General features: G+C 43.1%; 2 protein-coding genes across 9 annotated transcripts; one reads left to right on the top strand and one right to left on the bottom strand.

Moving 5' to 3' along the window:
• Nucleotides 1-19,648: 19,648 nt before the first annotated feature.
• On the bottom strand, nucleotides 19,649-48,584 carry LOC308280007 (uncharacterized protein). Of its 8 annotated transcripts, none has more exons than XM_080720248.1 (13): nucleotides 48,467-48,584; nucleotides 36,995-37,215; nucleotides 36,596-36,765; nucleotides 36,036-36,257; nucleotides 35,713-35,838; nucleotides 35,360-35,527; nucleotides 35,127-35,256; nucleotides 29,022-29,245; nucleotides 28,586-28,726; nucleotides 28,396-28,443; nucleotides 27,232-27,404; nucleotides 23,621-23,727; nucleotides 19,649-23,191 (listed from the first exon to the last, which is right to left on the bottom strand). In XM_080720248.1, the coding sequence occupies exons 2-11, from the start codon at nucleotides 37,206-37,208 to the stop codon at nucleotides 27,378-27,380; spliced, it is 1,470 nt and encodes a 489-aa protein (XP_080576374.1). In that variant the 5' UTR covers nucleotides 37,209-37,215; nucleotides 48,467-48,584; the 3' UTR covers nucleotides 19,649-23,191; nucleotides 23,621-23,727; nucleotides 27,232-27,377. The 8 variants fall into 8 exon arrangements, with proteins under 8 accessions (XP_080576374.1, XP_080576377.1, XP_080576376.1 ...); XM_080720252.1 differs by lacking the exons at nucleotides 19,649-23,191; nucleotides 23,621-23,727; nucleotides 27,232-27,404; nucleotides 28,396-28,443; nucleotides 28,586-28,726 and adding exons at nucleotides 32,587-32,867; nucleotides 33,004-33,102; nucleotides 33,407-33,672; nucleotides 33,886-34,196; nucleotides 34,337-34,435 and having other exon boundaries at nucleotides 29,176-29,455; XM_080720254.1 differs by lacking the exons at nucleotides 19,649-23,191; nucleotides 23,621-23,727; nucleotides 27,232-27,404; nucleotides 28,396-28,443; nucleotides 28,586-28,726 and adding exons at nucleotides 32,587-32,867; nucleotides 33,004-33,102; nucleotides 33,407-33,583; nucleotides 33,886-34,196; nucleotides 34,337-34,435 and having other exon boundaries at nucleotides 29,176-29,455.
• On the top strand, nucleotides 43,999-65,239 carry LOC308280006 (scavenger receptor cysteine-rich type 1 protein M130-like). Its single transcript, XM_080720246.1, has 14 exons — nucleotides 43,999-44,154; nucleotides 50,248-50,333; nucleotides 50,457-50,564; nucleotides 53,940-54,124; nucleotides 55,837-56,042; nucleotides 56,342-56,518; nucleotides 56,858-57,012; nucleotides 57,284-57,377; nucleotides 58,122-58,427; nucleotides 59,836-60,147; nucleotides 60,485-60,790; nucleotides 61,459-61,773; nucleotides 62,524-62,826; nucleotides 64,404-65,239. The coding sequence occupies exons 1-14, from the start codon at nucleotides 44,085-44,087 to the stop codon at nucleotides 64,724-64,726; spliced, it is 2,946 nt and encodes a 981-aa protein (XP_080576372.1). The 5' UTR covers nucleotides 43,999-44,084; the 3' UTR covers nucleotides 64,727-65,239.
• Nucleotides 65,240-72,089: the final 6,850 nt, after the last annotated feature.

Raw genomic sequence — 72,089 nt, 5'->3', positions numbered from 1 at the left:
GTACACACTGGCACTGTGGCACATGCTGCTATAGCTACAATATGTACACACTGGCACTGTGGCACATGCTGCTATAGCTACAATATGAACACACTGGCACTGTGGCACATGCTGCCTTATAGCTACAATATGAACACACTGGCACTGTGGCACATGCTGATATAGCTACAATATGTACACACTGGCACTGTGGCACATGCTGCCTTATAGCTACAATATGAACACACTGGCACTGTGGCACATGCTGCTATAGCTACAATATGTACACACTGGCACTGTGGCACATGCAGCCTTATAGCTACAATATGTACACACTGGCACTGTGGCACATGCTGCTATAGCTACAATATGAACACACTGGCACTGTGGCACATGCTGCCTTATAGCTACAATATGAACACACTGGCACTGTGGCACATGCTGCTATAGCTACAATATGTACACACTGGCACTGTGGCACATGCTGCTATAGCTACAATATGAACACACTGGCACTGTGTCACATGCTGCTATAGCTACAATATGAACACACTGGCACTGTGGCACATGCTGCTATAGCTACAATATGAACACACTGGCACTGTGGCACATGCTGCTATAGCTACAATATGAACACACTGGCACTGTGGCACATGCTGCCCTATAGCTACAATATGTACACACTGGCACTGTGGCACATGCTGCCTTATAGCTACAATATGAACACACTGGCACTGTGGCACATGCTGCTATAGCTACAATATGAACACACTGGCACTGTGGCACATGCTGCTATAGCTACAATATGAACACACTGGCACTGTGGCACATGCTGCCCTATAGCTACAATATGTACACACTGGCACTGTGGCACATGCTGCCTTATAGCTACAATATGAACACACTGGCACTGAGGCACATGCTGCCTTATAGCTACAATATGTACACACTGGCACTGTGGCACATGCTGCCTTATAGCTACAATATGTACACACTGGCACCGTAGCACATGCTGCCTTATAGCTACAATATGAACACACTGGCACTGTGGCACATGCTGCCTTATAGATACAATCTGTACACACTGGCACTGTGGCACATGCTGCCCTATAGCTACAATATATACACACTGGCACTGTGGCACATGCAGCCTTATAGCTACAATATGTACACACTGGCACTGTGGCACATGCTGCCCTATAGCTACAATATATACACACTGGCACTGTGGCACATGCAGCCTTATAGCTACAATATGAACACACTGGTACTGTGGCACATGCTGCTATAGCTACAATATGAACACACTGGCACTGTGGCACATGCTGCCTTATAGCTACAATATGTACACACTGGCACTGTGGCACATGCTGCCTTATAGCTACAATATGTACACACTGGCACCGTGGCACATGCTGCCTTATAGCTACAATATGAACACACTGGCACTGTGGCACATGCTGCCTTATAGATACAATATGTACACACTGGCACTGTGGCACATGCTGCCCTATAGCTACAATATATACACACTGGCACTGTGGCATATGCAGCCTTATAGCTACAATATGTACACACTGGCACTGTGGCACATGCTGCCCTATAGCTACAATATATACACACTGGCACTGTGGCACATGCAGCCTTATAGCTACAATATGAACACACTGGCACTGTGGCACATGCTGATATAGCTACAATATGTACACACTGGCACTGTGGCACATGCTGCCTTATAGCTACAATATGAACACACTGGCACTGTGGCACATGCTGCTATAGCTACAATATGTACACACTGGCACTGTGGCACATGCAGCCTTATAGCTACAATATGTACACACTGGCACTTTGGCACATGCTGCTATAGCTACAATATGAACACACTGGCACTGTGGCACATGCTGCCTTATAGCTACAATATGAACACACTGGCACTGTGGCACATGCTGCTATAGCTACAATATGTACACACTGGCACTGTGGCACATGCTGCTATATCTACAATATGAACACACTGGCACTGTGGCACATGCTGCTATAGCTACAATATGAACACACTGGCACTGTGGCACATGCTGCTATAGCTACAATATGAACACACTGGCACTGTGGCACATGCTGCCCTATAGCTACAATATGTACACACTGGCACTGTGGCACATGCTGCCTTATAGCTACAATATGAACACACTGGCACTGTGGCACATGCTGCTATAGCTACAATATGAACACACTGGCACTGTGGCACATGCTGCTATAGCTACAATATGAACACACTGGCACTGTGGCACATGCTGCCCTATAGCTACAATATGTACACACTGGCACTGTGGCACATGCTGCCTTATAGCTACAATATGAACACACTGGCACTGTGGCACATGCTGCCTTATAGCTACAATATGTACACACTGGCACTGTGGCACATGCTGCCTTATAGCTACAATATGTACACACTGGCACCGTGGCACATGCTGCCTTATAGCTACAATATGAACACACTGGCACTGTGGCACATGCTGCCTTATAGATACAATATGTACACACTGGCACTGTGGCACATGCTGCCCTATAGCTACAATATATACACACTGGCACTGTGGCACATGCAGCCTTATAGCTACAATATGTACACACTGGCACTGTGGCACATGCTGCCCTATAGCTACAATATATACACACTGGCACTGTGGCACATGCAGCCTTATAGCTACAATATGAACACACTGGCACTGTGGCACATGCTGCCCTATAGCTACAATATATACACACTGGCACTGTGGCACATGCAGCCTTATAGCTACAATATGTACACACTGGTACTGTGGCACATGCTGCTATAGCTACAATATGAACACACTGGCACTGTGGCACATGCAGCCTTATAGCTACAATATGAACACACTGGCACTGTGGCACATGCTGCCTTATAGCTACAATATGAACACACTGGCACTGTGGCACATGCTGCTATAGCTACAATATGAACACACTGGCACTGTGGCACATGCAGCCTTATAGCTACAATATGTACACACTGGCACTGTGGCACATGCAGCCTTATAGCTACAATATGTACACACTGGTACTGTGGCACATGCTGCTATACAGTAGGGTTATAGGGTTATAGGGTTAGGGTTATAGGGTTATAGGGTTATAAGGTTATAGGGTTAGGGTTAGGGTTTTAGGGTTAGGGTTTTAGGGTTATAGGGTTAGGGTTATAGGGTTAGGGTTAGGGTTATAGGGTTAGGGTTATAGGGTTAGGGTTATAGGGTTATAGGGTTAGGGTTATAGGGTTATAGGGTTATAGGGTTAGGGTTATAGGGTTATAGGGTTAGGGTAATAGTATTAGGGTTATAGGGTTATAGGGTTAGGGTTATAGGGTTATAGGGTTATAGGTTTATAGGGTTATAAGGTTATAGGGTTAGGGTTAGGGTTATAGGGTTAGGGTTTTAGGGTTATAGGGTTATAGGGTTATAGGGTTATAGGGTTAGGGTTATAGGGTTATAGGGTTAGGGTTATAGGGTTATAGGGTTATAGGGTTAGGGTTATAGGGTTATAGGGTTAGGGTTATAGGGTTATAGGGTTAGGGTTATAGGGTTATAGGGTTATAGGGTTAGGGTTATAGGGTTAAGGTTATAGGGTTATAGGGTTAGGGTTATAGGGTTATAGGGTTAGGGTTATATGGTTAGGGTTATAGGGTTATAGGGTTATAGGGTTACGGTTATAGGGTTATAGGGTTAGGGTTATAGGGTTAGGGTTATAGGGTTATAGGGTTAGGGTTATAGGGTTATAGGGTTATAAGGTTATAGGGTTAGGGTTAGGGTTATAGGGTTAGGGTTATAGGGTTAGGGTTATAGGGTTGGGGTTATAGGGTTATAGGGTTATAGGGTTAGGGTTATAGAGTTTTAGGGTTATAGGGTTATAATATATACCTGTACCCTAAGTACAGGTATATATTCCCCTCCCCTCCCCCCACCCCCTTTCCTCTCCTCTCCTCTCCTCTCCTCTCCTCTCCTCTCCTCTCCTCTCCTCTCCTCAATGGGTTAATGGAAGCAATGCCCCCCCCCTCCCCCCACGGTGACAACAACAATAATAATATTGATGAGGTTTTCATTAGTTGTGATGTTTTGTCATGTGTTTTCTCACAGATTCCTGTTCAATCTCACTGGATGTGAACACAGCGTACAACTACCTCTCCCTGTCAGAGGAGGACAGGAAGGTGACTCATACAGAACAACACCAAGGTTACCCTCGTCATCCAGAGAGATTCACCCATCAGGAGCAGGTGTTGAGTAAAGAGAGTCTGTGTGAAGGTGGGAGGTCCTACTGGGAAGTGGAACGGAGTGGAGTGGTGGTCCGTATAGCAGTCTGTTATAAAGACATCAACAGACTTGTTGTTGAGTCAGTGTTTGGAGAGAATAGCAAGTCATGGTGTTTAGATTGCTATGATGGAAGCTACACATTCAAACACAACAAAGTTGATACTGCAGTGTCAGGAAGTTGTCCCTCCAGAGGCAGAGTGGGGGTGTACCTGGATCACAGTGCAGGGACTCTGTCATTTTACAGTGTTACTGACACCATGACCCTCCTCCATACAGTTCACACCACCTTCACACAACCTCTTTATGCAGGGATATATGTTGGTTCTGGTACAGCAGAGCTGTGTAAGATGTGGTAGAGAGAGAGAGGGGGGGGGGGGGGGGGAGAGGGGAGGGGGAGGACGGACTGCCGGGTGGACCGACGGACGGACAGAGAGGAAAGACAGAGAGGGGGGGGGGGTCAGGTGCTGCAGTGCTGGTAGAAGTATATGTTGGACTTGAGTAAAAGTAGAAATACCACAATGTAGAAATAACTGTTACCAGCGTTCTGAATTCTACTTGTTCACTAGTATTATTGTCAAAATATACTCAAGTAGCAAAAGTAAAAGTACTCGTTATGCAGAATGTATTTCAGAATCATATATAATCATGTTATTAATTAAAACTACTATTGTTGATCATTAACCAAAAATGTAAAACAAATTTGAAATAATTTAAAAAATAGCAGATCTACAAGCTCACAACACAGTGCGATGCGACGCGTTGTGAGCTTGTCGATCTGCTATTTTGTAAAATCTTTCAAATTTGTTTTTATTAAAAAAAATGCCATATAGACCAATGCTCTATGCCTGGTGAGCTTGTAGCTCTGATATTTTCACAATTTCTGAATAGTTTTGAATGTTTGTAAACACACGCCCATATATGGACCAATGTTCTACAGCAGTGGTTCTCAAAGTGTGGTCCAGGGACCCTCAGGATCCCTTGAGGAGGTTCTAAATGGACCTTTAAATGTCTGGAACTCTGAGTGTCCAAATGGAACCAAATGGACCCTTACAGGTCTGTAACTCTGAGAGTGTACAAATGGAACCAAATGGACCCTTACAGGTCTGTAACTCTGAGAGTGTACACATGGAACCAAATGGACCCTTACATGTCTGTAACTCTGAGAGTGTACAAATGGAACCAAATGGACCCTTACAGGTCTGTAACTCTGAGAGTGTACAAATGGAACCAAATGGACTTACGGGTCCATTTGGTTCCATTTGTACACTCTCTGAGTTAATGGGGTTCCTTGAAATTACAAAGATTGAGAACCACTGCTCATGTTGTGAGCTTGTAGATCTGCTATTTTCACTATTTCTGAATGTACAGTAACAGTGTGATAACTTGTCCTAAACAGAGACCAGGGTTCATGAGGTTAAAATAAGTGTAAATATTTGTACATCAACACCCTGATGAAGACAACTTGTCCAAAACGTTGATCATTAAAATCTTTTACATGGAACTACACTGAGTGTGTGTTGTTTTTATATGTTCTTACACACGTATGCATACGCACACAAACACACAATCGGGATTGATGAATCAGGGTGAATATAATTATTATTTTTAAATTACTTTGGGCTTCTATAGTTTAATAATGTTGAGTACATGTTTAGACACAGAAATAACCATTTTCTTGGATACAATACAACACAAATTAAAGATGATGTCATCACTGTCAGGTGGAAACCTTGTATGTCCAAAACTATGTTTTCAGAAAAAAAAAAAGAATTCAAATGTAGTTATTATTTAGTCTCAAAGCTCTTGTTAATACTTTTAATTGGTTTACTATTTATAAAACGTAACTACTTTAATTGTATAAAAAAATGCCAATCTACAAGCTCGCAACGCGTCACATGCAATGCGTTGTGAGCTTGTAGATTGGCCATCTATGCCACTTTTGGCAACACAATTGTACGACGAGGTAGAGCGATGATTTATGTTCGTATTTATGTAAAGAAAAAAGCATGGGGTGCCCGCTGGCCTGGTGGTCAAGGCGCATACCACATACTAGGCTATGATGCCGTCGCCGGTTCGATTCCCGATCCGGACGACCTTTGCCACACGCTATTCCCCATCTCTCTCCCCATTTTCCTGTCAGTCTACTGTCCTATCAAATAAAGGCATAAAAAGCCCAAAAACAAAACTGTGTATATCTATTACATGTTAGAATCACATATTTATGACTCATTAGCTCAGTTGATAGATTCCTTGCCTCTCATATCGAAGGTCATAAGTTCGAGTCTGGTAAAAAAATTATCTTATTAGACTGGCCTTGCCTGGGCCAGTCCTGAACCCTTCTTGAGCTCCAAGCTCACAAGAGCTTGGATGGCAAAGAGAGCAGAACAGACATTTGCATTTATTTCACAATAGTAAAAACTGCTGCACCTCTTCCTATCTGGGCTTTGAGAATTCAGTGTATGAATAACAGTGGTTGCTGAGTGTAAATGCATTTTGAGGAAAAGAAAAATTATACCATTTGTTCGAAAAGTGCACCCTGTATATATATATATATATATATGTAACGGAGATGATCTGAACTTCCCCACCCGGCTTCGTACCCGGGTCTCCCACGCGAAAGTCCAATAACTTAACCACTAGACCAAAGAGACATCTGTTGTGATCTGGGGGAGATACTAGACTTTTGAGGCTTCAAGGCTGGGGCTGCCTTTACCATTTTCAGGTCTACAAGCTCACAACGCGTCGCGGCGCGAGCTTGTAGATCGGCTATTTTACAAGATTGATCAATGATATTTTCTACAAGCTCACAACGCGTTGCGCGAGGCTACTAAATGGTAAATGGTGCATTTATATAGCGATTTTATCCAAAGCGCTTTTATATAGATTGTGCATTACATTCACCCATTCACGCACACATTCATACACCGGTGGCAGAGGAAACCATGCAAGGCAGTGAAGGCCCAACCTACTCAAGGCAAACTTCAAATAAAGTCTTCAATCAATCAATCAAAACCAGGAGCAACTAGGGGTTCAGAGTCTTGCCCAAGGACTCTTCGACATTAACTCAGGGGGAACCCGGATTCGAACTGGGAACCCTTCGGGAACCCTTCGTGTTCTAATAACGGTTTCTCCACCCCTGAGCTATGCCGCCCCTACTTAGTTCTGACAAAGCCAAAATAGCAGATCTACAAGCTCACGTTGTGTTAGTGATAGGCAATCTCGTTCATTTCAGTGAACGGATCATTTCACGTTCCCCTGTGTTCTATTTGTCTGTCATTCAATGTTATATGAGATACTTCAATGGTTTCCAGTGGAAATAAGCTTAGGCTTTTCATGGATCACCAGTGAACTGTACCGTCATGAAACTGTACCTTTTCCTATGCAAACTTCTAATAAAGTCTTCAATCAATCAATCAATCAAACCCCCCTGCCAGCCAGGGGGGGAGGGGCGGGAGGGGACGGGTGAACCACGTAGGCTAGGGGTTTGAACATTTCATTTCATTTCATTTATTTTTGTTTCGCACATGTAGTGTACATTACAGTTATATTATATTTATACTCAGAATTTCAATATTTTACAGTACACACACATGAACGAAAAGGAGCAAGCAGAAGAATAAATTCTTATAAATACCTGCCCCCTATTCAAAAAAATATATATAATGATCGGCATATACAGCCTGCATGTTCATGCCTTCATTGCCTTGAGAAGTGTAAAAACAACAAAAGCAAAAAAACAACGATGCTGCCACCTAGCAGTCAGATGAACATATTACGTCTCAGGACATAGTCATGACAAACAATCTATTTTGCCTTTGAATGAATGTCATCACATTCATAGTCTATAGTCATTGTCTAATACAATTAGAATAAAAAGAATAGCTAGGTTGACGCGATACTTGACCCTCGTCAACCATGCGGTTTTTATACAAGTTTGTATAAAAAAAACGTGCGATTGAATTCAACAGGATCAATAGTCTCAATAGCTCTGGTCCATAGCGTTAGCGATAACAGCGTGCAGTGCTGTGCTACAATGATTATTATGCTATTCAGTCAGTTAGTAAACTTTTTGGTTACCACCGCGCTCCCTTTAGATCAACATGTAGGAGGAGAATGGATCGCACACAGTGAAGAAGCACACACTGAAGAAGGCTTACAGTCGAAACGTTTGTTTCTCATCCATGCAAATGCAAGAATAAAGAAAACATCAACTCTTGCCACTGTGCGATCCATCCTCCTTCTACATTCAGTCAGTTAGAAACCCACTTGTGTTTAGTAGTGTACCTGACTGTATCCATATGCATGCGTGAGGAACCAGCTTCAACGGCCGTAGCGTAGATGATATCCGAGCTGATCGTGAAATCCACAGACGAGCAAAATTCCGGGGGTCCGCAGCCAACTACGGGCAGGTATTCCGACACATAAAACTAACCCTAACCCCCAAGTTGGCCCAACCCTAACCTCAGTGACCGGCGAACACGAGCACGACGCCTTGGTTCTTCAACAAGCAATCTGTTCACACGCAGTGCCCAGGGGTGGGGGCTGCTGCTGCCAGCAGTGGCGTCAGTTCAGCAAAAGCTAAGGTATGGCAACATGACTGGTGTCTTGCATGCACGGTCGCGTGACCTCACGCGCATGCAAGACAACAGTCATGTTGCCATACCTTAGCAACAGACACAATGAAAAGTACATTTTATTATTTCCCCTGTAGCCAAGGGATGGCAGCTGCCATAACTTGCCATACCCAATTGACACCTCTCATACCCAATTGACACCTCTGGCTGTCAGAGCCGAAAGCCGTGCTGTGCTACGTGCACCACAGAAATCAACCATACATTTGTATAATATACAATAAAAGGCAGAGAAATGGGCAGTTATCCTTGATAAATGATATAGGATTCTAAGTGATCACTTGCTCACTGGATGTCCTAGGCACATGGACAACATCGCAAAACAACGGATCTTTGTCAGATTAAAGATCAAAATGTGATTTTTCCAAAAAAAAAAAAAAACGAACATTTTCGGTTTTGGCATTTCTTAATACGTTTTAAAAAACCGAACATTTTCGGTTTTGGCACTAGATGAGTTAAGCACTTTGTTTGTGAAATCTGAATGTTGGTGTAGTTGTAGGCAGCTAAATAAGTCGCTCTGGCCGAACCCATGCAAACCCGGGAACATGACGGTCAGGGCTCGGTCTCTATGACCATGCGTGAGCTACAAAGGGCTCAAATCACTTTGGGAAACCTGGCCAATGACAATTCAATCAGATACTTATAATATTATAACTATGACTGCAGGGTAGTGGCATCCAGTTGTTTTTCCCAACCTCCCTGACTGAGTGGAGTTAGGGTCTGTGAGGTGCCTCCCTCGGACGACCTGCAGAAAACTAAATATCTGATATGATATCCACAGGAGGCAGGGGTCCTCCAGCGCTGTCAGCACGCGTGTGTGTGTGTGTGTGTGTGTGTGTGTGTGTGTGTGTGTGTGTGTGTGTGTGTGTGTGTGTGTGTTTGCGCGCACGCACGTGCATGCATGGCCAACGCATCTCTGAAGTCCAGGGGAACCAGGGTGTCGAATTCTAGAGGGCTCATAGTCCGGCTGCCAACAGGCCTTTGCTGGCTTAAGTATGAACTTTGGTATATAGTTTTTTTTTTGTTTTTTTTGTTGCCCAAAATGTCTATATACAGTATATACACATTCATGAAACCACCTGCTGACCGCCTGTCAGCATTGAGCAATTCTTTTTATAGGGGGTAAAAGTTTGGGCCCATTCACTTACTATACACAATACTATAAAGGAAAAAAATACCCCCATAATATCTGCTTTAAGTAGCATGTGAGGGGTCAAACTAGGGATTTTTAACTATTTTGAATCCACTGCAAGCATTTGTTTTACATGAAAAACATTCCTTGGGCTAAAAACACCCCTCCCAAAAATTGTGAAAAGTGATGACTCATCACTAAATCATAGTTTTCTGGGGCTGTTTTTTAGCCCAAGGAATGTTTTTCATGCCAAACAAATTCAGAATAATTAAAAAGCTCTAGTTTGACGCCTCACTTGCTACTTAAAGCAGATTTAGTAAGTGAATGGGCCCAAACTTTCACCCCATAAAAGAAATTGCTCAATGCTGACAGGCGGTCAGCAGGTGGATTCATGACTGCATGTATATAGACAATATTTTAGGCCAATAAAAATAACTATATACCAAATTTCATACCCCACCTGAGGGGCAGCCGGACTATCATGCTTGAAATCATCCTATCAGTTTTCGAGTGAAACACACACAATGCTCTGTTGCTGGTGGTTCGTGGGAGCTGGGAATGAGGGGAGTCCTACTTAAAGGGCCAGTTCACCTCTGGGACAACCAGATCTTATTTTATTGTTGTTTGGGACACGATCAACACGATTTTGTGTTCAATCTGTGTTTTGTGATATTTTAGTATTTTGCATGTTTAGATATTTAGTATTTAGTATGATGATGCATTTTGCTACATATGAGTCATCATGCTGCATCATATGATGCAAAATGCATCATCGTTCATGCTGAAATTCCAAATATTATAAAATCATCTTGCACCCCTGGACTGCCGTCACGGCACCCCTGGTCTAGCCAGAGGAGTACCTTTAGGGGTGTTAAAGTAAGCGTGTTACAAAGTTCTTTGTCCCCTCTGCCAAAAGTTGTTTCAATGAAGAAGCCTATAGTCTAATTGAAGAACTGTATTAGAGTTATCTTTTTTGATAACTAAATAATAATTCAAGGGAATGCCCATGTATGGACTTTTTATATTTTATTCTTTTTAATAATATTATGTATCCATATGCATACAATATAGTTTATGCCCATACATGGTACATACATGAGCATGGTACAGTACATGCCCCTTATCATTCTGTGGTAGTGGGGTGTGATTGGGGCTCTGCTGTCAGTGGAGATGGGTGTGGCTCAGTGCCAGGGTTATTGAATAGCAGGTGTTTGCATTTTGACTAATGAGGTTTGTCTCTATTTAATAGAGTGTTGGGGCCGGGTGTTGCCCTAAAGAGACACAGACTGAAGACAGGGAGCAAGCTGCATGTGAGCGAGCTGCATGCAAGAAGAACTTTTGAAACTAAATCCTGCGTGGCAGGCATGTTCCCAGCACGGCTGGGCTTTATAGTCCAGTCAATCTGAGGTTTGACCCAAAAGAAATTGCAATAGTAATGGTTCAAGGTGTTTTATGATCCTTAGGGTCAACCAAAACACATGTAAAAAAATCTTCCAAAATATTCTTAGTGGATCAAGGTAAATTCAGGGGGTTCAAGTTTGGGTCCCTTCACTTACTATACAGGAAAAAGATACCTTAAAAAAAAAGTCTTCTTTAAGTAGCATGTGAGGTGTCTAACGATCGAGGTTTTTTTCATGATTCTGAATCCATTGCAAGCATTTGTTTTGCACGAAAAACATTCCTCTGGCTAAAAATGGACCCCACAAAAGTGTGAAAAGTGATGACTCATCGGACCCACAACACACACACATGGTATAGTGATGGTTTCACTATACCATGTGTGTGTTGTGGGTCCGTTTTTGGGCAGAGGAATGTTTTTCGTGCAAAACAAATGTTTGCAATGGATTCAGAATCATGAGATCCCCCTAGTTGGACCCCTCACATGCTACTTAAAGATGATTTGGGGGGGGGGTCTTTTTTCCTGTATAGTAAGTGAAGGGACCCAAACTTGAACTACCTGAATTTACCTTGATCCACTAAGAATATTTTGGAAGATTTGTAATATGTGTTTTGGATGACCCTAAGGATCATAAAAAACCTTGAACCATTACTATTGCAATTTCTTTTGGGTCATGCCCCTTTTTAGCTTAGATTGACTGGCCTATTATGTTATGAGAAGCCTTTGTTATGTATTGAATGCTCTAAGTCTCTGTGTGGAAAACGGAATAAACCTGTTAACCTGCACCAAGTGTCTGTCCTTCGTGGCTGAGAAAGTAACCACCGTAGCAACAGTCTTGCTACATATTCATAGTTGAGATATTAACTTCAACTTCAACTCTATTTGTCCTCAAATGGTAATGGTTTTGCAGCACAAGGTGCAACATAAAAACAAACAAATAAAATGACATTAGTAAACATAGCACAGACTCAGCGGCACTGCATCAATGAACAAACACAGGCCTAATCATCAGAACAGCAATAAGAACAAAACAACGTCATTCTCCTCTTTGTAAAGTCGAAAATTATTATAGAACAAAATCATCTGGCCGCAATAACATGAACAGAAGTCAGCAAGAACATCATCCTACAAGTACTGTAGAAGCTACCTCCTTTTCCCTGCATTCAGGAGGGTAATTTCTGTGGGATTAAGTGTTTGTATCTGTCTTGTCTTAACTGTAGTGTGGGGAATCTGAAGCAGGTACCAGTGGGTAGGGATTGACACTCCTGGTGAAGAGGGCATAGGGCAGTGGTGACTTGGATGTGCACAGAAAAGACAGGGGGACAAGTAGTTCAACATAGTATTTGTTATGGGCATACAGGTGGCATTAGTGTAAATAGATGGTGGTGGTGTCTTTATCTCATGGCAACCTGGGATCCACATGAGTATGACATGGCTCCAATGTGGTCCTCAAACTCCCTGTGGCCAGCCTTTGACAACCATCATGGCATATTGACTATAATTTATGACTCCAATTGTATGGCATATTAACTATAATGTATAACTCCAATATATATATATATATATATATATATAATTATATATATTTGGCGCTGATCGGTCCACAGTTTGCAAGATCAGCTCCGAACACACAGACAGACCAACCAGACAGCCAGACACTCAGACTGACCCTCTCATAGTCAGCTAGGTTCCTGCAGAGCCACACATAATCAACCGGGAGAGTGTTTTCTGCTGGTGTTTCAGTCCGAGTATATCAAAGGGTGCGTTCGGAAATGCGCACCGGTTGTGTGCTCAGTGTAGTGAGTGCCTAAACATAACCCTAATCCTAACCCTAACCTCTGTAACACTATGCCTAAACCCAACCCTAACCCTAACCCTAACCTCAGTAAAAATATGCCTAAAACTAACCCTAACCCTAACCAGAACCGGTGCGCATTTCCGAATGCACCCTTTGAAACACTCGGACTGAAACACCAGCAGAAAACACTCTCCCATAATCAACCACAGCACAGGGCCGTGACCTGATCCATCATCATGGAGTTGACTGACCCCATGAGTCATCCGCAAACTTCAACCAGGATGTATTGATTCTAGAACTGGCTCTGACATTCATGTGTATACAGAATATAGAAGAGTGGGAGAGAACTCACCCTTGGGGTGAACCTGTGGAATATGAAGCGAGCTTCCTGACATGAACTCCTTCACCCACACCCTGTGGGTTCTGTTGGAGAGGAAATTAAGGATCCAAACAGCCAAACTAGAGTCAACACTAAAGAAGTCAGAGAGTTTATAAACTGAAGTGGATGAAAAATCCCAAAACACCTTTGCATGAGTTTTACTGCCCTCTAGGTGTTCGAATAAAGAGTCAAGCGAGGTGAAAGTAGCGTCCTGTACAGCAGGGGTTTTCAAAGTGGGTGACGGGGCACCCTGGGGTGCCGCAGCGGCAGTCCAGGGGTGCCGCGAGATAATTTGATAATATTTGGAATTTATTTGGACACTTGAATAAATATTTATTATCATTTTAAACGTGTACAAAGTTATTTTCAGGCAGTTCTAACCAAAATGGCTATCAACGTTTTCCTCGCAACATAATCACTAAGATATCGTCACTGTCGGGCAGAAACCTTGTATCTCCAAGTTTCAAATGTGTATGTCTTTTGGTAAAGCAAAGCACAACGCGTGTGCTTGTAGATCTGCTGTTTTCACTAGTTTAGTATGTGATGCCCCACACACTAGACAGAGTATAATCTAGATGGTTAAAGGGGCACTCCACCACTTTTCAACCTATGTTCATATAATTGGTCCTCACTCAAAAATAGCTTTTTTTTTTATTTATTTTTTTTTTCATTGGAGGGTTGTGGGCAGGTCAGAAACCCATCGTCTTGTGACATCATCGATTGCCAATCCAGCTTATAGAAACTGCAGGCTTTCTATTCCTGAAAAGTTGCAAGTTTTCAAAAATATTGATGAATTTTTTTTGGGGGGGGAAATGATGATGTCACAAGACGATGGATTCTGAACTTCCCACAACTCTCCTAGGAGACTTGGACCGAGTAGAAAAAAATTGTGCTATTTTATCATGAACATTAGTGAGGACCTATTATATGAAGACAGGTTGAAAAGTGGTGAACTACTCCTTTAAGGATGTTCCACCTAATTCTCTCCCTGCAGGTGAGCAGGGTTGGGGCCTCATTGGCTGATTAGCTTGATGGCCTATGGAGAGCACCTGGGCCCGGGTGCCTCCAGTAGGCTATAAAAGGCCTCCCCTCTTCAGTCCTCATGACAGATCCAGAGGAGGCAGACGTCTCCACCAGGCTTTGCTCCATGCCCCTGTTCTGTTATCCTACATATAATTTTAGAGATCGCTCAGTCGTAGGTCAGTCACAAATGCATTTCTACCTTTATCTCTTCTGCAACTGATCCCAATTTTCACATTTTTCATTGGCCATTAGCATTAGACAGAGGCTGACGGAGCCCGATTTCCATTTTCACCAAATTCAAGCTATTTCTTCGCGTTTTTATACCACTTCTGTTCAACTCAACTTCAGCCTGTTGTCAGGGCAACGGTCCGTTCCTCCAGGCCATGGGATCTGTAACCCCACACCCACCAATCTCACAGTTAGGAATGTTGCAGTCTCTCTCTCTCTCTCTCTCTCTCTCTCTCTCTCTCTCTCTCTCTCTCTCTCTCTCTCTCTCTCTCTCATGTGGTTTGCCTGCATGCACGGGTCACTCATGCACCGGGTGCATTTGATGTGTGTCTTATCTTCCGACGGGTATGGCAAAATTATGTAGAGCAAGCGCATTCTCACGCACGCACCAGTTACAGTTACTTTCTCCATAACCCACACTCTGCACATATATTGGAGCACATATCTTCAAACGGGTAAGGTCTAGTGTTTAGTTAGTTCTAGCTTTACTTTCCATCCAACACCCTGCACTACACCATGTTCCACACATCCACATTTACACCACTGATTACTGACTCCACACTGTATAGGATCCTTTTAGCCTTAGTTTCTGTTCTTATTTAGTTTACTGTCCTAGGCATTTATTCAATAAATACATTTTGTTACACTTTTGCCATGTCTCCTCTCCCCAATCTTTTGTTATGACCTGAGCCAGTCATGACAAGTACATTTTATAGATGATAAATACAAAACGAACGGTTTTGGACATATAAGGTTTCCACCCGACAACGACAATATGCTATACATAAAAGTGAAAATTATAATGTAGGGGAATTTAAAAAATATTTATGGGGTGCCCTGAGACAAAAAGGTTTGGGAACCCCTGCTGTAAAGTACACCTTGCTCGGTCTTATATGCAAACTGTAGCGGATCAGGATGGTACTGGGTTTTGTGCAGAAGTTCAGTTTCTCAAAAGACTTTATGATCAAGGTTGTCAGGGCAACTGGCCTGTAGTCTTTAGGGAACAGGTATCACAGACGAGACTTCAGAATTTAGCAGCTGGAAGTTATTTTATAGAACAAACTCTCCTAGACTTATGTTAACGACGGACCTTATTTTGTGCATGAATTGAGAACCCAGTGGTAAAAAGCAAACAAACAGTGGGAACCCACTGTGAATACAGATGTAGGACTAGCAACTGTAGCACTCTGTAGCAGCAGGGAAGCAAGTATTGCAGTGGATACATTAGTCGGGGCGTTAGGGTTATTTCGCGCTAATCAGTCTAAAAGTGCCAAATTTTGCACAGATGTAGCTCAGGGCGTGCTCTAATGATTTAGCTAGGGCGCCCGAGTTTGCAACCTTCGGGGTCGCCACAGCGGCCAAGTCAAGTTGGGCTACCATCGACTTACAATACAGGAGGAAAAAAAACAGAAAAACGTTTTTTTTTTTCTGGGTTTTTAAGTAGGATCTGAGGGGTCTAACTAGGGGTTTGTCATGATGCTGAATCCATTGCAAGCATTTGTTTTGCACAAAAACATTCCTTGGGCCATACATGGCTTCAGAAAACGATGCATGTATGGGTGATCATTCATGTTAGTCGGAGGCCTTAGGGTTTTTTTTTTTCTTGTGCTAATCAGTCTAAAAGCGCCATATTTTGCACAGATGTAGCCCAGGGGGCAGGCATTCTCTAATGATTTAGCTAGGGCGCCCGAGTCGGCGACCTTCGGGGTCACCACAGCTCCAGAAAACACCCACAAAACTCTGAAAAGTGATGACTCATCACTTTTCATCAATAAACCATCGTTTTCTGGGGCCATTTACAGTATAGCCCAAGGAATGTTTTTTTGTGCAAAACAAATGCTTGCAATGGATTCAGCATCATGACAAACCCCTAGTTAGACCCCTCACATCATACTTAAATACCCAGAAAAGAAGTGTTTTTCTGGGTATTTTCCTCCTGTATTGAAAGTCGATGGGAGCCCAACTTGATTTGGCCGTTGTGGCGACCCTGAACGTCGCAGACTTGGGCCCCTAGCTAAATCATTAGAGCATGTCCTGGGCTACATCTGTACAAAATTTGCTGCTTTTAGACTAATTAGCACAAATTTACCATGTCATCTCCCTAACGCCCCCGACTACATTATACATAAGTGAATATTCACTTGTGTAAAATCCCTGTTGGGTTCCTTGATGGGTTTATCATACAATGAATACACTTCATGACAATTGTCTATTACTTGTTGTTTAACTAATTAAACCCTAGAAGCAGATCTAAAGGATCAGTATGTGTCTCATTATGTTGTGAGCTTGTAAATCTGCTATGCACTGAATTTTCAATCCAGAATAGGGAGGGACGATCAAGTGGTGGTTAAGATGATATTTGAAACTTGAATTCAATAAAAAACAAAATTTAAATGTGCCAAACTCCTTGGAGACAAGGTCAAGGTTGAACATGCTGGCTGTGTGGTTACAGGTGGACAGTCGAGCGGTTATCATTGTCAGTGGAGTCTTGATGATTCTCACGGGTGTGCTGGGTATAATAGGAGCCATCTTCACCACTATCCCCACCCCTGTGATCGGAGGGATGATCTTTATCATGTTCAGGGGTCATCACTGCTGCTGGGATATCTAATCTGCAGGTAAACTGTACTGTAAAAGAGGCAATTTTAAATGTCTGTAAAATAAATAAATAAATAAATGAACAAATACATACATAAATAATAGATGAATAAATAAAACATTTTAGCCGAGGGGGAAAAAAACACCCCAAAAAAAAACAAGAACACCCTATGCCAGTCCAAATGTCTCTTCCACCACACCCATCTCCATCCAGATTTTAAAGTCTTCATATGAATTGTGCATAACCGGCAATATGATGGCCACTGAGCAGGTGTGTGACTATGGAAGAGGCCTGTTTTCATGGTCAGCCCGGGTTGGGGTCACTGGAAAGCCAAGTGGCGGAAGTTTTCCCAGCCCTGAGGCGAAGATCAGGACCTTCTCCAAGGTCACATCACCGCATGTCCCTTCTGAAACAAAACAATGGATGACATTAGTTTTTTTCTTTTCTTTTTTTGGATGACTTTTAATGTATTCGTTGGTGTGACTTTATTTATTTATGTATCTGTTTATTATGTATGTATCCATACATGCATTATCTATTTTCTATAAATGTATTTATCTATCCAATTTCCCCACACATATTTAAGAGGCCATTAAAGACAAACAAGACTTACCGTCAACCTCATATAGCCAGTCACACCAGAAACTTTGTGTTCTGGCCTCTGCACGCTGGCGGTTAGTGCCCGGGGGAGAAGGCTCTGTGACTCTGAGCAGATTTATGAGGTCCAGAGGACTCAGCTTCTTTTCCGGATCATTTAAAAAAATCTCTTTAAATGGCTCTGGATAGCGCTGGATCGCTTCTCCTAAGCCCAGCGTGCCTAGACCTTCCATGAATCTGGGGGGCGAATATAAATATGTCAATAGAAAATAATTGCTAAAGAAAATATGCTCATTAGCCATTACTGCAAAAAGTGTTGAGAACAGAATACTCTTCGCTGAAAGCATGCCCATGTTTATAATCCAGAGAGAACTTACTGCTGGAACGCCACCTGTTTCCGGCCTTCAACAAAGGTCCTGACAGCCAACTCAACAATCCTGTCCCTTCCATCCACTTAAACTTAAAGTTGCAAAGTTGCTGTAGCCTGTAGTGTGGTGTACTGTCTGTAGTTGTGCAGCCAGTGACTGTGGACGGTTTTTGATTCGCTTGCATCGCGGTCGTGTGCTAGTCTGCATCGATGCGTGACGTTATATAATCAATTATATGCTTGGTGATTTATACTCGACGATGATGCGCTAGCTACATGCTAACGCTAATGCCTTGACCTGGGAGCGTTTCGCTGTTATTATGCCTCCGTTCTTTCTGCCTACAGAGATTAGTCACAAAAAGTCTCTCAAGAACAGACTAACTGAGCTCCAGTTACAAGTGAAAAGGATCAACCTTTTATTGCAAAAAGTCAGCGAGGAGAATCCACTAAATAAATCATCTGTGATTTACAACACTGTTTCCCAAACTAACCCATTTGTGGGTCGTTGACACATTTTTGGGTCCCATCATTTTTGGTTTCCTACATTTCGTTTTTAATTACAAACTTATTATTTCAAAACATTTTCAAAAAACATTCCCTCCCAAAAAAAAGCTAAACATTCTTGATTAAAAAAAAGTAGATCATTTTTCTAATTTCACGAATAAAAAAATACAAACGATCTAAGAAATTATCTTAGAAAACAAATAGGCCTATTTAAGAAGTAGTGGAAATAGCTGATCTACAAGCTCACAGTGCGCATTGTGTCTCTGTCTATGACTGTCTATTAAAGACAAGTCCCTAAATATTAGGATACTCTTATAACTATATCCATAGGCTATATTATATTTTATTGTAGATTCAATGTTGAATAAATGTGGATGATAGCATGTAGTTGTGTTTTCCGTCATCATGGGCACATTCTTGTGTTTTTATAGGGCAAAAATAAGAATCAATATTAAAAATTAAGTGAATTAATTACTTTAATTAATTAATTAATTGTCAAAAAAATTCGATCCCCCCCTGGTCAAGACTTTTTCCTGCAGGAAACCCTGCATACGACCCATTTCAAGTTTTCAAATGTACAAACATCTTTTGAAAATAGCAGATCTACAAGCTCCCAATGTGTCGCATCGCGCCACATATATTCACGAATGAATGTGAATGAATGAATGAATGAATGAATCAATGAACATTTTATTTAAACAAAAGTGCATCACATCTGTGCAAAACAAAATCAGTAAGATTTACCAACAAACAACAGCAACAAAAAGCCCCTCACAATAGCCCCTCACAATTTTAAGGATTTGCAGTGGCAAGGTAAACAACGTACACACAGCGAATGAAGAGGGCAATGAATACAATTGTGGTTATTGTAAAGCCAACAACGGTGAAAGCTGGGTGTTCTTTCAGGTAAGCCACAGCGAAGAACAATAGGCTCAAGAAAAGGGTGGCCAATCCAATTCCAAATAAGAGGCATGGGTCATCAGTTGGATGTTCTGTTAGTGAGAGGCCAATTTCTCGATTGTTATTGTGAGAGGGGATGACATCAACTGAACAGGTTGTATGTTTCATGAGGGAAACAGTGGTTGACAGGCAGGAGAGGGATAACGGTCTGAAATTGCATAGTTTGGCAATTGGCATGGGCAGGATGGGGTTATTGCTGGGCGTGGTTATAATATTGGACCTAATGGTGGCTACTTTGTCAATGAAGAATTTGAGGAAGGTTTCGCAGGTGGTGTTGGAGACATCCGGGTTTTCATTTGCAGTGTGTCGAACAGAACTTTTGGTCTATGGCAATTTGAAGTAATGAGGTTAGAGTAATAATGAGTTCTTGCAGCAGTAACTGTGGCTTGATAAGTGGTCAGGGAGTCACCTAGGATTTCATATGACACTTGGGAGTTTGTCCTTCTTCCACTTTCGTTCTGCACGCCTACAGTCTTTCCTGGCAGCACGAGTGGCATCGTTTAGCCAGGGCTGTGGGTGTGGTTTGAGCTGTCTGGTTTTGAGAGGAGCAATAGTGTTGAGGATGCCCAGGCAGGTTGAGTTAAAGAGGGAGACCAGATTCTCTACACTCAGGTTGGGGGGGGGGCTCAATGGCGGCAGTGTCAGGGGCAGCTGTGTAGGAAGAGGAGAATTGGGTGGCAGTCAGGTTGTTTATGTGGCGCGAGGGGTGAACAGGCGGGCATTTTCTTGGAGTGTGGCAGGGGAGAGGGGTATTGAATAAAATTGGTTTATGGTCAGATTTGCATTGGATTTGGTCAAGAAATTTGAGGTTGGTGATTGGGAAACCGTGGGACAGAATGAGGTCGAGTGTATGGCCGAGCCGGTGGGTGGGGGCGTTGACATGTTGAATAAGATTTAGGGATTCAATGAGGTTTTCAAATTCCTGATCACGAATGAATGTGAATGAATGAATGAATGAATGAATCAATGAACATTTTATTTAAACAAAAGTGCATCACATCTGTGCAAAACAAAATCAGTAAGATTTACCAACAAACAACAGCAACAAAAAGCCCCTCACAATAGCCCCTCAAAATTTTAAGGATTTGCAGTGGCAAGGTAAACAACGTACACACAGCGAATGAAGAGGGCAATGAATACAATTGTGGTTATTGTAAAGCCAACAACGGTGAAAGCTGGGTGTTCTTTCAGGTAAGCCACAGCGAAGAACAAGGGGTCTAGTGGGGCAACAGACATGAATATTGTAGTCACCCAGTAGAACGATGCTATCCCATTTGGGCAGGATTGAGGATAGCAGGTCTGAAAAATCTTGAATGAAATTGATTGATTTAGGGGGTCCGTAAATTAGGACAAAAAGCACTGGGTTTGGTAGTCTGACTTCGAACATTAATAGTTTGAAACTGGTGGTGGAATCGGTGGGTATTTTGCGGCAGTTAAAGGAGGTTTTTTCTTACTCGAAATTCTGGGGGAGCTAAAAAATGTACAGTCTGTGGGACAAAGTGCTGTGAGGAGGCTTGAGTCCCCAGGCTGAACCCAAGTCTCCGTAATAAATAAAAAATCTAAGCCCCGAGTGGTGAAAAAATTATTTAAGATAAACGACTTTGAATTAATCGACCTGGCATTAATTAATGCCATTTTAGCGTGGCCCAAATTATTTGGGGGGAGGGGGGAAAAGGCCAGTGTAACAATATTTCGTGGGTCCACACCATCATGGTGATGAGTGTGTGCTTTACTAGCTCGCTGTGTTGTCCAGACGGTGATGGGAGATGGGCTATTTCTTATAATAGTATGCATGATTGAGTCTATGGCACAGGGAGGAGAGGTGACAGTTATTGTAGTGGGAATAGAGACAGGAATGGAGAGTCCGCCCGGCCACAAGGGGGCAGTAGCGGGACATTGGGCGCTTGTTTGGGTTTGGCTTTGACCAGAAGTGGTCATGGGGGGGGTGTGGGCAGACTGGACAGGCGGAGCAGTGAGTCAATGTTGTTGTTGTGGTTGTGAATGAGATCTAAAAACAGCTACGGAGCGGCAGAGATTGTTCATGAGCATAGTACAGCCAAGTCTGCTCGGGTGCAAGCCGTAAGGAGAGAGGGATGGTTCCAAAATAAGAAAAAGTTGTGGATGTAGTGAAAGTGGGAAAAGTGGCAGGCAGATTGGAGCCAGTAATGTAAATACATCAGGCGGCTGAATCTAAGATCGCCGCCAGCGTGGCGAGTGGACCAGAGATGTATACGCATAATCTGCTGTTTCGGAGGAGCGTGAATATTTTATTTAAATTGGACCTGCATTTAACTGACTGGTCATCATTTGTTCCAATGTGGAGGATGACACTAGAGACGGAGGACGGGAAGGAGGCCAGGATATCAGGGATTTTAATGAGGATGTCGGTGGTGGTGGCTCCAGGAAAACAGTGGGTTATTGCGTTAACAAACTGGACGTGTTTTATTATCGAATCGCCGATTATGGCCATGGTAGGAGTGAACAGAGGGAGCAGAGTATGCACGGTGGGATGCAACGTGGGGGGAGGGGAGTTTACGACGGGCGGCAGAGGGTTTGCAATCAACTGGACAGCTGTGGCTGGGACCGCACTGAGCGCAGCACTCACGGATCGGCGTCTAACAGCCGTTTTCACCATGGCCCTGCGGGTCTTCTTCAGTGGACGAACCAGCCAGAGCTAATGGGGGTGATGATGAAACTAATGGGGGGAACTCGTTCATTGCCAGGACTGAAAACGAGTTTCTTGTGGATAGTGGGGGAGGATTAGGAGGCGGTGAGCGGGAGGGGGGCTTCCCGTGTTTGCCCCGAGAGGCCGTGATCCAGGGGCCAGGCCCAGGAGTGGAGCTAGCTGATGGTGTGATCTTCCTCCTGGCACCCTGCTTGGTCCAGTGGAGAGGGTCAACAGCTGGGCGCCGCTCATCCACCGCAGCAATTATTACGGAGTCCAACTCTCCCACCTCGGTGGAAGGGGGGCGGGAGAGGGCGAACCCAGCGGCGGGGACCGTTACATCCAGCTCCCGCACCTTGGAGGGAGAGAGGCGGGGGCGATCAAGTCCAGTGGCCGGGACAGTCACGTCCAACTCCCGCGCCCTGGAGGGGGAGAAGCGGGGACAATCGAGACCGGTGGCCGGGACAAGGGCCCCTCATCATCAGACCCATCAGTGCTGGGGTCCTGCTCACGGCAACGGCTGACAAGGCCGCCATGCCAATGCTGCCGGCGAAATAGGTGTAGGTGTAATGGATTCTGTCATTCACGTACGGGGCCAGATCCTGTACAGAGAAGACAAAACATGTGTCCTTGAAATGAACAGGAGATCAAACAATTACAACACAGTCAAATCCAGAGTTTGTTGTGTTAATATATCCTTTTTTTTTTTACTCTGAGAGTGTAAACGTGGAACCAAACGGGCGGTTCCATTTAGCTCACTCTCAAAATAAAAAGAATACCGTTAAATTAACATTGTCACATTAAAAGTGTACAGGCGTAAAAGAGTGAAATTATTTTTCATACAAGCTCCCAGTGTTTTGCAGTTACAGAATATTGAATATTATAGAAAGAAACTAAAAGCAAAGAAAGTCAGATAACAGGACAACAATATCGAATTATACACGAGGTGCGTGCTCTGTATGATATATTTTATCCATTTGTACCAATCCAAGCCTGAAAACTGGGCTTGGAGGGATTGGTTAAACACTTACATTGCTTTTCTCTGTCCATAGTAACAAACAGCACCAAGCCCTACGGCTGCAACACCAGCCAGGATCATTCTGGTCCTCCCCAGACGGAAGCCATTTGTGGAATAGCCCTGGAGAAGGAACAAGTCAGATCTATTACATTATGTCATATGAGAACACGATCGCCATGATTATCAACCCCTTCTATCCAGGAGGATTAACCCATTAAGACAGGGGTTATTCAACGTTTTCAGGCCAAGGACCCCTTAGTTGAGAGAGAGATGAAGCAGGGACCCCCACAACCTTTTCATAGATTCAATATAGTTTCACTTTTTGACAGCACAATCATCAGTGTATGTTGGATTCATGTCGATATGTGTTTTCAGATATTTAACCACTTGAACGGTCAATACTTAATAAACTTGACCTTTCACTCAGTATACTTAGTCTGCTCTTTTTCCCCCTTCTACACCAAAGCTCTTTGCCGAAAATAGACAATCTACTGTACAAGCTTAGCGTGAGGCGTTGTGAGCTTGTAGATCTGCTAGGTTTCAAGTGGTTAATATAAAAAAGGAGAAAAAAGGTTTCTATCACAAAGATTTGGAGGACCCCCTGTAGTAACTCTGAGGAGCCCCTAGGGGTCCCAGACCCCCTGTTGAAGACCCCTGCATTAGACAAAGACCTGAGGCAGATTCTACAAAATGCCTTTTGAATCAGTAGTTTAGTTCTCAAACTATGTATTTAGCCCCATTTGGAAATGTTTTGTGCCTTGAACTCACTCCCAGAAGGGAAAATAGATCTAATCATAAAAAGCTATTTTTGAAGAATAGCCAACGCTATAGTCGAAAATGACACAGACGCTTTCCCGGTTTAACGGATTAAAGCAACACATTTGAGCACCAGATTACACTGAAATCCACAGGAAACATTGTGTGTGCCTGTGAATTAACAACTTAAGTTGAGTTGATTCACAGGCACACACCATGTTTTGCATGCATAATTCAACTTTGTTTATGACAGTGAATGCCTGCTGTTTGTTCCAAGAAAGGTGTTACTAGGTGCTGCATGTGATGATTAGCAGACATTTGTATTATATTTTGACACTTGGTTTAGCATTGCAAACGTTATTTCTCATGCCAATAAAGCTCCTTTGAATAAAAAAAAAGAAAGCAAACGCAATTAAAATCATATCATCTGTAGATCACGGTAAGCCTTTTCAGCTCCATGTTAGTGTTTATGGGTTATATAATGAGGCATCTATACTGTAGGTCCACGACCACGCCATTAGGGATGGGACGATAAGCGATATTATCGTTTAGCGTGATAAAACACACTCACGATAATCGTATCGTGGAGATTTAAATTATCGTCCTCCGTCATGCACTAGGATCAATTCACCTTTTATTTGCCGAGCTGCATATCCGGTACCACTTAAACGCTCTATAATTGGTAAAAGGTACTTATTATACGTACTTAATACAGCCTTTTTTCACTCTCTGTCAAATGTCTTTGCCAAAAAATAGCCGATCTACAAAGCTCTGTAGATCTGCATTTTTTGGGCAAATATTCCACCACAGGAAAATGGATTTTGATTATCGCGATAATATCGTAAATCGCTATTTCTTTTGTTACAATAATCGTGATATGACATGTTCATAACATGGCACATTCCTAGGCTTTGTTATTCCTATTTTGAGTTCAATAATCACAGGGAAAAGCAAGGTCTTATGCACACCTCAGAAACAGGTGCGCACTGCGTAGACAGCGAGTTCAATAATCAGCAATTGCTTATCAAAGTCCTTAACTAATAAATTAATAATCTGAAAAATATAATCATGAAGACAAAGAGCTCACCACCCACCTCCTCATAGATGAAAACAGAGCCTGAAACCTCTCAACTGACTATTAAGTGGTTTCCCTACCCCATTTGGCTCGATTCTCATCGACAAATGTAGACAAAAGTGCCCTGTGTTTACATCTTTGAAAAATCTTGAAAGAGTGACAACTACTGATTTGAAATGGCATTTGTAGAATTGGCTTGAGATCTTCATTTTAAGCCAAAGGGGTGCAGGCCACCTTGGACAGTTCTGGAAGCACCACCAATGAAGTGGGTGTATTCTCTGAGCAGCTTATATAATGACTCAGATAACACGTGTGCTCACAAAATACATTTAAACTTTAAACATGTCTTTTTTAATGCATAGCAGCAGTCAAACACATTGTTGTTTGTTTGACTTCTACTATGTATTAAAAGTTTAAATGCAATACATTTAAAACGTGTTGTTTGTGAGGATGTTCTCTTTATTTGATTCTGCATGTTCGAGAATCTGTCCCCGTCATTATAATCCAGTTGAGCGCATGCCAATCCTATTGTGTGTGAACCATGACTCAGATGTTAGGGATGGGACGATACGCGATATTATTGTTTATCGTAATAGAAAACTCTCACAATAATCGTATCGTGGAGATTTAATTTATCATGTTATCGTCCTCCATCATGCACTGGGATCAATTCACCTTTCATTTGCCGAGCTGCATATCTGGTACCACATAAACCCTCTATAATTCACTGTTTGTCAAATCACGCCCCATTCTGCTCTGTTACTAAGCAGTACAAAATACCCAGGGCAGATTGTTTTTATAGTGGCAGTGAATGGGGGGAGGGGGTATTTTCATTGCCTCATTATTGCTATTTAAAGTACCAAAGGAAAAACATCTAGGTGATATTAATAAAAAGGGAAGACAAAGGTACAGTAGTTACATTGCAAAACAGGGGGTTTCCCCCGAAAATATGTTTTAATTTGTTTAATCCCAGTGGGACAGAATCACCATGGCAGATTGTTTTTACATTGTAAATGAATGGGGGAAAAAGATTTTTCATAGCCTCATTATTGCTATTTAAAGTACCAAAAGAGAAACATCTACTTGATATTAATAAAAAGGGAGGACCAAAGTACAGTAGTTACATTGCAAAACAGGAGTTTGCCCCCAAAAATACATGTTTTAATTAGTTTAATCCTCTGAAAAAATCGGAGGAGAGATACAGAGAGAGAAAGCGCAGTGCATCTTGGGTAGTCAGCCAGCCTATAAATCCACTGCAAAATAGGCTGGCTGTCGTAATTCTGCCCATTTAAAATATATGTACCCAATCGAAACTCTTAGTTACATTGATATTGTTCATGTGAACTAGTCTGTTGAAGCTTATTCATTATAATGATCGAAATCGCTATGGTCGCGCGGGGCCGTACTGCACGCTCGCCATGCTCCGCAGTGCGCACCGTGCTGAAAGACTGAAGCAACATTCTCCCACTGCACAACTCCACCCCCGATAGCAAAAAGTGAATGATTTTTTCTGGTTGGCCAGTCAGGGAGTCTCAGGGACCAATCAGAAGGCTGACAAACGGTCTCTATCAAATGTCTTTGCCCAAGCTCACAAATGTCTTTGCCCAAGCTCACAACGCGTCACGTTGCGACGCGTTGTGAGCTTGTAGATCAGCTATTTTTGGGGCAAATGTTCCACCCCAGCCAGGATAATGGATTTTGATTATTACGATAATATCGTAAATCGCGATTTATTTTGTCACAATAATCGTGATATGACATTTTCATATCGTCCCATCCCTACTGTGTATTACCTGATGAGGCTTTAGCAGGGGTGGACAAGCCTTCAGGGTGGAACTTCTCAGGGCAGGGGACAGGGTGCCACCGTGTGTTAGCATGGGACGCAGCCCAGCCACCCCGGGGAGACTCCTCAGGCATGTCAGCCTCGCCACCAACATGGTCAATGATCAGTGTGTTCTATATCACTCTGTCAATAAAGAAATAAGCACAATGAATGCGTCAAAAGATTTTTTGAGGTGTTCGTTTTACTTTACTGGAGTATTTTCCAATTTATCCAGTAGACCCACTTTTACTTCTACTTCAAGTCCACTACATCCCAGAGACAAATATTGATATTTTTACACCACTACAATTATTAGAAGACTTTCGTTATTTTGTAGATTTGGATTATTATTACAAAATATACATTAAGCACTTCAGCCCTATTTAAACTTTGGCTATGATTATTTCTACATACATTGCAGCACTTTTATCTAAGTAAAACAATGTGTGGGGTACTTTTACCACCACTGGTCAAAACTATACATAACAATGATAACATCATACAATTGCGTAATAATAAATACATGATTCCATCTCTATTAGATAAATAATTTAGCTGGATAAACAGTAATAATAAACCAGGTTTTTCAATGTAGCCTTTACACATGTATTGGAGAACACTGTGTAACGCCTAACAAGCTAGCTAGCTGGCTGTTATGAAAATACAACACAATACTGTATATTGCACATTTGCTCGTTTCAACACGATAAAAATGCTAAAATAAGAGCCTGTGTTGTTACATACAAAGAGAGCTGGTTCACCTTTTACGACTTGCGTTGCTAACTGACGCAATACTCTTCATTCACAGCTACGATTAGTGCTCTGGCTCACGTGACGCTACGTCACTGCGCTACGTCACTGCAGGGAAAACTCGACTTGGTAAACAGAGCCTCAACCAAGCCAACTACTGTTTTAACGTGCCCACAACAGCTTATTTCTTAAGTGCCAATCTGTAGTGTAACCATTAACCACCAAGAATATCTCCGTCTGAAGTAGCCAAAAAGTCAGAGACAGTAGATATGAAGTTTTAAACCACTAGGGCAGAAGTTAGTTTTAAGCCACTGGGGCTATCACTGTACACAGTACAAAAAAAAGAAAAAAGAAAAGAAAAGAAAGAATCACATTTTCAACTCACATCTCTTCTCTGTTGCTCCAGAAGCAACTTCTCTCTTTGCTCCCTCTCCTATGATTTAGACATGGGCATTATATTTTGCCTGTGTGTGTGTGTGTGTGTGTGTGTGTGTGTGTGTGTGTGTGTGTGTGTGTGTGTGTGCGTGTGTGTGTGTGTGTGTGTGTGTGTGTGTGTGTGTGTGTGTGTACAGTACCAGGTGTTGAGGTGCTGCCGTGCTGGGCTGTGTTGATGTGCTGAGCTGTGCTGAGGTGCTGAGCTGTGCTGAGGTGATGGCCTCTGCTGAGGTGCTTGGCTGTGCTAAGGTGCTGGGCTGTGCTGTACTGGGCTGTGGCAGCTGGGAGGAAATATAAACAAGATTACAATTTTTTTTTTATTATTATTTTATAGTATATATAAACAATATACAACATTGACTCATTTAGCCTATAGTCGACTTTTTCAAAGGCCTATGACACTCGTTAAAGAGATCCAAAAGCCTATGGATGTTTTCAGCAGATTCAAACAATCAGCAGATAAAATAACAGTAAAAGTAGTAAAATTTTCATTTTGCAGAACTGCAAGCATATTGAAAATATAAAGAGAAAAAATATATATATATTTGAGATATCGGAGCTACTGTTAGTCTGTACCTTTCTTTTTATGTATATTGCAGATCTTCGGAACTCTGCGGTCATTCTGATGACTGTTGGAGTCACAGCCGTCAGATTCACAGGATGGATACGTCTGTTTCTCTCCACTCTGCACATTTCAAACGGCATATCTCCCAACAGTGGAAAGGTCAGCCTCAATAATGCAGTGAATGCTGGTTCATCCAAGGACAAAGGCATTTTTACTGTTTGAATTGCCTGTTCCCCTGTTGAAGACAAAAACAAATCCATTCTGCTAAAATAATGCGGGCATGCACGATTATCATGGCACAGACTACTAGCACATTAAATTCATTACTATATCAGTGGTTTTCAAACAGTGGTCCCTGAGGGAGTTCCAGGTGCCCCTTTTTTTGCCGGATCCTCTGAGCTCTCTGTCTGATGACCCCAGATGGCTGTGCTGAAACATCCTGAGTCTGGATGGGGAGAGTAAAAATGGCAACTTTAACTTTCTCTAAATATTTAAACCCAATATAATGTAAACTTACAACAAGCAATAGGCTATGTCTCTTTATTGTCGATATTATTGAAGGTACTAGCCTACACTTCAAAATGTCATACCCGTGCATTCAATGTTATGAGTTAAGAAAAGGATCCCAGGTTTTATTTCGATCCCTGTCGAAATAAAACCTGCATATTTGGACTCACATGTGATTTAGGGGGGGTAGCCAGAATCCTGGAGCAGAATAACAAAATGGCGTCTCAAAAATGGCACCAATACCATTGTAAGCATGGAGATCTGCTGTTTTCACAACATGTAGCCTATCTGTGGAACCGGGTCAAACTAAATTTGGTCACAATAATCATGACATGAAATTTTCATATCGTCCCATGCCTAAATAAAGGGCATTTTGGTATTGCATCTGAAACGGCTTGGAATTACAGACAGACAGAACATGCCATTTCAATATCCGAGTGGTTGTTTAGGGTAAAACCTGTATAAAACCAACCTGTATAAAAACCAATATTTATATAAAATATATATTTTGAAAGCATGGTGTGGCCCCTTTAAGCAAAAAAAGCAAATGTGGAACTCTGTGGTCAAATAATTACATTTCATTTACTTTCCACTTTCGAGAAATGAACCTCCACCCTAAGGATTTGCATTTTGCAAGAGGCAGGCACATACAGTTAAGTTAACCTCACCACTAGACTACCTTGCCACAGGTTTGACAGAGAGGAATGTGTTAACAGACTCGGACATAACATTTGATACATAAATATCAGATAGCCAAGGGACTACAGTATAGGCTTAATGGCGTGGGTACATATCAGCAGGTCTTTGACACTTGGCTTACTTATCACATAAAAAGTGCGAAATCCCCTTAAAGACTGAAAAAAAAAAAAACTTCTGTTTTGGGGGGCATTCTGGAACAGGAGACATGGTCAAATAACAGGAGACTTCTTCCAAAAATAGGAGTTTTGGCAGGTATGGTACTAGTGTGGCGGAGAGAGTCGCAGCCCCAGCCTTGAAGCGTCAAGAGTCTAATATTTGGGGGGGCACGGTGGTGCACTTCGCCTCACAGCTCGAAGGTCCTGGGTTCGATTCCCGCTGGGGGAAGCTGTGGGCGCTGGGGGCGTGTTCCTCCACCCGCGTCATCAGCACCCACACCCTAGGTGGGGTTGGCGATAGGGCCTTTCTGTGGTGAGTTTGCATGTTCTCCCCGTGTCTCCTTGGGCATAGGCCCTCACACAAAAACATGCAGTAGTCCTGGTTTCTATACTACCTCCCCCTAGCCAGCCGGGTGCTCCCCAATGTCCCCTGGCGCGGCAGGGGGAGAGCGGAAATCAGGTCACCGGGTGAGAAAAATGGGTTGCAAAACCGTGGGATAAAAAAACATTTAAAAAAAAGAGTCTAATATCTCTCTCATTCCATGATAGGGATAACCTTTGGAGTAATGGTTAAGATATTGGACCCTAGTGTGTGAGGCCCGGGTTCAAAGCCCGGGTAGGGAGGTCCGATTCACCTCCATAACACTAGTCTACACTTTAGAATAGCCTCGCCTTGGATATTAGACTACTATTTAGTCTTGGGTCGCGCGCACACACCACTATGACTGTCATTCAATGTTATATGAGTTATGAAAAGGATCCCAATTGAACAAGTATTTCTTTGGTTGAGTATACCTTCAACTTTCTTGGACCCCTGCCTTTAGTTCACCTTAAGTTGTACCAGTGAACTGTAGCCTACTGTCATGAAACTGTTCCTTTTCCTATGCAAACTAATCTAATAGTCTTCAATCAATCAATCAATTGTGCGGGGTTTAGAGAACAAAGGACCCTAGCATTCCACTGGGCCGTCATCCTCTCTGTATAATCACACTATGTATTACGGGCTTATTACGGGGATTAAACCATTTTTATATCCCAACCCATTATCACCGACCTGTCAACCATCTAGTTGACCATCGAGTTGTTTTCTTGGACGTGCTGTTCTTCAGGCATATTGTTGAAAATATGATTAAATCTTCTTTCAAGATTGTTCAGGCTTGAAGACCGACTTTGTTCCATTTTGCCAGAGAAGAAACAATCGCGGGAAATGTATTTGGGTGGAGCCAAGTAAGTTGAGCGGTAAATGTTATAGCGTGATTGGTGATTATAGCATCATATCATGGGATTGGCTATGATGCAGTTACTAGGCAGTTTCCATGGCCATGGCAACCTGTCACTTTTGCATACTGAAGCAGGTTGCAAGATGATGCTTTGCCTCCATGCTCCACGCCCCCACCCCCTTTTTTTCTACCATTGTATTTGATGTTATGCCAACCCATTATCACCGACCTGTCAACCATTGATGGGTTCCCAGATTGCATAAAGTGTGGTTCCTGTGGAAATAAGCCTTGGCTTTCTAGGATCTCCTTTTCGTAGACCTTGTACCAGTTATCTGTGCTGTCATTAAACTGTACTTTTTTCTAAGGCAAACTTCTAATACATTCTTCAATATATCAATCAATCATTTATGGGAAGATTGATGACACTCCCACCTTTGTCCCTGTCCCTTTAAACATGCTGTTTTTTCAGTTGCAGTCAAAACGTTGGTTAATTAAATACAAATGGCAGAAAAAAATGGGGGAAAATTGTTTATTAAAAGTTAGCAAACGTTAATGTTATGTTATTTTAAATCTAGAGATTTTCAATGAAGGTCTTTACCCTTTCAAGCCTGGATTTAAAATCACCCTTGGCAATGTCTGCCAAGGTTGGCGGCTCCGTGGGCTTCCCACAAACCAGGTTGTACAGCCGGGGAGAAAATAATTGTGGTGTGACACCTTCATGTATCACACACACAGCAATCATTTCCCCCACCACCCTGTACAGCCCGGACTCCACAGCTACAGAACACAATTCAGTAGAATGTTTAGTACAAATGTAATACTTCTACAGTGTAGTCTGCAATGCCAGTATTTAGACAGTGACACTTTTTCTGTGGTTGCGCAGCACACCAGCAACCATTACTCCATAGCAACATTCCATAGCAACCATTACTATCAGAATATAGAGCCACCCACAGATATGTAATTTTTTATGAGCAGGTATGCAAAATATTTACCTGCAATGTCAAAAGCTAGATCGCGGGAGATGTCTGGGCCCTCGAAAATAGGGGACATCTGGATGGCCATCATTAGGAGACGAAGGAACTCCCTTGTAGGTCGTCCTTCATCGACGGCCCCCTCACCGACACCTCCATTGTCCACGCGTCTTTTAAATGCACGTGTTCGTGTTGCACACCCAAAGATTTGGTCACGAGTGACACTGATCAGGTTTCCCGGACCTGTGACCTCTAAGATGCAATTATCCAGCAGAGTGCGCAGGATGTCAGAGATGCGCATTCTGAAATTAACAAAGGAAAATAATAATAATAAGGGTAATAATAATAAGGGTAATAATAAATCACTAAATCTATATTACTCCACATTATGTTTTTTTTTTTCAGAGATAAAGATTATGAGAACATCCAGTTACTTACTCAGACATCTCCAATGAGTCCACTGAGGCCACAGATGGACTAGATGGCACATACACTGGACTGTTTGGTACAAATGCTGGGCTGTGGGGAGGTCCTGGGCTGTAGTGAGGAAGGGAGGAAGTATAAACAAGATTATAACAATTGTATTCCTTTTTTTTATTCTAGAATATATATATTTAAAAAAAGATACAATACCCATGTCATAAATGTTACAATAAGTGTACAGTTCCTTAATTACTAATCATGTGTAAATGTTAATTACTAATTATGTTTAAATGTTACAACTAATAAGACGCCTCAGGGCAACATGCATGCTCATTAGCCATTACTGCAAAAAGTGTTCAGAACAGAATACTCTTTGCTGAAAGCATGCCCATGTTTATAATCCAGAGAGAAACTTAACTACTGGAACGCCACCTGTTTCCGGCCTTCAACAAAGGTCCTGACAGCCAACTCAACAATCCTGTCCCTTCCATCCAGGTCACGGACGTGCTGCTGTCTGACGCCAATGGTGGACAGGCACTCAGAGGCTTCATAAATGGACTGTCTTGCCTCCTTGCAGTGGCTTTGCGTTCTGCTTCTAACAGAAAAATTGTGGTGTGACACCTTCCTGTATCACACACACAGTAATCATTCTCCCCACCACCCTGTACAGCCCGGACTCCACAGCTACAGAACAAAATTCAGTAGAATGTTTAGTACAAATGTAATAATTCTACAGTGTAGTCTGCAATGCCAGTATGTGACACTTTTTCTGTGGTTGTGCAGCACACCAGCAACCATTACTCCATAGCAACATTCCATAGCAACCATTACTATCAGAATATAGAGCCATTTAACACAGATATGTAATTCTGTATGAGCAGGTATGCAAATATTTACCTGCGATGTCAAAAGCCAGATTGCGGGATTTGTCTGGGCCCTCGAAAATAGGGGACACCTGGATGGCCATCATTAGGAGACGGAGGAACTCCCTTGTAGGTCCCCCTTCATCGACAGCCCCCTCACCAACACCTCCATTGTCCAGGAAGACCACATTCAACCTCTTCAGTGGTTCGAAGACGCGTCTTTTAAATGCACGTGTTGCACACCCAAAGATTTGGTCACGAGTGACACTGATCAGGTTTCCCGGATCTGTGACCTCTAAGATGCAATTATCCAGCAGAGTGCGCAGGATGTCAGAGATGTGCATTCTGAAATTTACAAAGGAAAATAATAATAATAATAAGGGTAAGGGTAATAATAAGGGTAATAATAAATCACTACATCTATATTACTCCACATTGTGCTTTTTTTTCAGATATAAAGATTATGAGAACAACCAGTTACTTACTCAGACATCTCCAATGAGTCCACTGAGGCCACAGATGGACTAGATGGCACATACACTGGACTGTTTGGTACAAATGCTGGGCTGTGGGGAGGTCCTGGGCTGTAGTGAGGAAGGGAGGAAGTATAAACAAGATTATAACAATTGTATTCCTTTTTTTCTAGAATATATATATTTAAAAAAAAGATACAATAACCATGTCATAAATGTTACAATAAGTGTACAGTTCCTTAATTGCTAATCGTGTGTAAATGTTAATTACTAATTATGTCGCCTCAGGGCAACATGCAACCTCGCCCTTTGGGGGCGAGGTAGCGCCAATTCTTGGCCATCTGGCCAGTGATGTATATAGGACCAGTTACCCGTAAATGATAGTACATGATAGTCAACAATGTGCTCTCCATATATGGGCATAAAACAGACAAGGACGTCCTGTAATTAATTTGCAAGTGTGACTCGTGATGACATCAGCGATCCCCATATATGGACATGAAAGGGACATCAAGCCAGAGCGTGATGTCAGAGCAGCAAACCCATTCTGTTAAGAGTGGTTCCCCTGACATCACAGTGACATCAGAGCATGATGTCAGAGCGACAAACCCATAGAACCACAGACAAACCCATAGAACCACAGACAAACCCATAGAACCACTGTGTCAGGCGTGACGTACAGACAGAGATACGCGGTCGTAGTGAACTTGTGACCTACAGTCGCAATAAACAGTTTCTTACCCATCATGAGAAAAGATTATGTGCATGTCATAAATGTTACAATAAACAAACAGTTTCTTACTCCTCATGCGAAAAGCTCCTGGATGGAGACGAGGTGCTGTCAGGTTGAGTTTAGGTCCTGGTTGGGTCCACAGGCAGAGATGGGCTATGAGATTGAGCCTGTTGCTGCTCTGAAAGAATTGCCTGAAAAACTAGGAATAACTGTATGGGTAAACAGGGCGGTAGTAATACAATAATAGAGACTTAGAAACTTGAGTTATAGCCCTCTAGGAATTTAGTTGATTAACCATTTACCTTCACTTCATCTGTCGAAAACCACTGCACATACAGCATGCATGGCCCGTTTACATGGTCTTCAATGTGTCCGATGATTGTACTCAGTAGAGGCGTCCTTGTTAATACTGGCTGGAGGGAAAACACCTCACTGGCCACATCCACTGAGCCTGCAAAGGCAACTAGGTCCTGTGGGATGAAAGCAGATGATATATTTATACGTAGCACAATCTGCGGGTACCAACTCGCAAACAACATTTATCTGCTTGTACCAGTAAAAGTCAATGACAAATAAAACTTTGATTATAGATGTAAAATAAACATGGCTGGATTGGCAAAACAGATCCTCGTCCAGATTACGTTACACAAAATACCTGGAAAGGTTGAGAGGGCAGGAATTTCCTCATTTTCCAGGCCCCATCCGGGTATTTAATCCGGTAGTAGACTCCACCTTCAGGCTCGGTCATGGACTGTATTTTCAGTCTTCTCTCTTCTATGGCCTGGAACAGAATATAGGATACACGAACAAAGCCTTGAACAACATAGCCAACTGGGACACAACACAATTAAGTGCCAATCTGCAGTGTAACCATTAACCACCAAGAATATCTCTGTCTGAAGTAGCCAAAAAGTCAGAGACAGTAGATATGAAGTTTTAAACCACTAGGGCAGAAGTTAGTTTTTTAGAGTACAGTACCAGGTGTTGAGGTGCTGCCGTGCTGAGCTGTGCTGAGGTGCTGAGCTGTGCTGAGGTGCTGAGCTGTGCTGAGGTGCTGAGCTGTGCTGAGGTGCTGAGCTGTGCTGAGGTGCTGAGCTCTGCTGAGGTGCTGAGCTGAGCTGAGGTGCTGAGCTCTGCTGAGGTGCTGGCCTCTGCTGAGGTGCTTGGCTGTGCTAAGGTGCTGGGCTGTGCTGTACTGGGCTGTGGCGGGGGAGGAAATATAAACAAGATTACAATTTTTTTTTTTATTATTATTTTATAGTATATATAAACAATATACAACATTGACTCATTTAGCCTATAGTCAACCACATGGCTCTAGTCATGATGACTCATTGACTTTTTCAAAGGCCTATGACACTCTTTAAAGAGATCCAAAAGCCTATGGATGATTTGTCAGCAGATTCAAACAATCTGCAGATAAAATAACAGTAAAAGTAGTAAAATTTTCATTTTGCAGAACTGCAAGAATATTGAAAATATATAAAGAGAAAAACATATACATTTGAGATATTATCGGAGCTACTGTTAGTCTGTACCTTTCTTTTTATGTATATTGCAGATCTTCGGAACTCTGCGGTCATTCTATCCACTCTGCAAATTTCAAACGGCATATCTCCCAACAGTGGAAAGGTCAGTCTCAATAATGCAGTGAATGCTGGTTCATCCAAGGACAAAGGCATTTTTACTGTTTGAATTGCCTGTTCCCCTGTTGAAGACAAAAACAAATCCATTCTGCTAAAATAATGCGGGCATGCACGATTATCATGGCACAGACTACTAGCACATTTCAGTGGTTTTCAAACAGTGGTCCCTGAGGGAGTTCCAGGTGGTCATCCCCCAAGATAACCCCAAGAGTCTACTACTCATTTTAAAATAAAGCAAATCACATTTGACTTTTAGAATAATTCTGTGTATGAGAACAAAACTGATCTTACTTCTTGGCATTAAACTGGGCAAATAAACGTCAGACAGATCCTTGTGGAGTAAGGCCAGCCTCAATCTGAGTTCCCAGAGGTTCTTTTTCTCACCACTAGGGGGGCGAGAAGAACAGGCCAGCCTTAATGTTATCTGGGGGGCCGGACGAGGGGCTCTTTGCCGGATCCTCCGAGCTCTCGGTCTGATGACCCCAGACGGCTGTGCTTGAAACATCCTGAGTCTGGATGGGGAGAGTAAAAATGGCAACTTGAACTTTCTCTAAATATTTAAACCCAATATAATGTAAACTTACAACAAGCAATAGGCTATGTCTCTTTATTGTCGATATTATTGGGCTTTCATGATGTCCATGAAGACCACGCGGCCTCCTGGCCAGAAGGCTTCCATGATGATGGTGGGACCTGATATAAAGGAGACTAAGAGGCAACAGAAAGCTGCTGAACGGAAAGAAAAGGCTGACAAGATAAAGAAGGCTACTGCAGAGAAGGAAAAGGAACACCAGAGGGAGTTAGATGACAGGAGGGGTGCTGAGGCAGAGCTCTTGCTGCAGGAACACTGAAGCTACAGCTGAGACCATGGCTGAGGAGAATGTGATGAAGAGCTACACCCTGAAGATTCCAAACACTGCTCTAGCCACCATCAGGACTGAAGCCTCCTGGCCAGGAGGCCGCCTGGTCTTCATGGACATCATGAAAGCCAGCTCCCAGCTTCAGAATCCTCTTCTCTCTCCTACAGTTACAGTCCAGCAGGTGTGCCCCCTCCTGACATCCCTCACACCCTGACTCTGAGCAGGGGAGGATCTCATGACTACAGGAGGCGATGTTGAAGAGGGAGTCCAGATTGTCTAGGAAGTCTCTCTTCATGCCCCCTCTGTTCCAGGCAAAGTTCTCCAGAGCAGTCCAGGCCACCGTTCTATGGAGCTGTCTTTGAATATGACTGGGGGTCTGAACTGAGCATTGGCCCTATGCCAACAGCTCACCACCTCCATTGTGACATCCATACTCAGCTGCTTGATGCTGTAGTTCCTCCTATCCACCCCTTCCTCCAACAGCTTCTTCTCCTGCAGGTAGATGCCGTGCCTCAGGACGCCCCGGAGGGTAGGTAGCTCGGTCTGTGCCATGGGTTCTCCTGGACCTGTCACATCAGCAAGGCTAGTCCCAGCCTCATGCCTGGTCTTGGGACCCATCCTAATGTGAGTTGCCTCAATTTAATTCAAATAACAGGTTGTAAAAGGTGAGAAACCAGTCCAGTGTACAGAGTGTACTCTCAATCAGTTGTGATGGCTGGTAGCAACTGGTTGGCTGTCGTCTTTGCAGGTCAGAAAATTAAAGGCTTTATTGGAAAGTAAATAAAGGTTTTATTTTTAAAAGGACCATTTCCAAGTGCTGTAAATATTTGGTTTTGAATGGTGATGATAAAAATTGCCAAAAGAATTACAAATAAGATAGATTTTGATTTAGGCTGAAATGGTCAAAACCCACCAAAAACGCCTAAAAATGCAATTTTTCAATCAAAAAAGGGGGTAGGTAAATAAAGTCAAACTCACTTTTTTGCTTTTGATTATGGTTTATTATATCATAATACAACTTGAAACCATAGGGCAAACCCTGATTTCTCAATTTTTCATTTCATGACACACCCTAATATACACGGCCACCAAGATAACAGAGGCGAATTCGCTCGGGAGATAGAAGGGTCTGCAGCGAATATTTAAAGTCTCGAGCTCCGGGGAGCATGATCGGTGTAGAATTTTAGTGTCTGTGCACCATCCTTCTTTGACGTAAAAACAAACTCCTCCTCCGCTGTGTTTCAGCGAGTCCTTGGTGCGGTCCGCACGGTGAAGAACGTAGTCCGGTAGTTCCACAGCTGTGTCGGGAACACGCCCGTGCAGCCAGGTCTCCGTAAAGCAGAGCACGGAGCAATCAGAGACATCACGCCTGGAGTTGATGAGAAAAGATAGTTCATCCATTTTGTTTGCCAGAGACCTGACATTGGACAGGAGAATGCAGGGCTGCGGAGTTTACGGCGACGAAGCCTAACCAAGGAGCCGCCTCTCCTACCTCGCTTCCTCGGTGAAGCACTCCGGCGTTGTCCACTGCGGTTGTCATTGTTTGTCTCGCCCACAAAGTCACTGGACGAAAACAAAAGTTGCGGTGGGGGATAGTGAAAGCTGTCCCTAATGTGCAACAGCTCAGTCCTCTTGTATTTTTGCAAACAATCCACTCGCTCAGACGTAAAACATATAACAAACAAACAAACAAACAAAGAGCAGCACAATGTCGCCATGCCCCGGGCATAACCATGCCCCCGGCGCCATCATCATGTTCACCTCCATAACACTTGCCTACACTTTAGAATGTCATAGCCGTGCCTTGGATATTAAACTACTATTTAGTCTTGGGTCGCGCGCACATACCACTATGACTGTCATTCAATGTTATATGAGTTATGAAAAGGATCCCAATTGAACACGTATTTCTTTGTTTGAGTATACCTTCAACTTTCTTGGACCCCTGCCTTTAGTTCACCTTAAGTTGTACCAGTGAACTGTAGCCTACTGTCATGAAACTGTTCCTTTTCCTATATGCAAACTTCTAATAGTCTTCAATCAATCAATCTAGTGCGCAGGGTTTAGAGAACAAAGGACTCTAGCATTCCACTGGGCCGTCATCCTCTCTGTATAATCACACTATGTATTACAGGCTTATTACGGGGATTAAACCATTTTTATATCCCAACCCATTATCACCGACCTGTCAACCGTCGAGTTGTTTTCTTTGACGTGCTGTTCTTCAAGCATATTGTTGAAAATATAATTAAATCTTCTTTCAAGATTGTTCAGGCTTGAAGACCGACTTTGTACCATTTTGCCAGAGAAGAAACAACCACGGGAAATGTATTTGGGTGGAGCCAAGTAAGTTGGGCGGTAAATGTTATAGCGTGATTATAGCATCATATCATGGGATTGGCTATGACGCAGTTACTAGGCAGTTTCCATGGCCATGGCAACCTGTCACTTTTGCATACTGAAGCAGGTTGCAAGATGATGCTTTGCCTACATGCTCCACGCCCCCACCCCCTTTTTTTCTACCATTGTATTTGAGGTTATGCCAACCCATTATCACCAACCTGTCAACCATTGATGGGTTCCCAGATTGCATAAAGTGTGGTTCCTGTGGAAATAAGCCTTGGCTTTCTAGGATCTCCTTTTCGTAGACCGTGTACCAGTTATCTGTGCTGTCATTAAACTGTACTTTTTTCTAATGCAAACTTCTAATACATTCTTCAATATATCAATCAATCCTTTATGGGAAGATTGATGACACTCCCACCTTTGTCCCAGTCCCTTTAAACATGCTGTTTTTTTTTTTTTTTTCAGTTACAGTCGAATATAGGCCTATGCATTGTGGCTCCTTCTTTTCAAATATGTAAGTGATTAACCTTGCATCATTGTACATAAAACCTCATCATTATTCACAGATGTCAGTAGGCTATTAAATAGCCTACTTTATGGTCATGGTATCAATTAGGCTCATGCAAATGACTCACAAACCACATGTAGGCTACTGGGTCTCTGCCCATAAAATGTCTAAATCATAGGAGAGGGAGCAAAGAACAGTTGGTACTCGAGCAACACAGAATGATGTGAGTTGAACATTTGTTGTAAATCTCTGGCCTTTCCAAATAGTAAGTGAAAGTTAGCCAAGTGCTGGACCAATCTGGGAACTAAATCCTCACAAACACCATGCCTAACCATAACCTTAATCCTGACAGAAAGTATGCATAAACCTAACCTCAAAACCACGCCCACCTGGAAAAGAGGGAGTCCCTTAGCGTGAAGAGCAGAAGCCTTTCAGCGTTCATTACTTTTGACATGGCAGGATACATAGTTTAAAATGCACTTCTTAAAACTGTAAATCCTGAAATGTATCAAAATATTTTAAATCATAGTCATAAAACATCAGAAAAAAGGAAATTTCACAAGCAATTGTGTGTGTGTGTGTGTGTGTGTGTGTGTGTGTGTGTGTGTGTGTGTGTGTGTGTGTGTGTGTGTGTGTGTGTGTGTGTGTGTGCGTGCGTGTGTGCATCTGTGTATACATTTCTCAACAATAGGGCACAACAGTCCCCTCCAACTTGGATCCTGATAACTCAGCCCCACTCCCCCCCCTTGTGACGCCCCTGTAGGCCAGGACAGGAGCCTATCCTGTATACTGTATCTCCTGTTAATGTAGCCTGGAACCAGATAAATCTGCCAGTCCAGGCTAGTCAAATTCTGTCAGATGTCTGTCTCACAGATTTGTGTATAGGGCCCAGAATGCCCCTCCCTCCCTCCCCCCCCCCCCCACCCCCCTCCCCTCATTCAGATATATTTCTCGAGCGGTGCTGACTGCTCCAGTGCGTGGCTGTGTGTGTATGACCATGTGTGTTTTTTTTTTTCAACTGTACGTGTGACGTCATGTGGGTCTATCATCATCAATATCATCAGCACCACCACTCACTTCACACCGGTGTGATTTCTTGAGCGGTGCTAACTGCTCCTACACCTGGCTTTGTGTGTAGGTCCTTATGTCCGTATGCAGTATGAGACGTCACTAGCGCAGGGGTCTTCAACATTTTCAGGCCAAGGACCCCTTATTTGAGAGAGAGATGAAGCCCCACAACCTGTTCAGAGATTCCATATAATTTCATTGTTTGACAGCACAATCCCAAATCCCCTCGACACCAAATCTCTTTGCGGAAAATAGCCGATCTAAAAGCTCACAACGCCTCTCAGGGCGAGGCGTTGTGAGCTTGTAGATCTGCTATTTTTGCTTTCTTTTTGAAGCGGTGAAAGCCGCTTCCAAGGTGTGGCTTTGTGTGTCCCGTACCTGTCCCGTGCATCTCTGCGCTGTGATTGGTTAGTTTTGTCTGTCCCGTGCATGTCCATGTAGTAACTCTGTGGACCCTCTAGGGGTCCCGGACCCTTGCACTACATTAACAGTAGCCTTGCATGGCCAGGCAATATCACTGCATGGAGGGAAAATTCACATTCGTCTGGTTCCAGCCAGGCTAGAATTTGGATGTTCACAAAGTATAGATATTTCAAACAATTCAAAGTCATTGTGGCAGCGGAGGTGCATAACGTCTTGTGCACTCTCTGCAACACAGTAAACAGATGCATTCTGGAGTATCCTGGAACTTGTCGTATTCACCTGACCATTTATTAGTTAGGATGGGTTATAATGTACAGTAAATGTGACGGAGAAATTCTAGTTACTATTATGTGCAAAATGTACTCTGGCAACTTATATTATTATAATATTATAATTTATATCTGCACTAGTAATACTCAAATAAAGTAAATTACCTCAATTGTACCTCAACTAAGTAAATGTACTTAGCTACTTTATACCACTCTCTCTCTCTCTCTCTGTGTGTGTGTGTGTGTGGGGGGGGGGGGGGGGGGGGGGGGGGGAGCTAGTCAGAGAGGAATATGAACACAAGGGCATGGCTATAGTAGGCCTATTTCAGCAAACAAAAGGGAATCTTGTACCAGTCTTTACAAAATCTTTAGAGGCATCTCACATCTAACAACTGAAACCTTTTAAAAATCTTCATTAAATCTTTGGGGAGTCTTTTTCAAATCTTATAGTGAGAGGGTAGTCTTTTAGAAATCTTTCCAAATCTGTCCAAAATCTTTCCAAAGTTGTTCGATGTAAAGGCCCTCTTACATCTAACAACTTTGAAAAGATTTCTCAATCGTAATAAAATCGAGGCTAGTCGCGGCGCGCTCCCGTGACTCAGTCGTTACTCAATCGTTAAATGTGAGGTAGTGGTCCGACTCGATTTTTACCCCAACTTGAGAGCCAGATTCTGTTACGAGAATATCAAACTGGTTTAATATTTTCACAAATCGGGGGTGATGAATACAATGACGTAGCCTAGCCTACAACCAAAACAGAACAAGCCAAAAGCCAAGCCATTCATTCCCCAAAAGACGCTACCTGAGCTGCCAGCCTGGTCGTTGTTGGTGCGGCTACTAAGACAGCCCTTTATAGTTATTTCTCCGCGTTTCCATTATTCCAAACATTCAACGTTGATAATAGTTGATAGGATCGATCTGCGCCGGCTAGACTGAGAGGAGAGAACTAGAGAGGAGAGGCACAGAGGGCGGAGCTCGGCGGAGCTCGGTGTGTGTGTGTGCACTGTAGTGATGGAAAAAGTAATCAAGTAAAAGTATCAATACTGCAATACTGTGATGCGACGCGCTGTGACTGAGCTTGTAGATCGGCTATTTTCATTTATGGTTAGCCTAATGCTTTATAATAATATTATAATTTATTTAGGAACACAAGGCTATATAATAGGCATATTTCAGCAAATAAAAGGGAAACTTGAACCAGTCTTTACAAAATCTTAAAGAGGCATACACATCTAACAACTGAAATCTTTGAAAAATCATCCTACAGTCTTTGGGGAGTCTTTTTCAAATCTTATAGTGTAAGGGGTAGTCTTTAAGAAATCTTTCCCAAATCTGTCCACAATCTTACCAAAGTTGTTAGGTGTAAGGCTAGCTTAAGAGGGCCTTTAGTTTGATATATAGGCTGCAGTCTGATCAACTGTGGCGGGGTCGCCTGGGTGATCGAGGTTGTCTGAGGTAGAAAGACCCAAATACACCCGATGAACCCAGGTTCATCACTGATGATGATGTGTTCAAGTGCATCAGAATATGTAAGGCCTACTTCGTCCGACTGTTGGTAGTTAGCTGTGCAAGTGTGCATAGCTGTTTTTATTCCTTACTTATCCCTATTATATAAGATTATACTACTATTCCGCCTTTCGATCTTAAATTAATTTAATTTAATTGTTATCTTATCAAACTGTTGAAGAAGCTTGAGGTATAAAAATGTCTATGCCTATACAGTATATGCTGCTCCCAGCTGTATTGTGTCTTTTTATTGAACTTTGAAAGGGTGCTGTAGCTTTTTGGAAAAGCACAAACTGTTTTGTTTGCTCAATGGATTACTGCCAATGATTACCAGAGTGAAACAAATCCCACTGCACATTAGCCTTTGAATGTTCTAAAGTGTTGTTCACTGAAGAAACAAGATGCATTTGATAACGCAAAGCTGTCTGCTATTCTTATGGACACATACTCTGAACTTAGTGAAAGCTGAAGGTAAGAACTAGGGGTGTAACGATATAGTAACTGTATCGAAATATCGTTTTTAACTTAAAACATCGAAGTATATCGAAATTAAAACAGCTAAAATCGAATCGTATCGTTTTATTGTGTATCGTATTGAATCGGCAGTGTAAAGAATCGATTGTATCGATACTACCTACTTGTGCATTGTATTTAGCATTTTTAAGAAGAAAAATTAAAAGGAGGGGTTTCATTACTTTTCCTTTCCATATAGCTACACTGGTTTATCGATAAATGTGTGTAATCTCTGGGTCCATGTCAAGGTGCAGGTTTGTCAATATACAATGTCCATGTATTTGGCAGATAATCACTGTGTTTACTTATTTATATCCATAATAATACATGTTTCCCTTAAAAACCTGCACTATCCACACCTTTCACACAGATTTAATTTCTTTGCTAAATAGTTACTATATTATAATTAAATCGAATCGTATCGTATCGCCATGAATTAACCAATATCGTCCATGTATCGTATTGTCAACTATGTATTGTGATATGTATCAAATCGCTATTAAATTGTATTGTTACACCCCTAGTAAGAACATTCTCATTTACGGAGGAGATTGGATATTATGTTTTTCTCTTTTTTTTTTTCTTTCTTTGTACTGATCAATGTCAATTTTAACAGCAAATGAAGATTTAGTTTTGGTTACAATTTGAATTCAGTCATTTGAAATGTTTTGGTCTACAGCCCTAGTTAACTAAATATCATACAATCTTAGTCAAACTAAGTCAACTAAAGTTTATGTTGGAAAGCCTTGATGGCGCCACGGCCTTTGGCCTGGCAGAGACAATCATACTACCAATAAAGCCCCTTTTTGACTGCAGCTTTAGCACCACACCACACCACACCACACCACACCACACCACATAAAAATATCTACATTTTCCACAAAAGTACCCCTATCGGTAAAAAAAACCAATTGACCCTTTTAACTATGATTATAATACAATATAAATTTGTATTACAACTATCCTAAATTATAATACACTATAATGGGTTATAACTGTGAATATAACACACTATAAAGTATGAATGTATTACTATGATAATTTTAATACACTATAATAGATTATAATAGTGAATCTACTATCATGTATTACAACTATATCCTGGTGGTCTAAATTAAAAGTCAGTGAGTGATCAGTCATTATGAAATGTTTGGCCCTGTTTGGCCTAGCTCAGACCTACTCTAGATTGGATACTTTTTAGTACCACATTTAGTACCACTTTCACACCACTCTACCCAGGTCCTTGTAGTGGAAAACCTGGCACAAGTGGGCGGTGTGGTGTGGAGTGGAGTGGTGTGGTGTTGGGCCAGTGGAAAAGGGGCTTTTAAGTAGAAAGGTGAGCTCCTCAGAGTCCCACCAGGGCGGGTTGCCTACCCTGCACATGGGCCTGCAACATTTGGAAGGCAATAATAGCCAATTGGAATGGAATCTGAAAAAAGCTGACTGATACATCTTGATCACATGACTCCAGAGATATTATGTACCGATGTGTGTGAGTTGCGTCATGAATCATGATCCAGGGATTTTGATTGTACGACCTACAGTTCAATGGTTAAAGGCCCGAACGTGAAGTGGCCTGTTATAGTGCTTCCATTTAGGGTGGAGGTTTTTCCTACTGAGAGTGTGTATGCAAAGTTTCACGGCAATCAAATGCTGACAAAAACACATCAGACTCAAACGTTTTTCTTCTGTTTCTTATGGATGTTTCTTGCCAAGGTTGCATGGTGGGAAGACAATTTATTGAAATGAATTCCACTTCAATGTCATGCCATTTAACCTGATAAAGGTACTAATTTCATTGAGGACATTTCATTGTAAGTCATACAGTAGTCCAGAGTAGACCATGACCTCAACATACAAACTCATGAAAAAAACATGGTCATGTGTAAATACAAAAATGTTTTGCGCATATGCAAATGTCTTATGTAAATACGTGTAAAGGTCACGATGTTCCAGAGGAAAGAAATAGAGTCAATAATCACATGCTTCAGTGAAGTGTGGCATAGTTCAGGGGTTCCCAAACTTTTTTGTCTCAGGGCACCCCATAAATATTGTTTTAATCCGAGGCACCCCTACTTTATAATTTTCACTCCGAGCACCTTATATTTATAGCATATCGTTTTTGTCGGGTGGAAACCTTGTGTCCAAAACCGTTCGTTTTGTATTCATCATCTATAAAATAATAGATCGGCTGTTTTCACTAGTTTTGTGCGACGGTCTTGTATGATGAAGCAGGGCAAAAGACATACACAACTTGGAGATACAAGGTTTCTGCCCGAAAGTGACAATATTTTAGTTATTATGTTGCGAGGAAAACGTTGAGATAATTTTGGTTAGAACTGACTGAACATAACTTTGTACTTCAAGTTTAAAATTATACTAAATCATATAAAGTGTCCAAATAAATTCCAAATATTATCAAATGATCTCGCGGCACCCCTGGACTGGTGTCACCCCAGGGTGCCCCGTCACCCACTTTGAAAACCCCTGGCATAGTTGTTATCACACAGACACACCTGAAGTCATATGCATATGGATTGTCAATAAAGATAGGACAGTTGTGTCTTTGACTTTGGCACTGCAAATAGTGATGCCAATTCTTCATGAATTCAGTTTTAATACAGGACTGTAACAAAGTATTTATATTGTGGTATTGCTACTTTTACTTTTACTTAAAGGAGGACTTCACCACTTTTCAACCTGTCTTCATATGATAGGTCCTCACTAATGTTCATGATAAAATAGCACACTTTTTTTTCATAGGAGAGTTGTGGGCGGGTCAGAAATCCATCCACCAGTGATCATCAATGGGGAATCCAAGCTAGTAGAAACTGCAGGCTTTATGTTCCTGAAAAGTTGCAATGTTATAATGGAAGCCATTGTTCTGGGCTGACCTAGGATCAGATTCAGGTCCATTATTAGCCGCGAGGCACCGACATGAAGAATGTCTGTGTAACTGTGAGATGATAATGCTGCTGGTCTAAGATCAGATTTACAGCAGGGAAAAAAGAGCTTGGTGCGTGCGTAATGCATGCGTGATGCGTAGCAGCTACTCCTGCTGTCACCTGTCAGGCTGATGAGAAAGCACTCGCATACAAGTTAAACCATGACAAACAAACCAAAAATAGAAAATAGCCTAAAAGTATTCAGAGCCTTTCCAACAGAGTAGCCTCCTTTTGTTATGGTGAAATGTGAGCTCACCTGCAAAAGCCTGAATGGAAATTTGCATGTCACCTTATCGGCACGGCAGAAAAGCATGAATGGAAATTTGCAAGTCGCTCTATCAGTGCGGTAGGAGACCGCGTTCGTACATTTGCCCATATTAGTACACTTCGCCTTAATGCTACGTCGCCAAAACGGGATTTCCCCATTGTTCTCGTGATAATACAAATCTATTTTTGTTTAAAAAAAATCTGTCAGTGTGTCAAACAATGATGTCACTGGTGGGTGGATTTCTGACCCGCCCACAACTCTCCTAAGAGACCCAGACTGAGTAGAAAAATGTGTTGCTATTTTATCATGAACATTAGTGAGGACCTATTATATAAATACAGGTTGAAAAGTGGTGACGTCCTCCTTTAAACCAGTGGTTCTAAAAGTAGGGTCCACCAGCTCAAGCTTGTACATCTCTCTTTGCCATGTCAATGCAAATGTCACGATGCAGTGTTTTGTGTCAAAATGTGGGACCAAACCATTACATAGCAGCCCCCACGACAACATGTCTTGTTCCAACACTGTACATTGAACCAGTGAAATAATAAGATTAGATAAGATAATATAAGATAAGATGTTTATTTGTCACTGTATGAAACATACAACAAAATGTAGTTTGGTACACACATAACAACAGTATCAGCAACAAAGAAAATAAATAGAATGAATAAAACACTGAATGAGCAATGTAACGCCATAAAAACCATTTGTCTGTACATCATAGTCAGTCAGTTCAGTCCGTAGTCTCCTATCAATATCAATAAAAATCACATCCATAATGCATGTTTGTAGTAAGTAAAATAAAATAAAATATAAAAGTAAACCTCAGATAATACTGCCTTTGTTTGTCCAGAGTTCACAGATGGCATCACAACCAGAGCCAGAGAGAACAAAGTTTGTTCATGTGTGTGTGCGTGTATGTGTGCGCACATGCGAGTCCAACAGAGTTTTCACAGCCTTTGGGAAAAAGCTGTTTTACAGCCTGTTGGTCCTAAGGAGTCATCCAGACCAAAACACATATATGGTTAAATCTGCCTTTTATCATACCCCTTCATACCTGCTTTAGTCGATTTTTTTCATAGCTGCCCCTGTTGCTAGATTTCGGCTGCCCCTGTTGCTAGATTTCGCAGGCTCTCTCATAACTAACACAGTGGATTGTCCTTAGGCTAGCTTGTCAAACGGCTTCTGCTCTGCACCAGAGCAGAGAGAGGAGAGGCTAGAAAGGGGGGGAGGGAGGGGTCTGTTTGACAAGTAAGGGTGCCTGTGAGGTCAAAACAGTGGTGTGGTTCGTTCAGGACGTTGTGTAAACACAATCCAATAAAAGAATACTAACTTTGAAGCTCAAGAAATGACTAGCCTCTCCTCTCTCTGCTCTGGTGCAGAGCAGAAGCCGTTTGACAAGCTAGCCTAAGGACAATCCACTGTGTTAGTTATGAGAGAGCCCGCGAAATCTAGCAACAGGGGCAGCCGAAATCTAGCAACAGGGGCAGCTATGAAAAAAATCGACTAAAGCAGGTATGAAGGGGTATGATAAAAGGCAGATTTAACCCTATATGTGTTTTGGTCTGGATGTCTCCTTTGACCTTCAGTCTACCTGAGGGGAGAGTCTGGAACAGGTGGTGTCCAGGATGTGAGGGGTCCTTATAGATCTTTGAGGCCCGATTCTGAAGACGGTTTGAGTGAATGTCACTCAGGCGTGGAAGTGGGGAGCCAATGATCCACTACGCCGTCTTAGTCACCCGCTGCAGATCTTTCCTCTCTGACTCAGTGCAGCTGGAGTACCAGACTGTGCAAGCATAAGTCAGGATACTCTCGATGGTAGAACGATAAAAGTTCGTAAGCAGGTTTTGTGGAAGTCCACTGCATTTCAGTTTCCTCAGAAAGAAGAGGCGTTTCTGGGCCTTTTTGACCAGATTTGAGGTATTGAGGCTCCAGGTCAAGTCCTCTGAGATATACACGCCGAGGAATTTAAAACTGGAGACCCTCTCTACCTCCTCTCCCCCAATACTAAGACAGCTGTGATTGGGTTTCTCCTTCCTGCAATCCATGATTATCTCCTTAGTTTTTTTGGTGTTCAGGCTCAGATCATTGTCCTTACACCAGACAGCCAGTGCACTGACCTCCTCCCTGTATGCCACCTCGTCATTATTTGTAATCAGACCCACTATGGTCGTATCATCTGCAAATTTGACTAGTCACTAGAGTGTTGGAACCGTGGTGGGAAATACAGTCACTGGTGAAGAGAGAGTAGAGGATTGGGCTAAGGACACATCCTTGGGGGACGCCTGTGTTCAGTACAATAGTGGAGGACATATGCTGACCCAGCTTGACCTTTTGGGGCCTGTTAGTCAGGAAATCCTTTATCCACAGACAGAGATTTGGATCTATACCTGGCTAACATCTGCAGTTTAATAACCAATTTACAGGGGCTGATGGAATTAAATGCAGAGCTAAAATCAACAAACAACATCCTCACGTATATACCGGTATTAGGCTTTTTCTCAAGATTCTCCAAATGAGAGAGAGCTGTGTGTAGCACTAGTGCCACAGCGTCATCAGTTGATCTGTTGGCCTTGTAGGCAAACTGTTGTTGATCATGGGTGGGGGGGATGCAGGTCTTGATGTTGACCATGATGGTGATATTAGTATTTACAGAGAATAAAAAGGTCAGTCAGAAAATACAGCAGTGTGTTGGACAAAGAGAGGCAACACATCACAACATTTTAAAAGTAAAAAGAGCATGAACAGTGAAATATTGTTATTAAATAGGTTTGCTTTGCAGGGTGTGTGTATTTTAAAATGTAAACCAACTCAAATGTAATGTCTCACTTTCTCCAGAGGTGGAGCCCTTCCTCATCGTAGCCACAGGCAACAACCTGATGAAGATCAACTTGGACGGCTCCAGCTCCACAAGGCTCAAACAGGTGAAAACCATTAGACATAAAAACACATCCTATGTAATCCTATACTATATTCTACACACACTGCTTTAGACATGCTGGAATGTATTCCTGTCTGAGACTAACACAACTGATGTGCTGTGACAGACCGATGCTTGGGATCTGGACTTTGACTATCAGCAGCAGATGATCTACTGGACAAAACGGAACCCCTCCAGCATCAGACGCATGCACATCAGTGGCCGTGACGTCCAGGTCAGTGTGACAATGACAACGATGAGGATAAATGATGGGGGAGGGAAACCAAATGAACAATACTTATATTTGTAATGTAAATACTTTGTGATATCAGTGTTAAATATCAAACAAGAGAACATGGTGGCTCAGTCTCTTACAGTGTTTTTCTGTCAAATAATTGTAAATATTGGTAGTTTGTGTTCTTTTGGTCTTGTTTCTAAAGTCTACTTGCTTATTTGGGCTTTCTGAATAATGCTGTTTAAAACAATGGTTCTCAAACTAATTCATGTGAAGGACCCCCAGATTAATATGTATTTGGCCATGGACCCCCATCTGAACTTTATGTTGTGCAAGGGCAGGGACCCCCATAAGATTTGAAAAATATTTGTAGTAGTAGTTTTCCGAAAATAGCAGATGTAGGCCTGGGCTGTTGGCACAGTGGTCCAGACACCTAGGCTCAGTGTAGCCTCACAGCGTGTCGTGGGTTTGAGTCCTGATCCTGACAACCTTTGCTGCATCTCTCTCCCCATTTCCTGTCAGCCTACTGTCTATCCCTATTAAAGGGATATTTCACTTTCAAAAAAACTTTTATGAACACCCTGAACAGTTTTAAATTTGCTTGATTCAATATTTAGATATTTGATGTAAATGTTACCAGGCCCTCCAGGTCCAGGGCCTCTCCCCACACACACCCATTGTAACTTCAAACTTAATTTTAACCATGATAGATTCATTAAAAACACGGATAACTTTATTTGTATTTAATTTTTTAATTTTTCCCAAATAATTATTAAAAATAAATGAAAAAAGTTATCGAAAAAACACAGCCTGTTCACGTATTAGGATGGTATTATGAAAACAATATTTGTGTTTTTAATTAATCTATCATGGTTAAAATGAAGTTTGAAATCACAATGGGTGTGTGTGGGGAGAAAAGGTGTTTCCCTGTTGAAAGTGGAATATCCCTTTAATAAAAGGTTTTTAAAAAAAATGTTTTTTTCAAATAACCGGTATATTCCGGTATATTCACCTTAAGGGCCTTTACAGGACGGCCCATTTGCCTTTTTCTGCTGCTTCATTCAACATGTCTTCACTTCCTCCTAGCAGGCAAGGAAGATCAAAGAAGGAATGGACACCGACGTCATTTTAGGCTCCATGGCCATCCGCCATGACACTCTTGGCAAAACTGGCACCGGAGGTTCGGTGAATAACATTGGAGTATATGAGCGCCGGCTGGGGCAGCTCATGAACAAAAAATAATTCTGAAAGATAGAGACCTTTATAAAACACTCAGCTCAGGAATATAAAAGAAAACATTGTGCTGTGTTGCTTTTCAGTGAGTACACTGTATAACATTATAGAGGCATCTAAAGAGCACACTTTACGTTTCTGAACAAGATAGTATCGTGAGACTCTCCACCCTTCCCTGTCTGGAATCCAAATCTCGCGATAGCTCAGTGACAGAAACTATACTTGTCGCTGTTTAGGTGCCTCAATAACATTATGTACTGTGCACATCGAATAGCAAGTGATTGTAAAAATACCTGTGATATGTCTTTTATTATATTCCTTGAGCGATTATACAACAAAGGTCTCTATCGTTCAGAATTATTTTTTGTTCATGAGCTGTCCCAGCCGAAGCTCATAGACGCTAATGTTATTCACCGAACTTCCGGTGCCAGTTCCGCCACCCAAAGTGTCATCATGGCGGATAGGCGTGGTCACCAACGCGTCACCGGTGTCTTCTCCTCTTGCTTCTAGCTAGCAGGCTGCAGCTGTAATCAGTGTGTTGCCAGATTTTGCAAGCGAAACCAGTGACTAGGTCATACATGGGCAACTGCCGGCCCGGGGGCCAAATGCGGCCCCCAACTTCACTTAATGCGGCCCGCAGGTTGTTGGAGTACTGATATATTGTTGATTTCAGCTGTTACAATTCCAAACATGGAAAAAATTACCCGCTTTAATTACTTCAGTCTATATTAGTAGCTAAATAATTAGTATTACATTTGTATTTTTCATGTCCAATGTATTGGTATTTAAAGTTCATAACGTTAACATAAGAACATATAAATGCATTTGATTTTTTTAAGAAGAAGAAAAAAAACTTTTCAGGATTCCAATTCAAAAATAGCAAATCTGACGTGTTTTGAGCTTGTAGATCGGCTATTTTTGCTATGTATATGCATTGTGGCCTCTGGAGTGAGTGTGAAAATGTAGTGGCCCTCTCCATCATCAAAGTTGCCCACCCTAGAGCTCTTCACGGGTCGAAATCTAAATGGACCGTCAAATTTCGTCCGATTCCGACCTGTTCCGAAATAATAATCAAATTACAAAACCAAACCCGAGTGGCCCCGTAACGGTCTCGTCCGATTCCGTCCCGTTCCGACGCTTTTTACAGACCCTAACCCGACCCTAACCCGTGACATGTTATCCCAAAATCCTTTTATTTCGGAGATTCCGAGAGACCCGTCCATTTAATCATTATTAAACCCCTTTTTCATGTACCGAGATGGCGAGATCCCTCATTCACAGCAGTCGTGCGGCATGCACTGTTAACTGATTGACAGGCAGAAGAAGGCTGCCAAGGAATCTATTATTAAATCGTAACATCAGCCTTTTACTTTTAGGCTATTTACTATCTACAGAGGTAACTAATTTTCGGTTTGTTTGTCATGGTTTAACTTGTACTTTCTCATCAGCCTGATGGCAGGAGAAGCTACGCATCACGCACACGCATGCATTACGCACGCACCAAGCTCTTTTTACCCCCGCTGTAAATCTGATATTAGACCAGCATTATCATCTCACAGTTACACAGCCATTCTTCATGTCACTGCCTCGCGGCTAATAACTGACCTGAATCTGATCCTAGGACAGCCTAAACACTGCACAGGGCACAGGTTAAACAGAATTAAACAGAACTCCTCTCTCGGGTTATACACATGATGATTACAGTCCCGTGTTCCGAGGTGTTCCGAGGGAAATGTGGCCGCTCCGAGTGACTATGATAAAACACTGACCGAACCCGGTACGGGTCTCTCGGGTCCTCGGGTAATTTCGGGGTCGGGGCCCCCGTGAAGAGCTCTAGCCCACCCCTGGACTAGGTCTATGAAAACAAGCCCCCCCAAAAGTGACGACTTTACACCAAGTTTACCCATTTACATTAACCATTTGAAAATAGCAGATCTTCAAGCTACACACAAATATCAACATGCTGTGAGCTTGTAGAGCTTGTAGATCTGCTAATATTTTGTTTCCTCACCCACAACTTCCCATTCTTTTTTATCATTTCTCCATTTTCTTACCCCTCCTCTCCCTCCCCACAGCGTCCTCACTTTGGAAAAAAAAAGCATAATAAGTTGATGATAATCAGAGTGTCTGGTTGATTGACAGGTCCTTCACAACACGATCAGAGAACCATTCGGTCTGGCTGTTGATTGGGTGGCAGGAAACCTGTACTGGTGTTACAGTGACAGGAAGACCATAGAGGTGTCCAAACTAAACGGGTTGTACAGAACAGTCCTGGTCAACACTGGTCTGGACGATCCACGCTCCATGGCTGTGGATGTACGCTACGGGTAAGAGCACTGTGGTGACATCATCAATCTCACACTGTGGATGTGGGACAGTGTTTTTTGCAGGTCGTTCAGTCCGAGTGTATCAAAAAGGCAACTGGGTTAAGGCAGACCGAAGCTTGTGATTGGCTGCGCCGAGGTGTCGAAATTCTGGGGGACGGAGATACACCTAAACCTAACCTTAACCCTAACCTCAGTAAAACTGTATTGTAGTCAATGTATGTGTGATTAGTTGTGAACAGTGACCCTGACACAGTGTCTCCTGGACAGATACTTGTACTGGTCAGCAGTGTTGTAGTGCTAAATGTGGAAGTGGGGGGACGCCCCACGCACGCACATGCACGCGCGCCAATGCGCATGCGAGCGACGTTTTCGGTGTTTCTCTGTCTAATTGTATCCATAGGCTAAAAGTAAATGACAAGGGTGCAAATATATTCAATATTTAATCATTTTGTCTCAAATGATGTTACTTTGTGCTTTTCATTTGGATAGAAGAAATGTAAACAATGTGGACAATATTCAATCAACATTAATGCATTATATAACAGACAGTGAAAGTGGTAAACGCATGTTTTGGATAGCACATTAATTAAGAAATTAACCAAAAAGATTGGAGTAAGTTCCCCTGTTTAGTAATAACAACTCCCAGGGTGGGTCTGGGTTATATACACAACAGGGTGTGTGCCACTCTGGTTTGAGTGCTTTCAGTGGCGAGATGCGCTCGCAAACCAAGTCCTTACAGGGCTCTGGTTTCCAGAGCCGGAGCGGAGGTCCATGCAGTCTGATGAACATTAGAGCCGACACACGTTCTGTATGCAGTCACAAACGGAGTGATGTTATTATTAGGTTCATCAAACTAAAGCCATGCTCCAGGGACGTGCTGGCCATTGGGAAAAGCGGGACAACTCCCGAACGGCCGGTTCATTCCCGGCCGGTCCAGGACGGCCATTAGGAAAATAAAATAAAATAAAATGTCGGCCTTCGTTCCATTTTGGGGGCTGGCCGGCCAACAAAGTAAATCGTCACTGTCGGACAGAAAACTCGTATCTCCAAGTTTCAAATTTGTACTTTTTCTTTTTTTTTTGCAAAGCAAAGCCCTGCTTCATCATACAAGGCTGTCTCAGAAAAGTATTGAAAACAGCAGATCTACAAGCACACAACGCTTGTAGATCGGCTGTTTTCACTAGTTTAAATCATTTAAAAAGAAATTTGGACATACAAGGTTTCCACCCGACAATGACGAAATATAACTTGTGTAATTGGCCCATTGGTTTGTCACTTGTCATGATCTGAAATGGCAAATCTTTGAGTAGCAGCAGCGCTATAGAGAGAGATCTCTCTCTATAGGGCCTCTACAACTCTTTTTCCCGAGCTGAATCAGGGGCCCTGCACGTCCCTGCCATGCTCGCATTCTGCCAGGCTGCATGGGATGAGCTGAGCATATTACAGTTGACAAGTGTGCGTGGAACGCCTCTTCCTCTACATTCTATGTAGTCCTTATAAAGCATTCACTGTAGCTGCGCATTGACAAAACGAGTTCACGACCGTCGCACAACGCAATATTATGCTGTTGTTACAAATTTGTTGTCTTTAAATGTAAAACAAAAAGCACTTTTACCCCTAAATTATTTTTGGGGGGGTTAGAGAAGTGTGGGAACGCCGTTCCCCCGCGTTCAACGTACTGGTCTGTAAGTGACACAGTGTCTCCCTGACAGATACTTGTACTGGTCAGACATAAGTGACAACAACCCCCACATAGAGAGGATGGGGATGGACGGCTTTAACAGGACGGTCATCGTGAAAGATAAGATCTCCAAGCCCTACGGCCTGACGTTAGACTACATCAACGATCACATCTACTGGACCAACAAGGAGAAACACATTGAGTTTGCCAACCTGGATGGAACCAACAGACACATAGGTAACACACACACACACACACACACACACACACACACACACACACACACACACACACACACGCACGCACGTGTGCACACACACACACACACACACACACACACACACACACACACACACACGCACACGCACACGCACACACACACACACACACACACACACACACACAGCTGTGAGGACAGCATTTACCCATTTGCTATTGTTATAATTATTCATTTGACTAGTGTTATAATATTATTTATAATACTTAGTTGGTTTATTTTATAACATTGAGACTATTTTGGTTTTGTGTGTCCATAGTTGTGAGTCAGGACAACATCTTTCGTATCACTGTGTTTGAGGATCACATCTACTGGAACGACAGAGGCTCCATCTACAGAGCCAACAAGACTCATGGAACCAACAAGACCACAGTCATCAGAAACCTGAACTATCCATTAGACCTCCTCATCTACCATCCCTATAGACAACCTGAGGGTCTGTACCTCCTACTGTATACACCACTCTCAGTATTCCTCTACATTATTGTATCATTTCATCTGTAATGAAAAGTCATTTCATCTGTCATAACCTGGCATCACTATCCTGGTAATTTTTATTTTATTGAGCCTATCATCTATTTTACCTACGAAAAAGTATTTAAAATAGCTGATCTACAAGTTCACAACACAAAACTTATAGAACAGCTATTTTCACTATGAATACTTTGCCACGTAGTTGTTCTTTGGGTCCTACAGGTTTCTAAAGCTGTGTAGAAACATATAGGTGTGTGTTCTCATATTCATTCCATGTGTGCATGTTTTCTCCACCCTGCAGTGTCTGGTCATCCATGCCAGAGCAACAATGGAGGCTGCAGTCACCTGTGTCTGCTCTCACCTGGAGGAGGCTACAAGTGTTCCTGTCCCACCGACTTCTACTCCTACTGGTCAGCTGACGACAAGCAGTGCATGTCCAGCTGCACTGCCAGCCAGGTGATACATGCCTTATCCCTAAACGTTTAACAATTGTTTTTACTATTTCGATTTTTTTTTTAGATATTTCATATAGTTGATCTACAAGCTCACAATGTGTTGATGTAGATTGGCTATTTGAAGTATTTGTAAATGTTTTTCAAAATAGTACAAAAAAGGGGGAAAAAAAGAAATTTAGGGATAAGGCATGGACGAAAATATAGCTCTATGGCTCATGTCTGCTTTTGATGCATAACTGATTCTAAGCACAATCCTATGTCTCCCCCTTCAGTTTGTTTGTCAGAACTACAAGTGTATTCCATTGTCATGGAAATGTGACTCAGTAGATGACTGTGGGGACCGGTCAGATGAACCTGCTGACTGCTGTGAGTAGAGACTGAACAATGACTTCTATATTCATGCTTTATTAGGGCCCGAGCACCACAGTGGTGTGAGGACCCTATTGTAATCGCAATGTTTATTAGGGCCCGAGCACACACAGTGTGAGGTCCCTATTGTAATTGCAAATATTATTAAAGCTGCAAGCAGTGATGACCGGGCCCTCGCATCTCTACCCACGTCACAAGGGGCAGCAGCCAATCAGAAGAGGGACGGGGCTAAGCTGAACCAATTAAGCTGAAGGACTCTGAAACAAGTCAAATTACTCCACCCACAAGTCTGTACGACAAACGGTTGACGAGATAAACCCAAATAAAGTGTCGGCCAAAAGAGGGGGCGGGGCTAAGTTAAACCAATTAAGGTGATGGACTCTGAAACAAGTCAAATTACTGCACCCACAAGTCTGTATGACAAACGGTTGACGAGATAATGCCAAATAAAGTTTCGGACAATCAGAAGAGGGGGCGGGGCTAAGTTAAACCAACTAAGGTGAAGGGGGGGCACTTCTTTTTGGTTAAGGAAATTTGACGCTTCGCCACGGTCACGCCGTTTTACGAAAACTCACGATTCGCACAATTTTTCATCGTTAAGGTGTCTCGAGTATGCTGAGCGAATCTGAAGTTGATCCGATTAACCCCCTAGGAGGAGTTTGTTAAAGTGCGACGTTCTCTCTCTCTCTCTCTCTCTCTCTCTCTCTCTCTCTCTGTCTCTCTCTCTCTCTCTCTCTCCAGGGTCAGTGAGGTTGGTGAATGGGACTAGTGTGTGTTCAGGCAGAGTGGAGGTGAAGTCTGATCAGTCGTGGCTCTCAGTGTGTGAAGGTGACTTTGACCAGCAGGATGCACAGGTGGTCTGTAGGCAGCTTGACTGTGGACCTCCTTCAGTCCTCCAGGGGGCGCTCTATGGAGAAGTGAAGGCTCCAATGTGGACCAAAGAGTTCCAGTGTGAAGGCAGTGAGTCTGCTCTCCTGGACTGTAGAACCTCAGACTCAACTAAAAACACCTGCTCACCTGATAAGACTGTTGGACTCACCTGCTCAGGTAAAAGACACACACTACACTTTAGGATTGATTAAGTTCATATCTATGATGCATTATAAGAATACTTGTTATTGAAGCTCATAAATATCTGTGCTTCATAAGAATGATCATAACTTTTTATATAGACTTTTATGAATTGCTTTACATCAAGTATAACTGCATCATAATCTGCGTATCATATGTTGACAGTACAGTTATAAGCACTTATAAGAACTCATAATGCAATAATAATCATTAGGCATAATAACTTACATAGCCTATAAATTATTTCATATTTTATATATATATATATATATATATATATATATATATATATATGTTACAGTACGTTTGGGTAACTCAGTACGTTCATTGTAAGAGCGCTTGTTTTGTCGTTCACCACACACCAATCACCACCAGAAGGCGACGACAGCCATTCACTAGTGAAGGCGCTGACGTCACTCGTTTGCGATTCTCTTTCTTTATTTACTAGCCTAGCTCGGCAGTGTATTAGCTTACTATGAGCTAGGGAGCGCTCCATTGTAGTCACTTGGACAGGGTGTTTATCGTGGGCTTGCCCAGGCCTTACGGCCTGGGCATAAATATAACGATTGCATTCACTACGGCTTCTTCGCAGCCACTCGCGCCTGCGGCGCTCGGGGGCGAAGAGCAGCACCAAGGTCCGCTGGCCTTCGCGCCGCTTGCAATGTCGTGAACAATCGAGCGGCTCCGCCTGGAGGACGTTGTTGTGGCGACCGCTTGTTCCGCCCCGTGCCGCACGACGAGTGCTCCGTTTCTCGACCGTACTGTTTCTCTATCAAACGGTGACATATATACTGTGTGTGTGTATATATATATATATATATATATATATATATATATATATATTCAATTCAACTTTTTATAGTGAACCATAGAAATACATAAAAAAAAACAAGACAGGATAATAAAATCATTAGGTCAAATACGTCATAATTGATACGCACAACTGTGTCCAGCATGAGTTAACGCTATGATTCACATAGATTGAAGGCAGCCTTGCTTTCCAAAACTTTATAAAAAAAAGTTATTTTGTCCTAATTTGCATAATAGAGCTGTGTGTGTGTGTGTCTGTGTGTGTGTGTGTGTGTGTGTGTGCGTGCGTGCGTGCGTGCGTGCGTGTGTGTGCACGTGAGAGAGAGAGAGAGAGAGAGAGAGAGAGAGAGAGAGAGTGTTGAGTGTTGAGTTGTGATTTTAGAGTTGATTACCTCTAAAGGACTGGTGTGTGTTTTACCTCATTGGTTAAAGTATCACACTATAAATATTAGTGTGTATGTCATGATTCATCATACATGGTATACAGTACAATGATGACACTCCTGCATGTATGGAGGGAAGAATTATTTCATGCTGCTAATGTTTATGTTTTAATGTTTTTCTTCTCATTCAGATTTTCCAGTGAGGCTGGTTGGTGGTCCAACCTCCTGTTCAGGCAGAGTGGAGGTCTACTATAAAGACTATTGGGGGACGGTGTGTGATGATTACTGGGATATAAAAGATGCTCAGGTTGTGTGCAGACAGTTAGACTGTGGAGAGGCTCTGTCAGCACCAGGTGGAGCACACTTTGGACAGGGTGGTTTTAGGATCTGGTTGGATGTTGTCAACTGTTCAGGCAGTGAATCACATCTAACACACTGCAGCCACGGAGGGTTTGGAAATGAAGACTGTGGTCACAGTAAAGATGTTGGTGTTGTTTGTGAAGGTAAATATTTATTTGGTATCATTATTATTAACTGAACTGAATTAACGGAACTTCTCAAACATCTTCTCAAACACCCCCCCCCCCCCCCCCGCCCGCACATGCTCTGTGTAAGCGTGTGTGTAGTGCGACCGTGTGCGTGTTGATGATCAAACACATTAAAGAATTATGTGTGTGTGTGTGTGTGTGTGTGTGTGTGTGTGTGTGTGTGTGTGTGTGTGTGTGTGTGTGTGGGCGCGTGTGTGTGTGCGTGTGCGTGTGCGTGTGTGTGTGTGTGTGTGTGTGTGTGTGTCTCTCTCTCTCTCTCTCTCTCTCTCTCTCTCTCTCTCTCTCTCTCTAGAGTCAGTGAGGTTGGTGAATGGGACTAGTAAGTGTTCAGGCAGAGTGGAGGTGAAGTCTGATCAGTCGTGGCTCTCAGTGTGTGAAGGTGACTTTGACCAGCAGGATGCACAGGTCGTCTGTAGGCAGCGTGGCTGTGGGCCTCCTTCAGTCCTCCAGGGGGCGCTCTATGGAGAAGTGAAGGCTCCAATGTGGACCAAAGAGTTCCAGTGTAAAGGCAGTGAGTCTGCTCTCCTGGACTGTAGAACCTCAGACTCAACTAGAAACACTTGCTCACCTGACAAGACTGTTGGACTCACCTGCTCAGGTAAAACACAAACAGCATTGATTATTAATCTATGGCCATATAATATGATGCATTGTGAGGATACAAAGAATGTACAATACATAACAACTAGAACGGTGCAGTTGGAAATTGCAAGTGGGGTTGCCATGACTATATTCTGCAGCAAGCTAACTGTCATGTCAAGCCAGACCAATCCTCGAGCTAGCACCACTCCCCCATTGAATTCCAATTGCAACTCTGAAAGATCTGGTTTCCATCAATTTCCAATGGCAGCGGAAAGGTTTATAGAGTGGAAAGTTTATCTAGTGAAAAGATAGTTTCCCCAAAACTTCGGGCAACCACACTAATTAATAATTATAACAGGCAGAACTGTTCAGCATGAATTAATGCTATGAAGGCAGCCTTACTTTCCAAATGGTTAAAACAAGTTATACTGTCCTAAATAAAACATATTTTATCAACAGCAATGAGTTGTTTTTACGGTTGATTAGCTCTAACGGTCAACGGAGGTGTGTTTATCCTCATTGGTTTAAGTATCACACTATTAATACAATTAGTGTGTATTTCATGATTCATCATACATGGTGTACAGTACAATGCTCTGTTATGCTGACACTCCTGCATGTATGGAGGGAAGAATTATTTCATGCTGCTAATGTTTATGTTTTAATGTTTTTTTTCTCATTCAGGTTTTCCAGTGAGGCTGGTTGGTGGTCCAACCTCCTGTTCAGGGAGAGTGGAGGTCTACTATAAAGACAGTTGGGGGACGGTGTGTGATAATGAAAGGTGGGTTATGAGAGATGCTCAGGTTGTGTGTAGACAGTTAGATTGTGGAGAGGCTCTGTCAGTACCAAATGGAACACACTTTGGACAGGTTGATGGAAGGATCTGGTTGGATGAAGTCAGCTGTTCAGGCTATGAATCACATCTATCACACTGCAGCCATGGAGGGTTTGGAACAAACTACTGTGATCACAGTGAAGATGCTGGTGTTGTTTGTGAAGGTAAATATGCATTTAGATATGAAATATGATTACATGAAACTCAGCCTCCATTTCTTGGTAAGGCAGACTAGAATGGAATGCTCCCTGAATTCACCCAACACTGCCCAGTGGTGTTCTTGAAGCCCAAAATAAAGAAACAAAAATCCACCTACAGTATAATGTGCTTGAGTGCCTTTCAAAGAAAATCTGCCAAGCACAGAATTCGTAAGTGGGATAACTTGGTAAATTAGTGAAAATATCACATCTTCTCTGCAAGAATCACTTAAACGTGGAACATTTCTTTTTTAATTGGGACACATAGAAATGATCTTTATTTATTTTTCAATTGTTTTATTATTTTCAACCACTCCCGATCATCTACCTCAGGGGTATCCAACGTTTTCAGGCCAAGGACCTCTTAGTTGAGAGAGAGATGGCAGCACAAATCTTCACGATCATCAGTGTATTTTTAATGCGTAATGTGTAAAACACATACCCCCCCCCCACATGCTCTGTGTGTGCGTGTGTGTTTGCAAGTGTGCGTGTGTGTGTAGTGCGACTGTGTGCGTGTTGATGATGAAATACATTAAAGCCTCTTCTATTCCTCTGTGTGTGTGTGTGTGTGTGTGTGTGTGTGTGTGTGTGTGTGTGTGTGTGTGTGTGTGTGTGTGTGTCTGTCTTTCTCTCTGTCTGATCTCACTATGTCGGTCTCTCTCTCTCTCTCTCTCTCTCTCTCTCTCTCTCTCTCCCTCTCTCTCTCTCTCTCCCTAGGGGTGAGGTTGGTGAATGGGACTAGTAAGTGTTCAGGCAGAGTGGAGGTGAAGTCTGATCAGTCGTGGCTCTCAGTGTGTGAAGTTTACTTTGACCAGCAGGATGCACAGGTGGTCTGTCGGCAGCTTGGCTGTGGGCCTCCTTCAGTCCTCCAGGGGGCGCTCTATGGAGAAGTGAAGGCTCCAATGTGGACCAAAGAGTTCCAGTGTGAAGGCAGTGAGTCTGCTCTCCTGAACTGTAGAACCTCAGACTCAACTAGAAACACCTGCTCACCTGACAAGACTGTTGGACTCACCTGTTCAGGTAAAACACAGACTAGCATTGATTATTAATGTATGGCCATAAAAGATATGATGCATTATGAGGATAGAAAAAATCAAACTGATATTCTGGACGTACGGGACAGATGAAACCTGTTCATTCTGGACTGAAATGACCATATATGGACATGAGGTGACAGACATTTTGTTTTTGATAAAACCTGTTCATTCTGGACTGAAATGACCATATGGACATGGGACACACATTTTGTTTTTGAAAAAACCTGTTCATTCTGGACTGAAATGACCATATATGGACGTGGGACACACAAAGCCACTCATTGGAAGCGGCTTTCACCGCTTCAAAAATGTACAATACATAACAACTAGAACGATGCAGTTGGAAATTGCAAGTGGGGTTGTCATGACTATATTAGCCAGACCAATCCTCGAGCTAGCACCACTCCCCCATTGAATTCCAATAGACCTTATTCACACCGTGGCCTTGGATCACATGACTTCCTGGGATAGCAGCCTGCATTACAAACCATTGTGAACAATGGAGCGATGGTCCCAAAATATCAACCATTTTCTTTTGACCAAATCGCCAAATGGGCAGATGACAACATCAACATCCCCAAAAGGATTAAATAGAAGGGTACATCCACAATATTCATGGTAGTTAGGTTACACTGTTACTCTGTACAAAGACTTGCTACAGTAGCCTATCTGTGCAGACTAGTGCTTGCTCTGCCAGTTAATATTACTGTATCGTGAATTTTGCATATTAATCAGGAACAATCTAACAACAAATAGTTAATATGATGGTGGAGCAAGCACTGCACAGATAGCAAGTCTTTGTACACAGTAAGGTTGCAACCTAACTTACCTTGAATAGCGTTACCATGGATGTAATCAATCTACTGTAGCCCTTCTATTTAATCATTTTGGGGATGTTGATGTTGTCATCTGCCCAATTGTCGACTTGGTCAAAAGAAATTGGTTTAACAGAACTCATATTTTGGGACCATCGCTCCATTGTTCACAATGGTTTGTAATGCAGGCTGCTATCCCAGGAAGTCATGTGATCCAAGATGACTGCGGTGTGAATAGCAACTCTAAAAGATCTAGTTTCCATCAATTTCCAATGGCAGTGGAAAGGTTTATCTAGTGAAAAGATAGTTTCCCCAAAACTACAGTGTGTTGCCCTTCGGGCAACCACACTAATTAATAATTATAACAGGCAGAACTGTGTTCAGCATGAATTAATGCTATGCTTCACATGTCATGAAGGCAGCCTTGCTTTCCAAATGGTTAAAACAAGTTATACTGTCCTACATAAAACATATTTTATCAACAGCAATGAGTTGTTTTTACTGTTGATTAGCTCTAACGGAGGTGTGTTTATCCTCATTGGTTTAAGTCTCACACTATTAATACAATTAGTGCGTATTTCATGATTCATCATACAATACATGGTGTACAGTCCTAGTGTAATGTCATTCATCATACATGGTGTACAGTCCAATTCTCTGTTATGATGAAACTCCTGCATGTATGGAGGGAAGAATTATTTCATGCTGCTAATGTTTATGTTTTAATGTTTTTCTTCTCATTCAGGTGTTCCGGTGAGGCTGGTCAGTGGTCCAACCTCCTGTTCAGGCAGAGTGGAGGTGTACCATAATGACAGTTGGGGGACGGTGTGTCATGATGGGTGGGATATGAAAGATGCTCAGGTTGTGTGTAGACAGTTAGACTGTGGAAAGGCTCTGTCAGCACCATGTGGAGCATACTTTGGACAGGGTAATGGAGACATCTGGTTGGATGAAGTCGGCTGTTCAGGCAGTGAATCACATCTAACACACTGCAGCCATAGAGGGTTTATAAATCACAACTGTAAACACAGTGAAGATGCTGGTGTTGTTTGTGAAGGTAAATATTAATTTGTAGGGCCTATGGACCAGATATGAACACGAGAAGTTATGAGTTATGTTTTAACACAGCTAGCAGCGAGCCCTTCTCTCCTTTTCTCCTCCTCTTCACACACACGTGACGAAACTGGACACGGGTCTCAGGCAAAGCAGTTTACATAATGTCACGTGGCAACTTGTAGAGCAGATTAGATATCATATGTTTAATGATCTTGTTATTTCATTTCTTTTATTTCTTTTCTTTTGGTAATTGTTTGATTTATACGTTTTTGGGGAAACGCTATGCAAAACTGAATAACAATGTACAGTAGTCAGCAACCTATTTTGTACAACAATTTGACAGTTTTAAAATATGTTCATTTGTTTGTCGGTTCACGAATAACGAATAAAGATACTATGCATACCATTTCCCTAAGAACCCATTATCTATCATTTGCTTGAGGAATCAGACATAGTTATAATAGTCTGATTGTACATACATTTTATGATTTTATAATAAATCACCTTTTTCCTATTATAACCTTATGCGAACAGTGTGGACATTGGCTTTCTTTCTGTTTTCTGAATCAATTGTGAGGTATTGGAATCTTTATTGTGACTGGTCAAGAATCTGCGTTTTAAACAGTAAACGTGAAGAAAAAATAATTTTCATATTTTTTGTGAAAAACATTTTTTAATATTACTGTATTCAATACTGTATTCATATTCAGTATTAATAACACTACACATTTTATATAATTATTATTAACCGCACTTATCTCTTACACTACGTGTACAAACATTTACTACCTCCTACCATCACCGTGTGTTGATGATAAAACACATCAAAGCCTTTTTCTAATTGTTGTGACCGAAGGTCGCATTATACCCTGAAAAACCTCGTAGCTTGTCTGACTGTCTGTCTTCTGTACAGGAAGTGATGTCAGTGTGATGTCAGTGAGTCACAGTGATGTGGTACAGAATGACTCATATGGGCATAAAAAGGATGTCACGTGACATCACTTCCTGTACTGACAGTCAGACAAGCTAGGAGATTTCTGAGGGTATAAAAGTCCATATATGGTCATTCCCAGAAAAAGAAAAAAAACCTTTTATGTCCATACATGGAGATTTCTGATGTCATAAATTCCAGGTCGAAAATGAGAATGTTAGGGTACCATAATGGCCCATATATGGAGATCCACAGGCATCAAACCAAGGCCCTAACTCACCAAGGCCCTGCTTGGCATTACTATTTAACGTACGTTGTTTTATGCCCATCTCCATGTATGGGCATAACAGACATTGTATGCATATGGATACATCTTATTATTAATAAAGGTATAATAAATACACCTGTAGGGGGCACGGTGGTGCAGTGGTTAGCACTTCGCCTCACAGCTCGAAGGTCCTGGGTTCGATTCCCGCCGGGGGAAGCTGTGGGCGCTGGGGGCGTGTTCCTCCACCCGCGTCATCAGCACCCACACCCTAGGTGGGGTTGGCGATAGGGCCTTTCTGTGGTGAGTTTGCATGTTCTCCCCGTGTCTCCTTGGGCATAGGCCCTCACACAAAAACATGCAGTAGTCCTGGCGCGGCAGGGGGAGAGCGGAAACCAGGACTACAGGTTAGGTAGTCACCGGGTGTGAAAAATGGGTTACAAAAACCGTGGGATAAAAAACATTTAAAATATATATATACACCCGTGAGCTATCACTTAGTCGTTCCTACAGTTTAGGCATTTAGCAGACGCTTTTAATCCAAAGCGACTTACAATAAGCAGATAAAACATCACAATAATAAACAAGATAATATGTCAGTACATCAACAGCAATATAACAAATGCAAATGGATATCTATCTAGAAAAAAAACACAATATAATCAAAGTTCTAAAAACCTAAAAAACTAATGCTAACTAGCTTCAATATGGTCATTGATTTTCTGTAGTGCTAAGGGTTTAGGTGGAGTCTGAAAAGGTGAGTCTTCAGTCCACGGCGAAAGCTAGCGAGTGAGTCCGTTGTTCTAAGTGCGACAGGGAGTTTATTCCACAACTTGGGAGCCAGGAGGGCAAACTGTCTCGGACGAGTGGATTTTTGCCCTGGAGTTTTTAGCGAGGGTTCTGTCAGCATCCCTGTGTTGGCTGATCTAAGTGAACGGGTGGGAGTGTAGGGGTTGATCAGGTTTTGGAGGTATGGAGGAGCCATACCTTTGGCTGCTTTGAAGGTCAGCCTCAGTGTTTTGTATTCAGTGCGGGCCGCAACCGGGAGCCAGTGGAGGCTGCGGAGAAGGGGAGAGACATGACTACTAACGTGGTCTCGAACTACTGACACTGCACATAGTGTTCTCAACCTATCGCTTGCTAAACTAAACTCATTTTCGTTCATTGTTTCTCTCGACTCGTATATTCATTCGCTTAAAGGTAAGGAAGGAATCAGGCAGCTTTAGCCCTCTACTTTACTATCTTGTGAAGCACGCTGCTAGCACTGCAGCGCTGCTGCTACAACAGCAGCATCTTTCCTCTTACTGTACCTGCAATGGAGCGAGAGATCATTCTTCATGCTTCGGACGAGGAGCTCTTCTCCTCAGCTCGAAGCCACGTCTCGCGAACCCAGAGCCCGGCCGTCGCGCCGGATTCCTCCCCTTCACCATCAGCTCGACGTGTGAATCCTCCATCAGCTAGCCGCGTAAATCCTCCATCAACAGCACGCTGTGTAAATCCTCCATCACCAGCACGCCGTGTAAATCCTCCATCACCAACACGCCATGTAAATCCTCCATCACCAGCACGCCGTCGCCGCCCCGTTGCATCACCATCTCCGGACAGGTCGCCACGTCGGCACACGCCTCCTACTTCTCAGTCTCCTTACCCCGCTCGCGCTTCACCGCCCCGGCACCGCGCACGCCGCAGGGGCCGCTGAGAGGACGCTGGCGTCACGTTTGTTCGCCGCTTCTCCGTTCTTGAACATAGCTTAGTTTTACCACTTCTTGTGTTATGTAACTTTTTCTAGGTAGTTTAGTTTTAGTGTTTTCTTCCTGTGCAAGTTTCCCAAGTCAGCTTTTAATCTCACACTGTTATCTGACACCCTGCTGCAAGCTGAAGAAGTTTGTGTTACTCACCCGCAGGCTCCACTAGATCCACCCGGCTACTCCACCGCCGCTGCGAGCCTTCTCCCCCCGGACTTCAACAGCCTACCAGTCGGATTCACCTGGACACCTTTCCTCTGATCCTGGCGCGATTAGCCCTCGCTGGCTCTACGATCGCTTCTGGTTAGCTGGCGGCTTCAGGGCTGGCCGGCTACCAGACTGTTGGCAGGGGCCACAGCACCCGGACCCTTCCGTTCGGCTCTCTATGGTGGTTAGCTGGCGGCTTCAGGGCTAGCCGGCAACCAACCAACCTCAGTCCCTTGCTGACAGTGCCATCGCGGCACACTGTGCTGGTTAGTTGGCGGCCTTAGGGCTAGCTGGCAGCCTGCATCAGTTGTGCCGTCTCAAGGACCAGTGCACCAGGAGTCCAGAACCCATCCGGCTGGTGTATCACCTCGTCGCCTCCGTGTGAGATATCTCCCGGTCGGACAGTCCTCCACTATCCCGATCAGTCCTGTTGACGGGTATCGCTACCCCCACAGCTGGCTCCGCACAGGCAGTAATAGTAGCTCGTAGCTATCCAGGCTCCAGCCATTGCCCTGGCAGCTATAGCAGCTAAAGATAGCAACAACAACAACATCACGTTCGCTGCCTGCCTGTCCTCCCGCTGTTCTACGGATCACCGCTTTTTCACCAAATTCCTCGCTCCTCCGTCATGCTGTGGATCATCGCACTGTGCCTGTCTCTCCACCTCTGGTCAACAAGTGTGCGGCCATCGGCCAGTGTATCCAGGCTAGCAATAACATCCATCGCCTCCAGCAGCATGCCACTCAAATTCTCCGCTCCACAGCTACTGGCACTAAACAAAAACATCACCACTCCATCCCACATCACAGCAGCTATCAAAAAACACGGTCTATTCCTCCGACCCAGATACATCCATCGTAGCTCACGTAGAAAGTTTATTCACTCCCGCACTGACCAACACAGCATTCCTTCACTCTGGACAAACAACCGCTCCGCCCCCACTGACGTCACACGTCATCACAACAACAATCCACATGTGCGCTCTGCCTATCTGCGACCACTCACCAAAGCCCCCCCTCCCATCCAATTTCACCCAACTCTCAAATTTGCTCTCTTCAACACCCGCTCACTCAATAAAAAAGGAGCAACACTCAGTGAGTTCATAACGGACAATAACATAGATTTTTTCTGCATTACCGAAACTTGGCAAAAACCACTAGAATACATTTTACTCAACAAAGCTACACCCCCCGGATACATCTACATGGACACACCACGCACTGGTCATGCTGGTGGTATAGCAACAATCTACCGCCAACACCTCAAAACCACTCCTGTCAACATTTCTAACCCCTCCTCATTTGAGCACCAATCATTCAGACTCCCTGGCCCCAAACCCCTGGTTACTGCAGTCATTTACCGCCCCGCAAAACCCAACCCTGCATTCCTCTCAGATCTCTCTGAATTTCTCACCCAACTCTGTGCAATATCACCATCCGTAATACTTCTCGGAGACTTCAATATCCACGTAGACTCCTCCTCCTGCAAAACTGCCACTGGACGTCCTGAACTCTTTTAACATCACTCAACATGTCGACTTCCCTACCCATAAAAAAGGACACACCCTGGACCTGATTTGCACCACCGTAATCACCATTAGCAACCTCACCAGCTCCAACCTCTCCGACGCCATTTCTGACCACCTGGCTCTCACTCTGGACATCGACATCCCCACCCCCCTCATCAAGCAACAGCGTTCCATAAAATTCCGGAACATGAAATCCATCCAACCTTCATCTCTATCCACTATGCTGACTGACACCATCCCCACTCACACTATCACCCAGAACCACACACTCTCCTCCTGCCTCAACCAGCTCGCCCCCATAAAAACCAAATCTGTCTCCTACACTCACTCTGCCCCCTGGTACACTGACCACCTCCGCCACCTCAAAGCCAAGGGCCGGCAGCTTGAACGGCTCGCAAAGAAAACCGGTCTCACCATCCACTCCGACATCTACAAATCACACCAACAGCAATACAGAGATGCCCTAAACAACGCACGCACCGCCCACTACTCATCCGTCATACAATCCGGCAGCAATAATCCCAAAACACTTTTCACCACAATAAACAAACTTCTCAAACCCATGGACACCACCACCAGCTCATTCACCACTAGCAAATGCGAATCATTTCTTTCATTCTTTCAATCAAAAATCGCCAACATACATGCTGAACTGGCCACCTCCCCCCCCACCACCACCCCTTCCCCCGAATACGACCCCCCTTTACTCTCAAACCACCCACTCACTGCCTTTTCTGAAATCACCACATCCGACCTATCCTCTATAACCTCAGGAATGAAAGCTTCCACCTGCATCCTTGACCCAATCCCGTCCTCCCTTGTTATTGCATGCCTCCCCTCGCTCACACCACTGATCACCAACATAATTAACTCCTCCCTGTCTACTGGCTCTGTCCCCCCTTCCCTCAAATTGGCTGCCATCACCCCCATCCTCAAGAAACCCGGTCTGGACCCCAACACCCCCAACAATTACCGTCCCATCTCAAACCTCCCCTTCCTCTCAAAAATACTGGAACGAGCAGTCGCCTCACAAATCAAATCTCACCTACACTCCAATAACCTGTATGAAACCTTTCAGTCCGGCTTCCGCTCACACCACAGTACCGAAACTGCTCTACTCAAGGTCACCAACGACATCCTCCGCTCTGCCGACACCTCCCTCTCCATCCTCATCCTTCTCGATCTCAGTGCAGCCTTTGACACAATCCATCATTCCATCCTCATATCACGCCTCCACTCCTCCCTCGGTTTATCCGGCACAGCACTCTCCTGGTTGAAGTCCTATCTCTCCGACCGCCATCACTTCATCTCCATCAACAACTGCACCTCCTCCACTGTTCCAGTCACCCACGGAGTCCCCCAGGGCTCAGTGCTCGGTGCCTTACTCTTCACCATCTACATCCTACCCCTCGGTCAAATCCTTCGCCACCACGGTCTCCAGTTTCATTGCTACGCCGACGACACACAACTTTACCTCTCCACCACATCCATCACCCCAGCCACACACTCCACCCTCACCAACTGCCTTACGGACATAAAAACCTGGATGCAAAAGAACTTTCTAAAACTCAACTGCAATAAGTCAGAAATTATCATCATCGGCCCCGACACTCTCACCCGCTCCACCCAGGATTTCTCACTCATCATCGATGGAACCTCTGTTAAAACCTCCACCCACATCCGCAACCTAGGAGTAATCTTTGACCCCACTCTGTCATTCCTCCCCCACGTAAACAACATAACCAAAACTGCATTCTTCCACCTTCGCAACATCGCCCGCCTCCGCCCCTCCCTAACTTTCTCTGCTGCCGAAACCCTCATTCACACCTTCATCTCATCCCGGTTGGACTATTGTAACAGTATACTCTACGGCATCACCTCCAAAACCCTCAATAAACTCCAGTACGTACAAAACTCAGCCGCCCTTCTACTCACCAGCACCCGCTCCAGAGACCACATCACACCAGTCCTCCATGACCTCCAGTGGCTCCCTGTCAAACAACATATCCACTTCAAAACACTCCTCACCACCTACAAAGCACTGCACAATCTGGCCCCCCCTTACCTCTCTGACCTCCTCGAGCCATACGTCCCGACCCGTTCGCTCAGGTCCAGTGAGGCTGGCCTCCTCGTGGTCCCCAAGCCCAAGCGCCGAACCTGGGGTGACAGGGCCTTCTCTGTAGCTGCCCCCACCCTCTGGAACGAACTCCCTAAACGTATCAGAGACGCCCCCTCCATCCCCACCTTTAAAACCTCCCTTAAAACATACCTATTTACCATCGCCTTTCCCAGCTGACCTTGTACCTACTCTTGTTTTTATTCTTTTATTGTTCCTAGCTCTCATTTGTATCTTTTATCCTATTTTTTTTTTTCCTAATAAAGTTGTTGTTTTTACCTGCCACTTACACGCACGCACACACATACACACAAACACACACTTAGTGTTGTAAAGCGACTTTGAGTACTCAGAAAAGCGCTATATAAATTCCAGTTATTATTATTATTATTATTATTATTACCCCTATTATATAGTTTGAGAAAGAAAAAATAACCAAATAATAGCCCAGTGCTGGCCAGTGCCAAAATAAATAAAAGCCTGTTACCAATAGCCGCCTGGTCTCTTTTAAGCGCCTGGGGTCCGACCCCATTTTGCGAAATAAACGCCCGGGCTACTAATTGGGGATTTACGGTACATAAAT

Source organism: Nannobrachium achirus (assembly GCF_963921795.1).
Source record: "Nannobrachium achirus genome assembly, chromosome: 24".
NCBI lineage: Eukaryota > Metazoa > Chordata > Actinopteri > Myctophiformes > Myctophidae > Nannobrachium > Nannobrachium achirus.
This window is presented reverse-complemented; position numbering and strand designations above follow the sequence as displayed.

What these genes read in the sequence shown, in the direction of transcription:
- LOC308280007 (XM_080720247.1), bottom strand. Translation starts at nt 37,208, where the DNA reads ATGTTTCAAGCACAGCCGTCTGGGGTCATCAGACCGAGAGCTCGGAGG. An exon ending in CAATATACATAAAAAGAAAG is followed by an intron (nt 36,258 to 36,595) that starts GTACAGACTAAC and finishes CCCCCGCCACAG; the next exon opens with CCCAGTACAGCACAGCCCAG. An exon ending in AGGAGCTTTTCGCATGAGGA is followed by an intron (nt 29,246 to 35,126) that starts GTAAGAAACTGT and finishes TGTCTTCAACAG; the next exon opens with GGGAACAGGCAATTCAAACA.
- LOC308280006 (XM_080720246.1), top strand. Translation starts at nt 44,085, where the DNA reads ATGCATTTGATAACGCAAAGCTGTCTGCTATTCTTATGGACACATACT. An exon ending in GCTCCACAAGGCTCAAACAG is followed by an intron (nt 50,334 to 50,456) that starts GTGAAAACCATT and finishes GTGCTGTGACAG; the next exon opens with ACCGATGCTTGGGATCTGGA. An exon ending in CCAGCTGCACTGCCAGCCAG is followed by an intron (nt 57,013 to 57,283) that starts GTGATACATGCC and finishes CTCCCCCTTCAG; the next exon opens with TTTGTTTGTCAGAACTACAA.